General features: G+C 40.3%; 1 protein-coding gene across 2 annotated transcripts; it reads right to left on the bottom strand.

Moving 5' to 3' along the window:
- Nucleotides 1-19,772: 19,772 nt before the first annotated feature.
- PIK3CG (phosphatidylinositol-4,5-bisphosphate 3-kinase catalytic subunit gamma) lies at nucleotides 19,773-49,650 on the bottom strand. Of its 2 annotated transcripts, XM_042815447.1 has the most exons (11): nucleotides 49,546-49,650; nucleotides 46,318-48,333; nucleotides 41,785-41,850; nucleotides 41,462-41,687; nucleotides 38,157-38,260; nucleotides 35,729-35,875; nucleotides 34,685-34,775; nucleotides 31,508-31,638; nucleotides 30,295-30,406; nucleotides 26,928-27,085; nucleotides 19,773-21,771 (listed from the first exon to the last, which is right to left on the bottom strand). In XM_042815447.1, the coding sequence occupies exons 2-11, from the start codon at nucleotides 48,319-48,321 to the stop codon at nucleotides 21,490-21,492; spliced, it is 3,321 nt and encodes a 1,106-aa protein (XP_042671381.1). In that variant the 5' UTR covers nucleotides 48,322-48,333; nucleotides 49,546-49,650; the 3' UTR covers nucleotides 19,773-21,489. The 2 variants fall into 2 exon arrangements, with proteins under 2 accessions (XP_042671381.1, XP_042671382.1); XM_042815448.1 differs by lacking the exon at nucleotides 49,546-49,650 and having other exon boundaries at nucleotides 26,928-26,989.
- Between the last annotated feature and the right edge of the window lie 3,705 nt (nucleotides 49,651-53,355).

The following is a 53,355-nucleotide window of genomic DNA, read 5'->3' as shown; positions in this document are numbered from 1 at the left end:
GGGATGGGATGGGATGGGATGGGATGGGATGGGATGGGATGGGATGGTCTTGTGTTGCTGGTGGGCTGCTGGATTGCTGGCCAGCAGGCAGTTAAATTATTAGTTAGGCATTGATCAGTGAGTAATTGCATTGTGGAGATTACATATATATAGCTACCATCACATTTTTTATTATTATTATATTTCCTTTTATCGATCTTAATATATTGCTTTCATCTCAGCCTACTGGCATGTCTCAATCATATCTGTCCCTACAAAGTACTGCCATCATGCTATGTAGCCACATACACTACTGTCGCCAAGAATCATGTGCAGCAGGATGGCTGACACCTGTATGTTATGGACAGGTGCATATCTTGGTCATTCCAAAAGGAGCTTTAGCTAGAAACGCCAAACCGGCTCATTTACAAGTCTAGCAGCTCAAAGCCCTCTAACAGTGAGCTCTCCTATTCGTGATCAGGTTGAGAGATGCCTGAACTCTGAGGAAACCAGGAACTGTTGACACGTGGTCCCACTATCTGCTTGGTCTATGTTCTGTGAGCACATAACATTCCATTTACTGGAGTCTTCCGGACTGAATGAATAGTCATCTCTGAGGTTTTCTCCCAGCCAGACAAGGCTGTCTATTAATGCAGGGATTTATCAGCAGCACTGTCTTTCACCATGTAGTCAAGGACTTCTCAGGCCTGCTGGAGCGTCCCATTCTCCCACACATCATTAGAGAGAAAGGAGATTCCTTCTCTGGGGACATTCTCAAGAGCCAGTCTTTGATGTTTGTAGGCAAAATTGGCATTGTTTGAATAAGAGGTTCCTAATTAGTGGCACTCTAAAGAATTACTCTAATTTTATATTTTTGAAACACCCTAAAATATGTGTCTGGGAAGGCAGCTTGGGATCTGATGTATCTCAAAGAATGGCAGTGAACTTTGCAGTTCAAGTTGATGTCTTCTCTTTTCCTTTCAGTTCCAATGAACTTGCCTTGACTTCAAATTGCTTTTAAATCCTTGTGAGGGGAACAGCTGTCCCAGAATGTGTTACACTGTAACAGAGGGAACAGTTAGGTAATGAGAGGATCGGTTCACACCTTTTTGATGAGTTTTATTCGTTTGTACTAATTTTCATGTGTCATTCAGCAGTGAGCATCATCTTGACATGAAAGAAAATATAAAACTTCAAAAATCTTTCTGTATTAAAAAAGGATGGGGACAACACTGCACTGACAACTACCAAGAAAATTAAGTAAGGACTCCTGTTATCTCCTTTCCTCCTTGCTGGTAGATGCCGTCTTCTTTACAGTGCTTACCAGCTCTGCATGCCAATCTGTTGCTTCATCTGGTTTGAGATAGTGCTAAAACTAGGAAAATACAGGTAGCAGCTGAAAAATAGCAAGTGCCACATCTTCTACATGACAGCTCTAACCAGCATATTTTGGAAACAGGTTGGGACTGCTTCTGTCAGAGATCAGAGATAGATCATTTCTGAGGACATAGAGGATACTGAATATAGTGCAGAAGGGAGTGCAGACTCCAAAGGCTTATTTTTACTCAGGTCAATGAAGACCTAGTAAGCTTGATAAACTTGAGCTAAATATGTCAATCCAACAGCTTTCTTCTTGCTAGCTTTCAACCATTTGCCTGATAGGAACATCTATCTCCAGTGCTCCCAAAGATGTTCTGAACACCCATCTTCTCATTAGCCCTGGCTGAGCTCTGCAACGCAATACACACAGAGGGGCAGAAGTATGCTTTTCTCTAAGTGGAAAGTAAGTACATTCCTGGAATACAGTACTTTTAAAAGTCCACTTTGTCACCTTCTTGGAGGTAAGAGAGACTGTTGTGACCAGCTGCACAGCTAGCCCTGAAATAAGAGATCCTGATCTCCTCATCCATAGTAGTGTCTGTCCTACATCGGTAACCTGAGCTCCAGCAGTGGTACTCGATGGAAAGAGTTTGTATTGTACTACAGAAGGAAGACACAGGACAAAAACTGGCCCTAAACCTATTGCAGCATATAGGAGAAGACTGACATGTGGGAGTATTTCCTGTTTGGTTGGTTTTTAAATTTTTGCTTTGTGCTGACTTAAATCTTTTGTCTTGACTTCTGAAATTGTAAATTCAGACACACTTTGCATTTGGCATGATTAAAAGCTGCTGCTGACAAGCAACTTGAAAATACCTTCATGTTTTATGTGTATTTCAAAATCTCTTCAGCTGTATGCCTTTGCACGCTCTTGATCTTGCAATAGCTGATTTGTACATTTTGAGCAACCAGTTAGTAAGAATCACACACAATTTCTGATCTTCCCAAATACCTTTAAGATGCCACATAAATCGATCTTTTTTTCTTCTCAGTTTACAAGGCAGCTCATGCTGTCTTGCTTGGCAAATCTTATTTACTGAATTCTCTTGTTAACAGATTTCAGTGGTAGTCATTCAACCTTAGATTCTTTCAGCAATAACAAAACATGCAGCTGTGCAGGTTCATAGTTTCTTTTTTTTTTCTCATCAGATTAGAATGATATAACACTATTATTATTGTGCCAAATCTTTTGCCAAAACATAACCTGTTTGTCAGAAGAATGTTCAGTTCTATCATCAACATAATAAACTAGTGCCTGTAATTCAAGGATCAAGTGTAAACGCACTCCTCATGACTCCCCCTCAACTTGGTTCTCCAGTTCTTCTCGTACCTTTTGTTCTGGCTGTTCTTACCATTCTATTCTTGCTGTGGATTTGAAGCATCTAACTCTTCCTGGGTCTAACATATATCTAGAAGGAGTAAGTATCCACTTACATCCTCAAGTAAAATTCTTACTTATTTCTCTTTGCTTTTCTGCTCAGTCTAGCTCTTCTCAACCCAAAACTGGGCATTCCAGAAAGAGCTTCGTGTCTTATTGTGAAAACTACTTACAATGGTCTATTCTGTGAATGAACAGTTGCAGATTTGCTTTGAAATCCATTGGTTTGTAGTCCTTGGTATTCAGAAACTGTTGGATACCCTCTCCTAGAAAATCAGTCCACTTTATGTGCCTCGACTGGGGCACTGACAGGCAATCACTTGTAATTTCACACACACACAAAAAAAAACAGGAGTCAACTCTTTGAAGTCAGTGTAGTGAGTGCTGAATTTGCCATTAACAATAAAACTTTCTTCTCATTTTGATGTAATGAGATAAAATGCTGTAGTAGACAGGTTATTTTAGGGATCTCGTAGTGTCCTGTTCACAAAAAATGGCATTCTACACTGACAACACAACGTGTTAAATGGCTAACAGACATCTCTCAAACTACTTGACAACAGAAAATCATCATCAAATGGAGGTGTTGTTCCCCAAGGACTGACAGTAGGCTGCTCCTGTTCAACATCTCCCACAGTCGCTTAGAAGTAAATATAAATGTTGCTGATGCAATATCCAGCTGACATAGAACCCAGTTACAGTGGTGGAATCAGTGAGCTCAGCTAAGCACAAAGCGGTCTGGATAACTTGTCCATTTAAATGAAATCTTTCTTTACACACCTACATTTTATGTGATTGACTTCAGAACAAAGAATGCAAGATGTTTCTACAGAGTGGGAGGATTTTATCTTGGAAAGCAGTGCTTCTGAAAGAGTTTAGGGATCAAAATGGAGAAACAGCTCAACTTGAACTCCCAGTATAAATCTGTAGCAAAATGGGCTAATGAGATTCTTGTGTGTTTCAGGAGGAAAAAGTAAGTGGGAAAGGAGGATTTTCACTTTGTGAAGCACTCTTGAGACCAGTACCATTGTATGGCCTATAATTTTGGTGTTCGTGTGCTCGAAAGAATACTGAAAAATAAGAGCTGTGTAGAAAAGATACAGGAATTATTCATAAGCTGAAGAAAACGCCTTACGGTGAAAAGACTGGGAGAAATGAAGATTGAAATTTGACCAAATTATAAATGTTTCCAGAGGAAAAAAATAGAAGGTAAAGAAGATTTTTTAAAGTAACCAAGGAATACAACAAGGAAACCATGGATGGAAATTGAAGTATAGCCTTCCAACCATGGTCAGTGATTAATATATATTTAACAGCAAAGATTAAACAGTTGGAATCCAAGGTTGAAGGGAAGTAGTACATTTCCTGCCCCTTGACGTCAGCTCTGTATTCCTGCTTGGATAACAGCCTTTATCAAAAAAATAGTCATTATGCATAGTAAAAGAGGCTTATACCAAATGATCTGAATGTTTAAATCTGTTTTGAATAGTCTAGATAGTTTATTATGAATATAAATACAGTCTAGATAGTCTGGTAGTTCCTTGTAGTCCCTTAAAAGTAAGGAATAGAATAAGTCTTGTTTATCGGAAATGGCTCAACGTTTTCTCTTGGAACGTAAAACTCTGCAATGTCTCTAGATTCATACTCAAAGTAATCAATAATTTAGTGAAGATTATGGCTGTGGTCTTAAAAAATTAGTGTAACAGGTTTTTTCCACTATTAATGCAAATAAAAATGGTGCAGTAGTTGATATAAATTATGACACAATAAACTGTTGTACCATACCGCAAATTATTGATATCTCTAAGATGAAATGAAACACAAATATCCTAAAATAGTATGGTATTTCTTAGCTTTCATGAAATATGAAGCAATACTGGGAAATTTATGATAAAAAAAATATGCTTTTAAAAACTTTCAGTCACTACTGTGGTTGCTTGAGTATTACTTGAATGTAAAAGAGCTGTAATGAATGGATAGTTTTGCTTTTTACTTCCTGTAGGAACCTGGAGAATCTAATGATTTGTGAAAAAAGGGAAATTTGCTTGCTACAAAACCTTTTCTCCTTTTGCTTGTCCTGGGCTTGGCACTGAAATCTTCAAATTATCTGCTGTGTAGAGAAAACAGGCTTCAAAGGAGTAGAAATGGCTGTTGGATGGGCAAAAAAAAACCACCCTACAGTTCCTTTCCTTGCATTGCTCATTACCTGCCAACTTTCCTCCCACAAAAAAATCTATTATAAGTATTATTATACATTTCTTGGGATTTAACTTCCAAAAGGAGTGACTTACAGCTGCGGTGTGTGATTCTATATCCTCTCTTGTGGAAGAGGCAGCCTTTTCAGTGGGCATTAAATGCAATTGTTTTATTTTGCTTTTCTGATGGATTTAATGGCTTTTTTTATTTTGTTTTTCTCTCAGAAACTATTTACTATCTGCAGAAAGATTCAAGCGTCTACATAAGTGTTGGTTCAGAAGGACTCATAAGCACCAACTGAAATGTTTGTCTGAGTTTGAACCTTAATCTAGTAGTAATATTCCTGCAAACCTTCATCCTGCGAAAACTAAGAATGCTATTATTCTGACCCTAGTCAAGGATATGTTTCTTTCCACCTTTGGGTGTCTCTGCAGATCTACAGCCAACTTGAACTGAGTGGACACACCAGGCTGTATGACCGGCAGCTTTGTGCATTAGTGGGCATCAGACCAGAGTTCAGGTATTGCCGAGTCTGTGAAGGAAGGTGTGTGAGTGGAATTGGAAACACTACATTTGAGAGAATAACCTTAACTCAAACCAGCTGGCTTTAAAGGACAAATGTGGACACTTCAGAGCTGTGCGCTGGAGTGCCAAGTCTTCACTTTGTCTCAGAATGGTTTGTTTATAAGAACTGGTAAATGTGCTTTTGGTTAAAGGAAAACATCCAAATGCACTGACTTTTACAGATTCTGGAACAGAAGGGCTCCCACTCTCATTTATGTGTGCACACATGCATAAATATATGTCTATATCTGACATTACTATTCTTATTTTGGTAGAACCTAGAGACCCCATCACATTAATCATTCTACAAATGCAAACTAAGTATCTTAACTTAGTTGCTTTTCAGTAAGTTAAGACTTGCTATTTAGTGTAGACTTATGGATCTTATTATCCCATCTTAAGGATGAGATTATTTTTTATATTTTTATCTTGAAAAAGAAATATTTACATTTTTAAGTAAAATCTGTAATCGTACCACCCTTTCAATATTCCAACTTTAGTCCCTGGAGAAGAACACAAACAGTGCCAGACATGCATTCCCTTGTGTTTTTTTATCGTTGATTTTGGTATGCTCTATTTTTATTCAATTCTATGGGAAATGCACACACTTTGTGCAGCTGCCAGAATGTGATTCCCCAATGCCCCCTCTTTATTTCTAAGTGTTCTTTTTTCATTTTCAAGTCCTTTTGTGACAGCACTTTTTCTTGTTTGATCAAGTAATCCTTCCTCATACTGAACCCATTTGCTGAGGACAACAGTTATGTATGTGGAACTGAAAGGACAGACGTGAGTTAAGGAAAGTCTCCCGCCCTGACAGTAATGGTTGGTTTTACTTCCTTTTTTGGGGTCTACCATTATTTGTGCTCACTCCACGTAAGGGCTGTATGTGCACAGCTCTATTGGTAGCCAACAGGGCAGAATCCTTGCTTTGTTCAAATTCAGCTGAGTGTAGCAGAGCTGGGCTGTTGCTGGGGTGATGGTCATGTTCTGCTGAAACCCCTTTTCTAGGCCTACCTTGCAGGACTGTCTGGAGGCTGCCCAAGTTGTAGCAGATTAATCTGTAGGCACTATCTATGTTCTGGGGCTAGCCAGAACACATCAGGCTTCAGACTGATTTACAAGGTTGCAGTTGCATAAGGAGGAGCTAGAGCTGATAATGCATTTGTAGAACAAGGCAGCAGATTGAGCTGTGTAACCCCAAAAGGGCAACTCACTGAAATAAGGACATGGTCCTGACTCAACATATCCATTCACTTTAGCATGGTGCTTTTCAGGTCAGTATCGTTTTCTTCCTAACATCACTTCCATTCGGTGACTTTTTTCTCCTTTACATTATGGGTTTATTTGTTAAATATTGGGTTAATATTGTGTTTATTGTGTTAAAATCAATCTGGCAGTGCCCTTACAGCCATAAAATCCACACTGTTATATCATTACCATAAAGCCTAGAGAAGGTCTCTTGTGTTTGAAAACACAGTTGCAGTCCCAACTCAGTCCTTCACCAAGTGCCCCAGGCACGTACTGATGGCAAAAAAACAGAACACCACTGGAGATGATCTCTCTGAAGTCCACCTGCACTATGGCTTGTAAAAGTACTGACTCACTTGCACCATGATACCCTGCATAAATGCCCTTCTCTTTTCTCACAGAATTACCCAGCAGAGCCTTCAAGCAAATGGGAAAAGGAAATGTGGTCTCGAGGACAGATAGGCTGGTAGTCTTTTGTATTTCTTTGTCCTGCCTTGAGTTATACCTTATAGCTCAGGTGTGCGGTTGTTCCTAGAGGTTTGGTCTACATGGCTGCTTGAAGAGACGGTTATACACATTTCCCCATAACACGTATTGCAAGGATGTAGGTCCAGGGTACTCCTCTTGCTCTGTGGATTTCTCCATCTGCTGTCTAGATAATGTAAAAGCATCTTTGTCCATTTGGGACTTGGACCAGAAACATCTGAGTTTGGCAGGAAGAGAAACTCATGAAGAAAGGAGAAGAAATATTTTGAAGACTGTCAGCATTGTGGAGATGGATCTCCATGAACTGAAACAGAAGTGGAGACTCAAACTGGTAACATTGAGAGGAATCTCCCAGGCCAGGACCTTCCACAGAATTTGTGGTGCCAGAAGTGCCTTTCCCTGAAAGCCAGTTTTTCCCACCAAGGAAAGGTATGGTCCTGTCCTTCCAGGTCAGCCTCCAAAATAGATGTTTTCAGAAATGGTCTATCAGGTCTTTCGGACGAGGGAAACCTACGTCAGAGTTTCACTTCAGAGGGTTTCCTTCCTCCCAGAAGAGCAAAAAGAAAGAGAAGAGAACAGTCAATGTATCCAAGAGCCTCAAGGACCTGTAGGCTTGTCCGTGGTAACATCTCTGGCCTGTCAGATATTTCTACGCTGTGGGCTCTGAACACCTCAAATGTTGCTATCCATAAAAGACCTGGCTTTGAGAATAAGGCTTTTCTCACAGGATTTATAGACCACAATGAGCAATCTGCTAATGGATCGTAGAACCCTTGAGTGGGAAATGGGTCTTGGCAGACAGCACAGCTTCCAAAGTCCTTATGACTTCTGAAAATCATGTCACTTGCTTCAGCTATGCAGAGTTTTCTGGAAGGTCCACATCTTTCCTTGTAGCACCACTCTGAAGGGTCCTAGGAGAGGCCGCTGGGGTAGAAACACCCATAGAGATTGCAAAACGTAGCCTGGTTCCCTGAATAGGAAGAAGATGAGGAAGTAAGTAGATATCCAGTTTTACCACTATCGTCTGCCAGATAGTCCTCTGGGAACTGGCAGCAAGGTCCAGCTAGTCTCATCCTTATAATAGAAGGGGGATAATGACTGCTGAGAGGACAGATGGATTCTCAGTGTGTGATCAGTGCCCACACTGCTGCCCTGGCCAGCTTCCAGTATGATACTCACCAGGCTGAGACTTTTTTCCTTAATCCAGAAAGTGCTGCCCTGCTTCTGTGGGCCTCCCATGGGAGTCAGCATTGCGTGGCTTGAGATATGGAAGGAACTGGGATCACACTGCTCTCCTCACCTGTCCTGGGTCCCAGTCAGACACATCTGCAGATCTGGTGTGTGCTTCCAAAGGGACACTCCTTTCTGTGAGTCTCTACTGTTTTTTCCCCTTTTATCCTTACAAGATGCAGAGGGATATCTATTATCTTAAAATATTTATTACTTAATAAAGATTAAACATGATAAGTATTTAATATTTTAATTTTTAGAACAAATAAGCATTTGCAAATTATTCTGTTGTATAAACAAATCCTTGTTTTGAAAAGGGCTTCTACAAAAAAAATTGACGTATTTTAATTGATGGCTTTAATTTTCTATTTTTTGTCTCAACCATTGGCATACTTCAGTTTAGATGTCAACATTTTTATGCCTGGAAGCTGGGGAATAAAAATAGTTATACTCTAAAAAGAGGCAGTTCTGAGGGTGAGAGGTCCTGATCTTGCAAGTTCTTGCTCAAATGGAAACTCAATGGGACTACTAGGGTGAAGAGGAATTACTCACCCAGCAGACATTACAAAATGAGGCTGAGCTCCTCTACTAAAATGGTAATAGCTCAAACATGGAAAATCTTATTCACTCTGCTGAAATAGGGTGTAAAAATCTGTGCTTTTTGAAGAAGTGGCCACAGCTGAAAGGCAGTGGGTATCTGTTTTGAAAGCAGATGAAAACCTCCTGCTAAGCGGTTAGGCTGTAATGTTGTCTTAACATTCGTTGTGTGGTTTGATTTTTTTTTTTTTTTTGAGTTTTTATATAATTTAGATGAGCTACAGTGATTGCAGGATGGTTTGGAAGCCAAGTATGTATTCGTGTGAATATTAACAATGCCTTGGGCTAGTGAGAAAGCTTGAAAACTGTGTATTAACTTAAATAAAAATCAGTGCATGTTTGGAATTACTTAATTATGTGACCTTAAAACAGTTTTCTTGGTACAATAAGATGACCTTATCCTCGAAAAAATGTGCTACATGACAGAAATGTACTATATGGCAAAAATATCTTTATTTCCATCACAAAAGAGTCTTGACACAGGACATAAAACCTAATTTTATTCCAAGCAATCCAGCTGGTACATATGAAATTCAGAAAGAATGAACACATCACGACACCAGCATACCACTATCTGACTCTCGAGATAAGGGTAAGTGCCTAATAGCTGCTTTCCAGAAAAAGAGTACTCAGCTAAGAACCAGGGTACACGTCAAGGAGGTTTTAAAGTGGGAGCATTACTCACAGCTCAACAGCGATTAAAGAATATTAAAACAAGCCACAGAATCCTTTCTCTTCTTTTAGTACTCCAAGTGAAGGACAAAATATCCCCAAACGCTTTTCTCCCCTGGCCCTTTCTTACCTGATGCTGTTTCTGAGTACCTCTATGCTGAAAGTCAGCTTAGGTTTGCTAAGAGGCAGCCCCCACTTTCAGGATTCAGTGTCTGTGCATATCCTGGGCTCCACCACAGGTGACCAGCTTCAAAGCCATTTGTAGCAAAATGAGTTTTACCACAGGAGGAGACCCATAGTTCTGAATCCTTCAAAACACCACAGTTAATATATTAGCATCTTGTTCTCAGCCTCTGAAAGGCCACCTAACCTTTCCAATTGCTGGTCTTTTTGCTCCTTTTGTGACACTGCTGAATTTCCTTCTGAAAGACAATGATTACATGAAAGATTAAGTCCCTTTGTACTTTGCTTGTTGTCTGCCTTTTGTGGTAGTACTCCCTCGCTGTAGGATAGACATGAAAAATTTCTCCAGTATGAAAATTCTAACTCCCTACTTAGTGCATCTTGGTGTTTCCTTCATGGACAAGTTTATAGGCAATAAAAAACTCCTTTCCAGTGCGGCTGATTCTCCTTCTCCTCAGCTTACTCAATGCTTTTTTCCTTCATTCTGATTATGTTTGAACGTATTTGTTGTATTTGGAATTACAAAGCAATTACCTTCCCCAGATGTCAGTGATTTCCTCTGTTCCAGGTTTTGATGTTGCAAGTATCAGTGCATATGGATCTTAATGTCTGGCCAGCTTGCACTGTTGGATCAAAGTCTAACATCTTATTTCTCAGAATTATTTTTGTAAACAATTCATTTCCAGTGTACGACCACACAGCTTATTAGTTTTCTGGGGTAATGATCAGGGATGCTGAATAAACATGGAAATTTCATATTTTTGTGTCAGTTTAAAGTTTGGTCTTGGAACATGTTGATGCCTGAGCTATTAGTGGCTGGGACAGCCTGGCTCAGTTCTGGGGATATGATCTGTGAGAAGAAATTCATGAAGAAGTTGATTCTTTTCCCATAATTAGCTCATTTCCTGAGCAAAGTTACCCCACATGTAGCATTAAGTAGATCTTCTATAGTTTGTTATTTACTAGCAGGCCTGCTTTTTTGTAGGTTAAATCAGTTCCCTTTTAAATGCTGCTCAGTTTCTTGTTGCCCCCTGTAACAACTGTGACAATCTGTTTGTCATAGAGTTTAGTACATCTGAATTTATATATGAAAGTAGCAGGAAGTGGAGCATCCTTGTGGGTTGTGGACCTTAAAACATAGTGCCAAGATTTATCAGATTACTCCCTGTTTTTTAAAATGACGCGTTAAGGAATTACTTCTTAACTTTGCATTTTATGAGTTCTCTTACGAGAGTGACTCTACTTTGGAAGTTCTTGATTATTCTCTATGTTATGGGTGTGATGACGTGGCAGTATGATAATACAGCAGGTAGTAGGTAGTTTACCATTCTGGGGTGAATTGTTTCTGGCTTGGTACCATATGCCTGATGATGGCATGTGCCTTCTCAGGAAGGACAAATTGCTCTCCTTCACGTTTGGCAAGCTCCTGCTGGAAGGCCAAAGAGGTTTATATTTAGTACTGATGCTGTTTAGCCAACAAGCTGGGAAAATTGTCATGATGATGCAACTAGAGATTTACTGAGGCTGTTTTCCAGAGCTGAGGATGACACGGTGAAATGGGCTTTGAATTTCCAGACCTGAATCGTGGTGTTCCTATTTTCTTGGAGTGTGGTATATCTGGCTCCCACACCCAGCCCAAAGCCAGAACTAGACATCATTCCAATATTGTTTGGGTGGGATTCCTACCAAGTTGCCTATTCTGATACATGCCTTGGTACCTAAAACTTGTCTCTCATTTTTTTTGAAATTCAGCAGTATTTTGTCCTTCCCTTCTGGTGACTCATGGCTCCCTGTCTGCCTCAGCATGTGTGCTCCATGATGTGCTGAGCGCAGAGGTCCACAAAGTATCAGCTATTTTCCTATCAAAACCTTCTTTGCCTGCTGTGGGTGTGCCTCCTATGTACTACTCAAAATATTGGTGGGATCGAAAGCAATGCAAGCTTTGGTGCTCCCTGAGGGAGTACCACCTCATCTGTTCTTTTCCTTTGTGAAACAGCAATATTGGGAACTTCCCAAAGACAGGGAGAGATGCTATGGGCTTAAGTCTTATTTATCTTATTTCCACCTAGAACTGGCCACTGGGATATCAGCCGTTCACATAGAGCATCTGAGTTGCCTCCTCTCAGACACCATTCCTATGGGAATGATCATCATACAGAGATGTACAGTGAAATTCATCCTCTTCTGAATGCTTGCTTCAATCTTGGGTAGGTACTGTTTGTACTGAAGTTACATTTTCAACTGAAAATTTCAGCTATAGTTAACCTTTGCAAATATAGCAGTGTTAGCAAGATTAAGAAAGAAATTCTCTCTTGAGAAAAAACAAATATCCCAATGTAAACATGATTTTATTGTCTTTGTTTAGGCTGTGTGAAGGAATGGAGAACCATTTGGGATGAGCTAAACTAAACAGGCTTTTTATTAACACAGCTTTTCAAACACAACTCTGCTCAGCCTCTTGGCTCAAGATCCATGAAATAAAAAAGATTAAGGAGTCTACTTTCTTCTTCTTTACTTAAAAAATCTATGCATCAGAATATTTGCTTGTGTTCTTCCACACATTCTCATAAGCAAAGGAATTTTGAAGGTATTCCTAAAAGCACTGTCAAGTTGCACCATAATCCTTCACTTAGGCATTTAGATCTTCTTTCATCTGAAGTAAGCACTGGTTTTGGTTCTGGTAGCTGTAGCAAAACATGAGTCACCTGTACTTGTGTTGGCACTATTGGGGCTTTGTCTTCTATAAGCAAAGCAGGAGGTACCTGTGACTTGCTAATATTGTATGTGTGTGCTCCACATTTGCTGCTTAGGTACTGTTGGCAGCATATTGCACAACTAAGAGTAAGGAGTCTACCATTTTCCTTGTTTGTCCATTCCTTGTACATAAAAATTAGGTTGTTCTGATGATTTAATTCCTGGGAGGACAGATCATCTTCTCCAGCTTCTTGTCATGACACTGACTTTGCTTGTGGAATTTTTCTATCAGAGTATAATTTCCAGCTCTTCTTCCAGTGAACAAACACTGATTAATAATTCTTGGCATCGGAAATAATTCACAGCTTTTGCTTATTTTCAGTAGCTTAATAAACTGAGGGAAGGTCTTGACAACCTTCATTTGCTTTGATTAGTAGCTGATCGACTATTTTTGTGTCTTTTTCAGCTTTCTGTCCATTGGGCCAAGAAAAATATGGAGAGCTGGTTGTGCATGTCTGTACCACCCGTCCTGTACAGATCTGTTAACTAACCCCCTCAGATGTTTGTTGTTGACTATTACTTGAATAAATGAATTGCAAACCCTTTATCTAGCAAATAATGCCACATGATGACTCATTAATATGAACATTCTCCAACTCAGAAACCATCTCTAGTCCATTGATCTGTCAGTAAGATATTTGCTTGTATTTTCCAAAGTCTTTTTTCTGTCAATGAAGTGGTGTAGAGAACTATGCAAGCCACAAACCAGGTCCTGAAGGGCAGGTGCTCAAGTAATGCTTGATCCTATACCTACAGGAAGAGTTTTGCTGTTTTTCTTACAAGCTTCTTGATCAGCATTACAGAAAAGAATGCTTTCATTTGGGCAAAACAGTTAAGAAACTAAGCTACAGCAAGGAACATTCAGCCCCGCTTTCTTGCTGTCATATAGACTGAAAGGTTCCATCAAGAGCTTGTCCTACTGCACTTCCTCTGCCAGCTGCCCCTCCTTTATAGGCCTTTTGAATCAAGAAAATCATTGAGCAGAGATGAATTTCCAGACTGGTGACAGATAGCACCTTCCTCTTATTTCTTGCACTTACTCACATTCAGTTCAGCAAGTCGCTATGTGTTAGTTTAGGTGTTGGAAAGAGTGCTAGAGAAGCATTTTGCAAGTTGGTTTCTCAATTGGGCAGCTTGAGTGATGGCAACACGGCATGTGTGTGGGCTGAATGCTTCCACTGGCCTCACTACTGCCTCTTGGCTTCCCAACCTCACCCACCCTATGCCAGACACTCCCTTTAGCTTGGTGTAAGGCTTTGTTAACCGTAGGCTTTAATAAAATGTACAGAGTCATTTAACAAGGAACATCTTGCTCAGAGCAAATCACAGAGACTAAAATGGGATACATAGATGTGAAAATGTGTTTAGCATCGAAAGTCGTCGTGTTGTACACCCCCCTCCATCACAGCCCGGGAGCTTTGTGGGATTGTCACAGAATGATTTGCTCTGTTGCTGGCTCTCATGTTGGCTGACTGAGTCTGGAAAACTACTGTAATAATCAGCTATCAGTGGGTAATGGTTTCCTTTGGGTTAAAGAAGAGCAGCCACCACTCCTGCCACGCTCTGTTGGATGCTTCAGGCACCATCACCAAGCTCCTTGGGCTCTAGTTTTGTTATACTGAATGAAGGAAATGGCCTCTGACTGGTTTTGATCAGTCTTGCTGGGGAAGCACATGGTCCATCTTTCCCTGAGCCTCAGTCCGGGAGGTCTCCTGAATATCTTTTTCAGAGTTATTGAGGAAATGGAGCTGTAATGACTATGTTCTCTGTTTCTGTTACCCACACTCCAGAGTCAGCTTTTTTCTTCTTTCCAAAAATCTTTGGTAGCCAAGAAAACTTGCTTCTTCTGTTAAGCAGTTAACAAAAAGTCAAATAGATCTCCTAAATTATCCTAAAGAACTGATTGTCTCAAGGGATTTATTGCCTTACTGATCTTCTTTTTTTGTCTTTGTTTCTGATTGGCACTGAAAGATTTGGGGGAATTATCTGTTTATGTTTTTCCAGATGTCATTCTTTTTTTCAGCATTCTTAAATCATATTGTAGATCCTTTTTCTTCTGGAGCATTATTTATTTCAATGCCATACTTTCATGTCTTTTAAACCTCCTTTCCCACTGGAGCAGAAATGTTGCTATGTGGACATTTGTCCCTGGCTGCTCTCGCGGAGCCTCTCCCCATATCAGTGCTGTTCTAAGTGATGCTGGCAGTTTGTCTGCTTCTAGTGCTACTTACATGTCTTCAAGTGTTATGTTTCTGGAGGTTTTGCTGTGAACTATGTGTTTTTTGCTGTGAATTATTTGTTATTTGCTGTATTTAAGCAATTCGTGGCAGGCAGTTCCTATCCGAGCTGTTCTTTCCATGTCTTTTTGAGAAAATTGTGCTTTTAATTGCTTTCTTAAGATTCAGTTTCAGGCTGTATTCTCTTGATCCTGTAAGCAACAGATAACTCCATGTGCTTTAGCTTTGATGCTGCAGTAAATGAGGATATTGTAACTATGACAAAGTCTTTTCCATGTACCCTTTTGTTGGCCTCTTTCTTGTGAACATAACATGCCTCAGGGAGCTCTCTGAAGTCAATTTACCAGCAAGCAGAAAGCAGCCACCTTGCCTTTCTGTGGGTCCAGGCACAGATGCCACTAGCTCTGTGGTGAGTTTTGGGTAGCATTACCACCCTGTGGTGGTCCCACATTACTCTCTTCAAGTCTTAATCATCCAAAAAAAGACTTGCCGAGTTCCTCTTGTTTACCTGGTTTGTTTCTGTTAGAACTGCACTGACAGCATGAAGATTTCTCCACTTTTCCAGTCAAATGTGTATTTACTATGGAGCTCACCTTGAGCCTGTTGATGCAGCATTCAGGAGGGTGAACATGGAGCATTACAGCAGGGTAAGCTTGGTCTCCTGCTGCTTTGCCCCTTGAAGACACACTGTCAGATTTTCCTGATTTGTTTCGCTGTCAGATTCCTTTTCTAAAGGGATTCAGAGCCAGTAGAATTTTTAGCAGGTTTTTACTAGGACAGGTACTGCTGGTGCAATTACCTGAACTGTTCTCCTCAGTTCTCCTGCTGCTGTTCCACTGGGTGTTTCATGATTACTGCAGGCAGATGGGCTCTTCTGGCTTTAGTTTTAGAGCTCCAAGCAAAACCAACAAGAAATGGAGCTGTGAACTAAAGAGAAGATTTGGAGCAGCAGAGGGAATAATTGTGTTACAGCTTTATATACTGAGAAAAAGCAAATGTAGTTTCCTATTTTACAAACTGCATTTATTCTCACTGGATAGTCCTGATAACACCATTACTAAAGGTCTGCTTTGTGAGAAAGTTCTTTTCTTTATCAGAGAAAACCTGAGACTGGTGCAGAGCATCACGTCTGGTTCTCAGTGCTACATGCAGAGACCCAGAGCGCACAGCTCATCTGACGCTTGGAGCCCATTGACTTAAACCTTGGCTTCTTGCCTGAGGTTCTTGGGGTCCCACTGGGTAGAAAGGTGCAGCTGCACCCAATGGCCACCCCATGGAGCTGCCTTTCATCTCCATAGGACCTTCGGGTCTTCTCACCATTACAATGCCATTACAGCAATGGATTCCCACAGAAGTTCCTCTGAAAAATGAACGTTTCACTAATTAACACCTCCCTAGGGCATAAGGCCTGCTGGTAACTAAAGAACAGTTGCGTGCCTCTAAGTGAGGCATCACTTTGAACAGAAGGGTCTTTGCTTCAGTGTTTTGGTTTTGGATTCCTTTAAGTTCTTGAGATTTCCAGGTATTTTTCTCTTGAAGCAGTCAGTAACAGTGTTTTGTGTGGTTTGGAAAATATGTCATAATCTGTGGGAAAGGAAGAAGTTTGTAAAACAGAGACGTCATGAACTTCATCAAAATGAAGGATCCCTTTGGCTGGAGGAGAGCACTGGGGACCAGGATCTGCTTATCCCAAGGAAATGCTTTGGTGCAGACACCGGAGAGAAGCAGAGGAGCTGCCATTCTGCACCCAGCATGCATTTCCATCCCAATGGGAAATAACATCCCCATGTGAAGGGCTTAATCTGATCCCAAATACCTGATGTTGATTGGCATGGAAGCACAAGGCTGACAGTTTCTTCACTTTTTTTTTTTTTTAATCTCAGGTAATTTAAGAGGAAATATTCTTAGCAAAATTCACCCCTATCTTGAATTGTTAATGATCTATGTACCAAGAAACTGTGCTGTGGCACCAGATTTCCCACATCACAAAACGCCTGGAGCCCTGGCAGCCTTCTGCAGGGTGGTTAGATAAAAGGAGATAAATTCAAAGGCAAAGAAGGACCAAATTCTGAGCTACGGTTTTAAGACTGTTTTGCACTGTGGCCATTAACACATCTGTATGTTTTTCTCTCTCCTTTCAGAAGTCTTGCTTGGTTATTTTCCATTACATCAGATTTTACCTTCGTTGTGTGTCTACTCAGTGTTTACCTTTCCAAGTAGTGTTGCTACATACAAGTTGCCTCTCCCATGTTTCTTCACACATGTGAACAGCAGAAAGCTCTGCCCATAGGACTGCAGTGTGGAGAACATGACTGGCATTTGCAAACTGTGACTTCCAGTGCCAAATGCCAGGGAGCTTGCAGCGAGGTGTGGGATGTGCTCGTACTCGATATAGCACTCCCACCATACAGGTTCCTTTTGTTATCTAAAATTAACCAGCATGTGCTTCTGGCACCGTGCTGCTGCGGTTTCCAAAGTGACAGCCTCTTCTTTCACCTCCCCAGGAGATCACCTGAGAGGCCCACATCTGTCTCTCAGCACTGCCTCCTCTTTTCCCAGCCCAAGGGGGGCTCTGGCGGTGTCAAAGCTGCAAGCTCTAAAGTGACAAAACCCATTCCCAGGGGTAGGAAGGGACAAGGTTTTCCTGTCAAGTGCCCACCTGCTCAGCATTAACATGCAAGACATCACGTTTTCAAAATGTTCTGTTGTCAAAAGCTAGGAAAAGCTGTGTCTTTCTGACTGCTCCCTTCCTGCATTATGCTGGTACCAGACACCAGTGCCTCTACCGCTGTAGTGATGCAAGAAGCCGATGTGCTGACAGCCATTTGCATCTTTGCAAATCAGTCCTTGCTATTAATGGTGTAGGTGCAGACAAACTCTTTTCTCTAGCATCAATCTTACTTTCTTTAAACCTGCCACAAAATTTGAAAATACGTAAGTACATTTTCTGGCCAAAACACAGATGGGTGAGCGTGGTGGGATACTGGTGCCTGAGGACAGTTGACTTCTGGACCTCTACATCCCACATTCTGTGGAAGTGGCAGCCAAGAAGACACATGAACTATATCAATGTCTTCCAGGTACTTCAGTGTTACTGGGATGCTCAAAAGGCCTGCTGGGCCTTGACAACATTTTGGCGTCCAAGATCTCCTCTTTAGAAATCTCTTGATTTCAAGACTCCGTTCCAAAGAGTAAGAAACTCACTGGCACAGAGCTTGCAATTTACATGATCTCTGAGAGCACTCCTGTGGATTTGCAGAACAGTGTCAGCTGACAGGAAGGAAGGTTTATTGTGAAAAATGCCCTACAACAGTAATAACTTCCATTCACATTTTACTTGAGTAAGTTGTTCTCATCTATACTTCTGTATCATCAGACACATTGTGCAGGAAGTTTTACGTTAAATAAAGCTAAATATTCTGCTAATGATAAACACCACAAACAAATGCAACCATTGTATTCAGTGTGACCTAAATACAACACTGTACACCTTTGCTCCCTCCCAACTTCTCCTCGTGTCCTAGAGCATATGAAGACCGGAGCCTCGGAGAATCGTTCCTCAACAACCACCATCTTTATTATCGGGCTAGAGCCAAAGTAGTGGTGAAGTCACTGCTGAGTTCAAAGCACTGATGCTAAGAATAGATCCAAATTGCTACTGCTCGGCACAGTAATGACTTGAATTTGGTCTGCTGAGAAAATATAATACATGTTGAAATAAAAAAACCCAAAAACTAGACCTTAAAAGTAACTTCAAAAATAATTTAGAAAATCTTTAGGATCCCAGCAGAAAAGGATGATAATTGAGACCTGCTCAGAAACGTTAGTAATTTCATCTCCTTGCATGCTGAGTTAGAGCCTGTGAAATACGTTGTTAGCGACTAATTGCCATTTCCCGCTTTGTAGTCCATATGAAAAAGCTGTTTTGAAGGGTTGGTCTATTTGGAGTGTGTTCCAGCATTGGAAGACTGTAGGCCCCAACTCTGCAAATGGTGCCCAACTCTCTGCGATGGCAGTGGCAGCTGTCCTGAAGCTGCACCCTTCCAGGCCTGGGGTGCCACAGGCAGTGCCCAGCCGCACACTGACACATAGCAGCTGACAGACAACCAGCAGTATGGGTGCACAGCTGTTTACTAACAAAGTGTCAGGCAGCAGACAGCTTGTTCTGTAGCTAACAAGGGGATGAAGCAGCTGCTCCTACTCCCTGAAGTCACAGAATCACAGAATTGTAGGGGCTGGAATGGACCTCAAGAGATCACTGAATCCAACCTCCTGCTAGAGCAGGTTCCCTACAATAGGTTGCAGAGGTGAGCACCCAGCTGAGTCCTGAATATCTCCATAGAAGGAGATTCTACAATCTTTTCTGAGCCACCTGTTCCTGTGCTCTGTTACCTTTACTGTAAAGTTCTTCTGCATGTTTGTATGGAACATGCTCTGTTCAAGTTTCAGGCCATTGCTGCTGGTCCTATCACTACACAGCAGAGGGATGCCCAGCACTGCCCAGGCAGCCCGGCAGCAGGCACAGAGAGCTCTGGAGACATCTGCTAATGAGCTCAGCACAGAGCTGCTGCAGAAGTCTGTAACAAACGCCGCATACAACTCAACGCAGCACACTGTAAACTCCACAAAAATGACCTGTCTTGGCTTAGTGTGCAATTGAGCAGTTTTCCTCTGGCTGTGGGTTCCTCACAGACATCTATCTGCATATGAAGGCTGCTTTAGGAATGCCATTCGTTTCAAGCTGTGATTAGCATTTATTTCCCTATGCTGCATTCAAACATAGCAGTAGATTTACTTATGATTTCTTACTGAGACTGCAGTCTTTAAAATATTGGGAAAAAGTGCCTATTCATGAAGGAAAAATCAAGTGAATAGAACATATCAATCAATTTATTTCTGATCTACAAAATACAAACCTAAAAATAGCATTTTACAGACAGCATTCACCATTTACTTTGTATTTTAGTATGGTTTTAAGCCTATCTTGCACAGAATGGTAATGTAACAGAACAACAAATTATTCTACCTTTTACCTTTTCAGATTTCCTTAAATCAGTCTATCGTACGCATCAAAAACATCATTGTGCATGGGAATCAATTAAACATCTGTATTTCAAAAATAGACTGGCTCTATCTCATAACCGAGACACCAACTACAGTACATTTAGTACAAATCCTTCCAGGATAAGCTCAGTAGTAACAGTGGTAGCAGTAGTTAAAAACAGTTCTGCGAAACGATCAAAGCAAATGATAACAGAATTACAAAATTCAGTTCGTCATTTAAATGTAAAGTAAAACCCATGTAAAATTACAATGGAAGAAGAAATTACATGGGCACGAGTGCAAAAAAGCAATACTGCAAGCCATCTTCTCTCTTTGGTAAGAATCAATCAGCAGGAAGGACGTGGTAACAACTGGAGTCAAAGACTAATTCATGATATATAGTTATTCCTACCTTAGGCAGTCTAGGTGATTTGCAGGTATCCTACAGCAGAGAAGTTACAATTCTACTTAACATTGATCATTTTTTCCTCTTTTAGCTTTAAATATTGAAATTATTTCTTTTCTTTCATAAATAGCTTTTCAGTAGTATAGTCTCTTAAAGAATTTAAAAATAAATAGCAAAATATACACAATTTCAAAGATTAAATTTAATTCCTTATGGGTATCTCCCAAAAATATCTCTCCAAAGAATAAATAGCTTTGGGTTTCTCAAGTATTTGGTAAAATGTCAATTGCTTTTACATGAGGAGCTTTCTCTGAGGAATAAGGAAGTACCATTGAGTTTTCTACAAAGCTTTTACCATATAGGTGAAATTTTTAAATTTACAATAATAATATAATCTGTAATATAATATGGAACTTCCTGTTTAAAAAACAAAACAAACCGGTAAAAAAACAGTCCAAAATTAAATCTCAAGAACTTCAGATTCAAACCAGAGGAGCTTCCAGGGAACTATGAAGCTCTCTTACAGCAACAGTCAAGGTCAGCTGTGTATGTCAAGAGACCACAATAATAATAAAGCAATTTCTTTTGGCAGTGGAGTTAAGGTTGTTTTCTACTGACGCATATTGAAAATCAGAAGAAGAATAAAGTGGGACAAAGGGTGATGTGGGTGAAGAACACTTGAGTAAAAGCCATCCTGATAAAGAAATAAATTTCCTGCAGGGATTTCAATATTACTGTCGATTTTAAACCGACTCTTTTTCCCCATTTGAAGCCTGGACTCCCATGAACAATTAAGGCAATGCCACTGAAAATTTCTATCTGAGATTGTAGGTTATCATCTGACCCAAGCTCCTCCTTCATTATTACTAAAGGAAAGAAGAAAATTGCAGGCCACATCAGCAAAGCAGCTATTTGACAGTCTGGCAACTGGAAGCATCATTAGACATTAAAAATATATATATCTTAACTGCAGGAAAGCTCTTCTGGAGAGGCAGACAAAAAAAAAAAAAAGCCTTTTTAGAAGCTGCCAGTGAGGTAAAGGCAGTACTGACTGCTCATGTATTTGGAATGCATAAATAACAACAAGTACATTCACTAACTTCCTATATACACCTACAGATAGTTTACACCAAATGTTAAGCAGAATGCTTTTCTACTCCTTGCTTGATTCCAAGCACAAGATGTAAGAACCAGTTAAATTGCACAGTCCAGCCCTTATCTCTGCAAACCTCAATCTGATCAAGGAAATGCTTTTTAGCATCTTCTTCGCTTTTCCCTACCGTCAGCGCATCCCGGATATACTCAATATCCTCTTTGCTGGTTAACTGGGGCATTCCAGTCATTAGCATCATGGAGAACAGGATGATGAGCAGGTTGGTGTGATGTCGGAGAGCTAAATAAGCCTTCACACACACATCCTACAAAAGAGAAGGATTTTCTGTTAAATGATGGGGTGCACGGAAAGGGAGGGCTTAGCAACTTCATGGGAACTTGGTATGAACTACTGCCACCGACCAACACCGTTCAGTCACCAGTGTGTCAGGGAGAGGAGACCCCAGAGAGCCGCGCATCCGAGCAGAAACATCACGCTCACGTCTGCATCCAGTGCCACGTTGTTGGTGGGTGCACCTCAGGGCAACAAGTCCTGCTTTGGTGAACAAACTAATGGCTCTTTTAAATAATATGATATTAGTTGTTAAAGCTCAGCTTCACCAGAATTTCAAATTAATTTCCCTGTCATGTAATCCCTTGCTGAGACTGTTAAAAAGGCAGCAGTAATTCATTGTCTTTCTTCACAATTGGTTTCCATTTAAAGACCATGGGATAGCAAGCAACTGAATAAAGCAGCACCTCTAGGGCTCAATTCTTCATTTCATGTGGATGTCTTTAAATCTGCGGAGCTGACAGCTTGTTTAATGGAGATGGCTCTCCAGGCGTGGTGTTCTGTCACGTCTCTCCAGCTCACAGCTCTGCTTCAAACACAGGTGTGCTGCCTTGCTTTAGGACTGCCACGGTTACGTACTGTCCTATTGGATTCAAGGGATTACTGTTTTGGTTTTTTTCACCTCCATATGTAAGTAATTTGTGCTTAGCAGCATAAACTTTAGAAGAATTAAATCTCTGCAGCTTAGAAAAACATGAAATACCTTTGGAAAGAATGGTTAATGATAAGTGACTAATCCATAAATCAGAATGATTATTTCTTACATTGAATTCATTACTCATTTATTTTTTAAAATAACATTTTAAGGAAAAGCAATCAAACGTTAGAAATCAAAATGAGGAAGTTAAATTAGGCCTGCAATGCAGTAATGGGAAGAGACAAGAAATAATTCCAAGAAGGTTGTTGCTATTAAAACCTAACCTGAAGCAACACTGATTTTTACCCAAATAAAGATTCAGATAAACCTTTCCACAAATTTATTGAATTAATTTTAAAAGTCCTATGCAATTCAAATATTTTCGTATACCTTTCTAACAAATCTCATTAGCTCTGTAGAACTCTGGTTATTTCTGACACAGTGGGTAGTTTTTTTCTTCCTCAGAAACAGTAAGAATGGCACAAATAACCTTAACATCTATCACTGCTCACACCAGCGACGTCAGACAAATGAGCAGACAGGTCAGGAAAACACAAGGGAAGAAAGATGATATTTTAAACATCTGTCCGCAAGGTTTTTTTTCATTTTTTCCCCTATTTCTTGGGCCCCTTACATTTCCTAATAAATCCTGTCCTGAAATAAGATGAGAACTTTAATGTCAGTTCAGCTCTGGCAAAGCAGATGAATTGCAGTGGCCAAAGCACAGTTTACAATAGAAAACACAATCAACTTTTCACAGGGATTATTTTCACTTCATGACACCAAGAAAAAAATTCTTATGTATATCGACTTCAAACAGGGAAATCTTGTCACTAGAGTTAGTGTGGCTTTTGGTTCTCTTGAAAGAGATGAAAGCTCTGCTCTTTATAGTCGTATCAAAGGAGGTTTTGCATTTCTTTGTGGATGATACATCTCACTGCTGAAGGTGTCTGAGACAGAAAAACAATTAAGCAGTCAAGAAACTGGCATCACTGTCCTCGAAAGAATTCAAAGGATTTAAAACATCTGCACCTCCTTGTTATAGTTATTTATGCAGACAGGAGCTGAATGGAGTTTGGAATTAACATCTCCCAGTAAAAGTCATCTCTGTACTTCTGAGAAAGGCAGTGGGAACCAAAAGTGATACAAGTGCGTGTCAGGGCTATGTGCACACTGTGGGATTAGGAAGAAAGCTGTTAACTAATCAAAGCCACAGGCCAAATGAGAGGAGCTGAGGAGAAACCACCCCCAACTTGTCCATGAGACAACAATGGGTTATTTTGGGAGCTTGAATCTGTCCTTAAGTATTAGTTTCCTAAGGGTCAAGTGTTTGTATAACATGGAGTGCCCAAGTTCTGTTATACAGGCCTTCTCTTTTCAGTGATGAAGTGTACATCCTTCTTCCTTCTGTCACCTTTGTCTGACAGTCAAATACATTGGATTCTGCAAGCAAGTGGCACAACCAGAAGAAATGATTAGATCAGTACTGAAACCACAGACCCCTGTAACATCAAGTCTGCAGGGTAAAGTAATGAAAAACGAATGAATGAAATAAATGAGACAGAATGAATAAAAATTCATTCAATGGCAAAAGCAGTAAAGAGAAATTTAGGCTAACTACACGTAATAATAACTTGGTGGACAAAGCTCAAAAGTCTAGGGAGATCTACAATAAGGCTCTCTGAAGGCTTCCTACATGTAATACATGAAGGAGAACATACATAGGAGTAAAAGAGTGGCATGGGCTTCAGCCAAAGCTGGAAAGGAAATGCCACGACGTTTGACACTCATAGCAAGAGAAATCTGGACAGTATTGAGGCAGCTGAAAAATTCACAGATGGGACAGAGAAATAATTGTCTTCTCAGATTAAATCATGCTTATCAAATGATGTTTTTTACTAAACATTTCTGTCATTTCATTAGCAGCCTCTGGCATCTAATTTTTTTTTAAGTTATTGTGAAAAGAGCAAAAAGGGAAGCAAAATGTGGAGTAAGAGCTAAGAGAAGCAAGTAGTCACCAGCTCTAACAGTGCTGCAGTGCCAGCACAGCACTAACTGCTGTACCCTGCTGCAGGGGGCCTGAAAATCAGCTGTGTAGTTACACCTGCAGTAGGAGTTGTGTCTGACACATCTGTAGGGACCAATAGGTGACAGGACATAAAGCCAGACAAACCCATGGGTATTTTAGAATATCAAGGAGACTGAAGCCTGTGAAAACAAAGCATTCTTCTGAAGTACAACATATTTAATGTAGCTGAAGCACAAATTAATGAGCGATGCTCTTAAAAATTAATGATGGATAAATGCTGAGACTTTTCCATTACTGCTTGCATGAGTCAGCAGGCACACTGAATGAATCCCTCGCTATTTGGGAACATGACACAACCTGCTGGTTGGAAAGCAAGGCTTTCATTTTGTTTACATTTGTTATCTGAAAATCTAATTAAAACACACTTTTTTACAGCAAGGTAGGAAATGCGTATCTTGCTCTGTGTCATCATTTTACTTATACAGAAGTATTTTGCTTTCAACTTTCTTTTTGAATCCCTTAAGGCATTACCAGTACAGTACAGTAGGTTGCATACAGTTTGGAACGCAGCAGAACTGTACACAAACTTACATTTTTTTCAGCCCGTATTTTGTTTGTCTATGCCCACATCATCCCACATCAGATGAGCAGGTTATGTGTCACGGTCACTGCTCACAACGGTACAGCACATTAAGCACTGTTCCTCTGGTTAATGACACGAATGGAACTGACACTGGCACTGTCGTGGCATTTCTGCACCAGTGGGACGGTAGCAGTATTTACTTCAGAAATTTGTACTGCAGTAGAAAAATAAACACATTCAGGATTGCTCTGTATGATGAGAGCTTACTGAAAAGAAGCTCAGACCAAAGTCACCTCCTGTTACTTAAGCATTTGGACTGCTGAAGTAAAGGTCATACATTCTCTGAAAAGCTGTAAGATCCATATATAAGAACACAACATCTCCTCACGACAGATGCTAAGAACTTGCCAGTCTTCCAGTTCTCCACCAGCACACTTTCATATTTTCAACTACTTCCTGCTTCCAGAACTGAGGTGTTCTACATACTGATGTAGCCTAGATGGGTGTCCCAGCCCACATGGCTGATGACTGAGTAGTGCCACCCTTCTTATATGAAGTACAGCTGATGGACTTCTTTAAGAGCATGGGCTCAGCATTCCCACTTCCAAAGCTAGTCCTTGTGCAAAAGAAAGACTCAAAAATGGCACCTGGTGGTTTATAGTTATTTTTAGAAGTCTGGGCTCAAGAATGACACTTGCCTGGTTATTTGCTGAACAACCACGTGTATGTTCACTGGGACCTGCCCACCCTGCCCACTACCCCCCACAGGTACACAGTGTTAAAAAGCAGACTCTGTAGCAGGTAGGGCAGAGGGAATGGTCCATCCAAAGGGAATCCTGAGTACTGAAGTCAGGCTGCTGCTCTGATCTGCACTCTGGAGGGGACTTTGGGTAACACAGAGAATCTCCTTTCTAGTCAAGAACAAATTTAAAGTTCCTAATGATGTGTGAATGAAGACCAGCCCAACATCTATTTACCTTTGTTCAGCCATTCTCTCAGACATTTCATTAAACATACTAAACAGCATTTTGCTTTGCTCTCTCATTGTCACAAGATTACAAAATCACAACTTGTTTTGGAGGAGCTCACTTAAAATCGAACGAACTGCAATAGAATAGATTTTTAACACTGTTCTCTTTCACAGAGTTCAGTCCACCGTTGCCCCCGTTTTGAAGGGTTCAGGCCGTCTAGGACTAGCGAATGGCTAGGGCCATTAGCTACACAGACACCAATATGAGGAGTAGCAAATGGTGTTTATTGCAACTACACAGCAGTTTATATGCCCTACGTGCTTCGTCTATGTCCCTAAAGCATGCATCATAAATGCATCACAGAGCAGGGAGGTCCTGACGCGTCACATCCCGATAAAGCCTCCTTAACGCCTACTACAACAGTCCTCTCAGTTTACAAAACCAGAATCGTACACAGTCTAACATTACTGTAAAGCACTGTCGAGATGCAGCAGGCCCAGCCCTAGGATAAGAGGGCAGAAACAGGAGGGAGTAACAGTGACACAGCCAGCTGAGGAACACTGACTTGTACCATACAGAATACTTAACGCTGTCTCTCTGCAGCTACATACTGATGTCCCTTACAAAGTATTTTCAATCTAAACAAGAAACAAAGAAAAGATTGCCTGCCTGACTGCAGCTAGCTGAAGCTCTTTACTGTGGCTTCATGGCTGTTTGCATCCTAGTTCCCCTAATCCTACAGATAGTGTTCTCTTTTAGAGCTAAAATAACCCAGAAATGTATTATGATTCAGTAAATTATATTAATGCAATACCCAGGAGCACAGAGCTTTGAAGTCTAAGGCACTAATGCTCATTTCAGAGGGCAAAAAATGCCACTTAATTCATTTACAGTTAAATATTCACTTTACCTGAAATTTGTGGAAATGGAGACTTGTCTTCTTTCCGGAGATCCCCATGACAAACAGAAAATCTGGAGTCAGCACAAAAGGAACTCTTTCCTTATTAATTCCAAGGAAGCTTTTATAATTCCCAAGAATATGGCCAAAATCAATATGAAAAAGGTTACCTTTATAAAAAGAAGTCACAATTAGGCTCAAATGCAATAAATTGCCAAGAACACTCATATGCATTTACTGTATTTCCAAAACCATTTGTAGGCCTAAACTACAACTCTGTAGTTCAGCAGAAAAAGACTATTTTTTCTCTCTTTTTATTTTTTTTTAATACATAATTGTGTTTTCTTAGTGAAATTATTTTTTGTCTTTGGCAGTTGTTAAAACCAGGTAGGCCTGCTATGTTTTCTAAACATACACTCACAGCTTTTCAATCACGAAATGAGGAAAGCTTGTGCCTCCAAATCCATAACAATCAGATCCCAGCACATCACTACATGGGAAAAGTTTGTCAATTATGGCACTAATTCATAGTAACTCTGGAACTAGAACATGCTTCTTCTTCACATACCTGTATTACCAATTTATATATCCTCCTGCAGTGTACAGAATAAGTTTCCCACACTACGGATAACTTTGAGATTGCAGTATAGTATCAGGTCCGGGGAAAGTGATGAAAAACTTCACTTTTAAGGAGTGCTACACCTATAGGACTGGAGTGGCCCACTGCTCTTTAGACTGATTTATTAGTTTCACTGGCAAACAAGATGTAAGGATAAAAGAGTATGTTCACTTAAAAACATGCATTTGTAATAATGGCATATACACACAAGAAGACAAAACGTTGAATGACGTAGGACGTTACTTAACAGCAATCCTGACGTGTACCATCCTTACATGCGCCAGCATTTCAGCCACCTTTTGAGTCCTCACAACCTACCCCAGTGCTGACATATTCTGCAGACCTCTCAGTCACCTCCTTCTCCCTTCTGTTGATCCAGACAGCTCCTGTTAAACTCTGGCTAATCTGCTCCTGACTATAAACAAGTAACATTTCCTTTACTGTCCCCCTTTCTACTGACCTATCATGCACTTTCTGCTAGTACATAATATACATAGTACTGTTAATATCAGTACTATTAATATATATAGATTAATGTTGAAATTAAAGCATTTCTTTGTCTTCTTTTCCACAAGGATTTCTGGTGAACTTTTTTTTTTTTTATTTTTTAATTGTAGTCTCCAATTAGCTCATTTCTGCCTTCAGGGTACTTCCTCTCTTCAGCCTTCAGCTGGTAAAACTTTAACTACAATATGATTAATATTAAATATATGGTCTTCTGACTAAAACCAAAAGTATTTTCTGTCTCCTTGCATTATGTAAAGACTAATTAGGAAGTAACGAGCTCATAAAACTGGAACTGAATTCCTTAGGCCAGATAGAATGCCTTCATATGTGCAGCTCAATCTGGGGTGCTTCCCTGGGATGTCCATAAGGAAGTAATCCCAAAGTTTGTAATACAAAAAAATTTAGGGTCTTTCAGGAGGCGTGCAGCCATGTGGGGAGAAGTTTGTTTCCTCAGGCATGGCGAAAGGACAATAGCATGCTCATGTAACACATCTGCATAGCCAACTTCTACAAAGAAATCTGATTTATCACACATTGGTTCTTAAAGATTTCAATGGACTATTCACAGCCGACCAGGTTGTGCTGACCCATTAAGTCACTTGTGCATGTTCTTGACAACGTCCTCCTGAAGAACAGAGATAGACTGGTCAGTAGACAATAGTCCACTATATAAAGACCAGCAACCTTCCAGAAACACATCTGGTGCTCCTGCATTAGCCAATTGGTCAGGTGACCACATGCAGCCACCCTTACAAGGTAGGCAGCAACTCAAGTTTGAGGTAGCTCTCATTGGCTGGCACGGAAGAGCTTCCCAGCAAAGAAGACAAACAATGGTGTGACAGAGTACAGAAGAGGCTGGCAGCTTCTTCCGGCTCATCAGCAGGTGAGATTAATCATTAAAGGTGCAATCCCTTGACAATTTGACAAGTACGCTTAGCTCCATGCTTTAATATGCTTTAATATCTCATGTTTAAATTGTTGACATTTCATTTAGTATGCTCATGTTTGAACTGTTGGCACTTTTGTTCTGTGACACACCATTCCACAGATCTCAGTAACAAAATACCACACTCCATGTATACTTATTTTCTAGGATTTTCTGCAAAGGTACATAAACAGTTTGAAGCGATCACAGTCCAATAATATTTTCATTCTGACAGCACCTACAATCCCACTCACAATCCCTTTCACCCTCCAGACAAATGACTATCTGTCTACTTTTAAAACCTTTTGGCTTTTAGATCTTAAATCTAGACGTAAACGTTTGTTTTGCAAGGCCAGATTACTTACTTTGTAACAAACTCATCCTTGGAAAAAACCAGCATTATTAACATAGAATGGCTTAGGTCAGAGACTTTAAAGCCCACCAGCCCCAATCCCTTCCCTGGGCTGGCTGTCCCCCACCAGCTCAGGCTGCCCAGGACCCCATCCAACCTGCGCCTGAGAGCTTGCAGGGATGGGGCACTCACAGCTCTATGGGCAGCTGTGCCACAGCCTCATCACTCTCTGAGTAAGTAATTTATGTCTAAATGCCCACTGCTTTAGTTTAAAGCCATTCCTCCTTGTCCTATCACTATCTGATTGTGTAAAAAGTCTGTACCACTCCTGCATTTAAGCTGCATTTAAGTACAGGAAGGCCACACAATGAGGTCTCACGCAGCCTTCTCTTCTCCAAGCTAAACAAGCCCAACGCCCTCAGCTTTTCTTTTATAGGAGAGGTGATGCAGCCTTCTGATCTTCATGGTCCCCCTCTGGACCTGCTCAAACACCTCCACGTCCTTCCTGTGCTGGGAGCCCGAGGCCTGCACACAGTACTCCAGATGGGGCCTCACAAGGGCAGAGTAGAAGGGAACAACCACCTCCTGTGCCCTGCTGGCCACAACTCCTCTGATGCAGCCCAGAATATTGCTGGCCTTCCAAGCTGCGTATCTCTACAATTTAGATAAAGGTGTGGTGCAGGGTCATGTCAAAAGCCTTGCACAAGTCAAGGCAGACAACATCAACTGTCCTTCCTTCGTCCACTGATGCTGTCACTCCATCAAATAAACATCTAATCTTATACAAAGGCCCAAAAAGGGTAATGATAGGTTTCAATATCATAGAAGTATCTGAATTTGAAAGTAATGGTGACAGAACTGGATTCTTTACCTTCATTCATTGCTATATGCATAACTTATTAGATTAAAACATAAACCTTGTGAGGTGTAGATAGTTCCCTCTTCTATGAAATTCCCCCCAAAAACCCAGACTCACCTGTTTCTGTGATCATAATGTTGTCATTGTGTCTGTCTCCTATTCCAAGAACAAAGGTTGCCACACAGTAGCCAGCACAGGAATAAACAAACCTTTCCACAGCTGCCTGAAACTAAAAATAAATTTAGAGATGTTAAATGCTTCAGTGTTAGAAATGTTCCTTCAGTCATTCTCAAATTAATATGCCTTTCTGTTGATGTGTATCAACCAAAAGTCAAACAAACTGTCTTATAAAGTACACTGTTGCACAGCAGAGATAATGATCACAGCACAGCAATGCACTCGCTATGCTGTGAGAACAGGCTGTACTTTCTAAGCCAAATAAAATTAGCACATAGTAGTCCACACTTTCTGAGAAAATAAAGCTCAAACAGGTCACTGAACCTAAGCAAAGGAGTTACGAGTACCCAAATCTGTACTTCAGTCCTCTAAAACCACAGTGCCTCCCAGTGTTCCTATACGTCCTTTCAATCTGCTCCTCATGTATCACTTCTATATACCACTGACAAAGGAATCATTTCTAAAGCATTTTCTAACTCAGAAGCCCAGCTGCCAGCTGGATGCAGAAGGCTCTTCCACAGACATGCACAGCTGAGTGCAGGGAAATGAATGGATTTTTCAAACTCGTGAGTAACACAACTCTAAACACAACTGTGGATACACTATGCTTCTCATTTACTAGGGTGCTTTCAAAAACTCTGTGACCTGGGTATAGCTAGGGTAGATTTATCTACCTATCTATTTATCTATTTGGTGTTGTTTTGGATTTAGGATGAGAATAATGTTGATAACACATGGATGTTTTAGTTGTTGCTCAGCAGTGCTTATAGTAAGTCAAGGATTTTTTGACCTCTCACATTGCTCTATCAATGAGAATCTCAACAAGAAGCTGGGTGAGGACAGAAGCAGGACAGGTGATCCAGACTGGCCAAAGAAATGTCCCATACCATACTGCATCATGCTTAACCATAAAACCTAGGGAGTTAGCTGGGGAGGGCTTTTACTGGCTGGGCATCACTCAGCTGGTGGTGAGCAATAACACTGTACATCACTTGTTTTGTGTAGTCTTTTTTGATGCTTTTTTTCTTTTCCTTTTTCTCCTTTTCTTTCCTATTAAACTGTCTTTATTTCAACCCATGAGTTTTGCATTTCTCCCCTCCTTCTGATATAACCCCCCATCCCACTTTAGGGGAGGAAAACTCAAAGAACTCACCTTCTCCTCAATGACACATCTGTCCTTGAGCCACTGGTTCAGTATTTCATCCTTAAATGCACCAGTGTTGCCAACTGTACTCTGCTGAATTTTGGCAATTGTTGTAGCATCTTTCACAATTTCAATCATTCCTAACAGAAAACAAAGAAAAAACTAGAATTATTATTAAATTTATATCAAAGCATAAAAAATACACAAAATAATATTTTAAACTGCTTTCTAAACCTTCTGCATAATTTCAATAGCTTGTGAGCATCCACTTATTTTACAAGCAACACTGCCTCTTGCCCACTCCCAGCTGAAGTCAGCCAGAGCCCATAACAACACTATTGTGGAAATACAACCTCTGTAAACCACCAAACTGAATAGCACTGTCCTTCGGTCTGTGTTTGCTGGGCTGTTGTTTGTCTCTCAGGAGCTCCAGATCACATTCCAGCTGTTGGAAAGGTTTCTCCTGCCAGTGCTCACAAATCTCCCCCTGCCGGTGAACAGCTTCTTGATTCTGGGGGAGCAGAGCTGTTACAGGAGACATCTTTTGCTTCTCTTTGCATTTTCAAGTTCTCCCAGAATAGCTGTGTAGTTCAACAGTGTGAAAAGCCTACAGATTTTAGAGCGGATGCTAATGACAACCATTTACTGATCATTCTCTGCTGTAGAGCTAAAACAGCAGTACAAAACCTAGACAGAATGTTGTACAGCTTATTCTGCCTAAGCAAATATTCCAGGTATGTGCTGGAATAGTGCATCTCTCCCAGCAGATCGCTCTAAATAGATACGCCTCTCAGTAGGTATGGTTAGTCCTAGAGAAGACTTCAGTAACTGGGCTGCATTCATCTGAGCAGAAAGCAGCAAAAGCACAGTGCTGCCTGTTACTGGGGATCTGCGGTACTGAGGTAGGTGACTTTTACATTATGTGCCAACTCGAGCTTTTTAAATTTGGCAGTGACCCAGCACAGTAAGTAGTGAAAACTGCCTCATAAAACCACGAACATATGGCCATGCCAACGGGAGAGATAGGAAGGTACGACTGTTCACCCATGATACGTGGCAGAGAAAGTTCCTCCTCCTGAGGTCTATTTGGCAGCAGCAGTGGACATTTCCAGAACTGCAAACTGCGTTGAAAACAGATGTCTTCAACAGACTGGGAAAGATCTACACAGGAGGGGATACCATCCAGGTGTTAGGAAATCTGTATGACATCTGTCTGTTGCCCTCTTTTCGTTGTAAAATGGGGTATTGTCCTTGTGTAAACACACATAAACTGTCCTAAGTTTCTTGAAAATATGAAGAGGAAGGGAAGAAGCAGTTTGGAAGAAAACCATCAAAAATACTGTGAAAGAAAATATGCATGTCACCACTTTGGTTTTGTTACAAACAAGCATAAGCTGTGTTTCAAGGTGTCCCACAGTGCATATTACTAATTTAGGCTACAGGTATTTTCAGCAAGCCACATAGAAGTGAAGTGTGGATGTGATTAACCATGGCCCCACCATGGTGCTGGGGGGATGCTGAATTCTTACATCTCCCTCCCCACTGCATGTACAAAAATAAACGATTATTTCCTTGAGATCACAGAATGGGGAACCCATTATGAATTTAAGACAGAATACTGAAGTCTATAAGTTGAATATAAGAACACAATGGCCACTGACAGAATTCCTACACCTTCCTCCATTAATTTAAAAGATTACATTGCCTTAAGATGATTTTAAACAAGAAAAAAAAAGAAAGCATTACATTTGTTATAAAAATATAAAAAATGTTAGAAGGTTAAAAAAATGACCTATATTTACAGTTTAAGCGTAGTTTATATTTTGGTGTATCATGACCATTTCCTTTGACTTTATTAGAATTCTATCAATACGATTTCTTTATTTTTAAGAACACTTATATGAGAAGAAAAGAGACACTTATGTGTTGCACTTCCAAGTACTGCATCAGTGTGCTGGGCTTTCTGCACTCCTGAGAAATCTTGAAGCCAAAAGAAAGAATGATAAAAATGTTACGTGGCAATTTTGGAGAGGAAGTACACTGCAGATTATTTAAAAGAGTTCTTAATTTCACTGGGACTCAGTTTAACATTCTTCCATCTGTAAAGCAAAATATAATGCAAAAAAATAAAACAACTAAAAAGCTGGAGATCTTGTGAAATAAGTGGCAGCATTCATACTGTAATGACTTTACCACTCCATGCAGTTCCTATCATACTGCCAGCTACATAGATAACAGGTGTTAACAAACTTGCTACTTTTTACAGATGTTCAAGATCTGAGTAAGGGCAGAGCACTACTTGCTAATCTGTCTCACTGATGAATAGTTCATATCAGCCAAAGCATTCTTTTCAGCACGAAAGCTTAATTTGGGCATAGCCAATTTTTCTGCAGTGAGGAGGCTTTCCTCCAGCCAGTTGTGTGACAGCTGGTCAGCAGAATTAACTGTGACAGTCAATTCCCTGTTACTTGAATACTGGGAAACTGTGCCACGTGGGTGTGCTAGGGTGCATAATACATGCAAACCCAACACAGTGAGTCATGGAGCCGTCGGGATGTATACATTATGTATCAGTTTGGTATTTCTGGATGTAAGTGGACTTCTGCCAAGCTTATCAGGTTGCTCTACATACCACGATACAGTTCTCCAGGAAATTTCAAGGAACCCCTTGACTTCTCCCATTATGAACTCTACAAAATAGAAAACCTCCACTGCATGAACTCATGCTTACTGACAAATACTGCCAACATTCATTCCATCAAGTGATGCTGCTGCTTCTAGGAAGTATAGGGTATGGAGTTTCAGGTCAGGAAAAAACACAAATGTTTTTCTATTTTAACTCTTCTTCTCTATTTCATCTTTATTAGCACATTAAAACAAATATTAAGGAAGTCACTTGCTTTCACTGTTTTTTCATATCAAATATTGTTATTAAAGAGAAACTTACAGCTGGATTCAACAGTTGGATTAGCAAAGAAAGCACAGTCACTTAAGCTAGTCTAACAGTATAAAGATATCCATCAGAAAGAGCAGAAACCACAGCTAAGAGACAAATGAAGGCTGCTCACAGAAAGGTAAAGAAACTGATGTTGATTTCTGGACTGCAGAGTATACTGAATACTTCTCCTGTACACAACTTCCGTAACTATAACCTTTTGAATTTCTAATTACACTGTGTTCTCATACCTATTTTGTTCCCTGTAGAAATACAGCCATATGGTAGCAAACAGAGGTCCAAGGATTCTGCTTCCCAAATGGATTCCATAATGCGAAGAATCTAGCAAAAACAAAAAGGAATGCACAAAGTTATTGCAAGTTCATGGAAACAGAGAATCACAGAATGAGTTGGGTCGGGAGGGACCTTAAAGATTATCGAGTTTCAATTCTCTGCCATGAGCAGAGACACCTTTCACTAGATCAGGCTGCCCAGAACCCCACCAAACCTGGCCTTCTCTGTACAGAAAGCACATCCACAGCTTCTCTGGCACCTGAGGGTGCCTTCATCATCTTAAGCATAAAGATTTCTTTTCAGGATCTAATCTACATTGCCCATACATTATTCATTACTTAGACAAATAACACTGCACAGACTTCTGACATAAGACTAAACTTACTTGTCTATTTTGTGGCTTAAGAGAAGAACACAGAAAGTGTGCAGCCATTCAAGACTATCAGTTACAGAATCAGGGTGGTTTTTTTTTTCCTAACCTGTCCTGTGACTGTGCAACCTCTATTGCTTACAAGGTATTAGTAAGTGTTTTCTATGATTTCTACATGATCTGAGATTGAACACATTAGCGAGTATATCCATTTTCCCCCATAAATATCCCTGCAAATGCTAACAACCCCATTTGTCAGAGCAATCGCTGCAATATTACTACAGCAATGCTATCTATCATTATTTTTCCATTTGTAATTTCACCTATCACATACGCCAATGAAAAAAATTCTTCATCAGAAAAACAAGCCATCTTGCGCTAAATAACAGACTTCTTCTCTAGAACACCAAAATATTAAGTTTGTGTGGAATATGGCAGGAAAGAAAGGTAACAGTAATTTAAAACACAGTAGTACAAAAAAGAAGATCCTGTTTTAGCTATCAGCTTGCCATACAGCTTACAAAATAAAAGCCTCCTATTTTAAGTAGACAGCACATCCTCCTCTGAAAAGTAAAACAATTTAAAAATATTTACATATTCAATTTATTCCTCCAATACAGCATTATCTTACCTGTAAAATAAGCATGTCCTGACGGAGGTCATCTCCATGTTTAAAGATGATGCCTATGGTTTCATTTGATAGAGCAGTTGGATCTGCACATTTAAACTCAAGCCAGAGGGGTTTCTTCTTGGAGGCCATTACTTTACATTTTTCTATCTGTGAAAGAGACGTCTATCGTTAGGCACTGTGCTCCAACATCAGCACACCAACCTTCTTAAACACCAGCTAGAGAGTAGTTCACCAACTTCCAATCAGTTAAACCACAAGAAACACACTGAAAATACATGTAAAGGATGGTTTTCCATTGCCAGAGAAATCCTCACTGAACCTGCAAAGCTTTGAACACTGCCCATGATGAAGGGAAACACAAAATCAGTTGCAGAGAGTCAAGGCTTAACTTGTAAATCTGTTTCAGACAGAAAGAACTTTTAAGCCAGGAGTAAGAGCTTCTGAAATCACTGGGAAACTTAGAACTGCCCCAGAGCATTCTGAGATGCTTTACAAAACAGGAAAGTCACCCAATGCAATTTGCCATATTGTCCACCCTTGTGACTTTTAGAGATCTCAGTTATTACAGACTCCTTGATTTTACTCAATTTCCTTAGAAAATTGTGCAGCCAAATTCACGTGAAAATGGCATTTGTGAAAGCAATTTAACACAGCAATTCATAAAATAACAGAACAAACACTCATTTAGTTTTACTAATTTTTCACTCTTGAGAAGTTCAGCAATGAAACTACTGAAATTGTATTATTTCTAATGTTTTCTCATCTGATTATGTCTCGTACAAATGTGGTACGAAATACTTCCTATTCTGGAATAATTACTACAGTAAAATCACATAAAATAATAAAAGCATTTACACACCAGTGTTTGAGAGCTGACAGAAGTGATGATTTCAGGAAGGAGTATTTCAGAATATTCACGTTTCATAGACTGAGGTTCTGAACTTTGAGTTTAAAAGAAAACAGCTTTTATCACTAGTTCTATTAAAAGGGGAAAAAACTGTTACAGCTTTGAACTTAACTTGAAACACCGGTTTTGCTACTAATATCTGGTTTAGACTATTCAAATTTCAGGCTGTGAGGATTTTAAGCTTATGGACAAGTAACGCTTGCTAGAACGAAGACAAAATTAAAGCTTGCCAATATCAAATGTTGCATCAAACATTTCTGTTCATAGAAAAAAAAAAACAAAACAGGTGCATCTATTTTGGACATAGCTTCTTTTCTTTGTAAACCAGTTACTTCATGTACCTAGGAAGACCTTGGAAGGGCTGCCCACTTCCAAAGTAAGGGAAAACTAGAAAAGCCTCAAAGATATTTTATTTTGAAGACCATTTTTTTTTGTCAAAAACTTAACAAAATAAATATTCAAAGTTAAACATGTACAAACCTACAAAAATTATAATTATTTAAATTAAGCTTCTGAAGTTATCAGAAATGCTGTATTTCTGAGTAAATACTGTTTCAATTGACTTCTGTACAGACAGTGCCTCTGTGGTCCTCAGCTGGGAGGTGTTCAGCTCTTTCAGTTTGAAGGCAGACAGGCCTATAGGCTGCTACCAAGGCATGGGCTTATTTAACAGAAACATGGATGGACTTGGAAAACAGCTATCAGTCACCTAGACGAGAATGCTGACTGCCATCTCCTACACTGGATGGTTCATCTGTTCTTAGCTAAGAGAAAAACCAAAGGATTCCTTTCTTGTAGGCTGCGCATCAGGTGCATCTAAAGAGCTTTCATTGTGTTTCCTTACCCAAATTTCACATAGCACAGTAGCTTCAAGAGCAAACGTACTGTCACAATACACCTGCTGATTTATTCATCGTGTTTTTAAGTGCAAAACATAGGAATTGGCACAGACCTCGACAATCACATGACAGCACTGGAGGAAACAGGTGTTTCTTAACATATTTCTAGTGAAATGTTAATGTACTTTTTAATAAAAGCAACACAGTCAGCAGAGATACTGAAAAAATCAGAAATAGGAAAACGTTTGTGTTAGTAAGACTGAGGTCTCAAATAAACCTTAAAGACACGTGAAGGCCAGACACATCCTTCAGGTAAGGCAAGGAAAGTAAGAAGAAAAACTGAACATCCCAAAATCTCCGAAGTCTGCTGAAACAGATTTATACAGGCATTTGATATAAACAGAATTCAGCCACCTGTTAAATCTTCAATTTAATTGACATTTAATTATTAGAATTTTTTAAGAGGAGTTGTTTTTGTGTTTTGTTTTGTTTTCCGCATGGTAGCATGTCATCTCACTTAGAAAAATGCCATTAGCATTAGGAAGAATACTTTTTTAAAGCCATGAAATGTCATCACATTCACAGTGAAATAAGGTCCTTAGATGTTTTTACCAAAGGAAACGTCCTTGCAGATAGGATAATTTTTTCAAAAAGGATTTGTAGGAACTCAAGATGTACTTACCACTAGGGCTCCTGCTCTTAGCCCAGGGTCATATGGGACTCTAAAACTTTCTGGAAGTTTGCTGCCCTGTAGTTTTTCAAGTTTTTGTCTAAGCTGTGCAATAACTGCAATTGCAAGCAAGAAAACACACTAAAATCAAAAGTTGGAAGTAAAAGCATTACAGCTAATAGAACTTCTTAACTGATGTTTAGCTAAAAACAAATCCTCTGATTAGCTACTTTCTAAAGTGCACTCCTTAAAGACATTCTATTTTGAGGAATGGAGGAAAACTCTTTAACTCCCATGGTTAATGGGCTGTTTCAGATCCCAAAAGTCTTCAAGCACCTCACAACTCATGGTCCCTCTATGCAGTTCAAAACCACACAGTGCTTGATATTCTTCAGAAGACTCCATCTCCATGGGTGAAGAGATTACACTAAAACCTCAAGTTTCATTTAAAAAAAAAACAAAATGACACAACACAAAATGTATATGTACATCTGTATATTTCCCTTATTACTGACAAAGAAATGCTCAAATATCTCCGTCAAAGGCTCAGCAGAAAGGGGAACCTGAAAGTACCTTGCATTTACCAATATTATTTTCACCTATCTCACTGCTCCTACATCCAGATTCATGACTTTTGAATTCATGCAGTGCTGCACAGTGTAGTCATAAGGAATTCAAACACAGATATGCTGAATTTCTTATTTAAGCTTTCTTGTTGCAGCCCTGAAAATCTCATATTACAGTAACAAGAAAATTTGGTGACTGATGTGATATCTAATCTGGTAAAAATGCAAAATTAAATAAGATCTGCCAGCGAGGTACAGGAGCTAATCAGTGAACAGTATAATTAGAATCACAGAATGGCCTGGGTTGAAAAGGACCACAATGATCATCCAGTTTCAACCCCCTGCTGTGTGCAGGGTCACCAACCAGCAGACCAGGCTGCCCAGAGCCACATCCAGCCTGGCCTTGAATGCCTCCAGGGATGGGGCATCCACAGCCTCCTTGGGCAGCCTGTTCCAGTGTGTCACCACCCTCTGTGTGAAAAACTTCCTCCTAATATCTCATCTAAACCACTCCTGTCTCAATTTAAGACCATTCTGCCTTAGATTAAAACCATTTCCCCCTTAGACAACTATCCTAAGAAAAAACTAGGCTGTGGTAGCATAGGTCATCATGTAAAAAGCTTTCTAAAATGTAACTACTGATCCCTTACACAAGTCTAGCTTGATTTCAGTAAGTCTTCTCACAATGTCAGACAATCTTTGAAAAATTTTGTATACTGACCAACTGAAATGTGTAAAAATTAGGTGTTAGCTGACACAGGTCAAAGCACTTCCTAAACCAATTTCCACATTGATCTAGCTTAAGAACTACAGTACTACATATTTTAAGAGAAATGTTTCTTCTTTAAGAGAAGAAACAGCTGCACATACACACCTAGGGATCACAAATCATCAAACAGCACAGTGATGAAAGCAGACAATCTAATACAAGCTGGTACTGCTGTATTCTTAAGAATTTATTTATTTTCACTGCTTGCTATGTTTTCAATATAAAGAAAGAGATTACAAATAAGGTGAATGTAAGTTTGATGACATAACTGTTACTGGAATACCACAGGCCTTAAAGTAGTTTATTAAAAAATAAAAAAACTACAAGCACGGAAGGAAGAAAAAATATATATAAAAATTAGATGTGACTGCATGAAAGAATGAAATGAAACAGTTTAAAGCATTCAGGCTTCAAATATAAAAAACAGGAGAATAGAAATCATATGGAAGAAAAAGAAGCAATAAACTAAAAAAGAAAGTGTAGGAAATAGATTTTTAAAAATTTAAGAGGCTTAGGATGTCTATAGAAAAAGTTGTATCCTCAGCGATCTGAGAATGAATTAAACTAGTATCATTAGTAGCCTAAATGGAAGCCTTATTCACTGGAAATTTCAATTACATAAAACTTCTTTAACTGTTCTGCTGTAGAATAAGTACAGAGACTCTTCAATTTCAAAATCCTGTGGGTGCTAAAGTGATTGCTTTCTCTTGAAACTTTATTCTTTTCCACAGATTCTTCAAAGATAACGTGTTAAGGAAACCACTGCTGTTACAGACATGTACATCTGCAAGTCTCTAAGTTCCTTTCAGAAACATGGGATCTGACCAGATCTGTTTAGATTATACAGCACTTTTAGATACATTTAAAATGCAGTTTAGAAAGAATTCTGTACAAGCATTCAGTGAGTCTCAAAATTCACACTAAGTGGCAGTGTAACTGATAGCACATTGTATATCAAAGAACAAATGCATATTCCCTTTACACTTTATGCAATCACAAATAAATCTGTTTTTCAACTGATACAAACAATTTTAATAAAAAGGCAATACTGAATGCTCTGTATTTATACCATGTTTTTAATATGGAAACCTCCAGCCCTGAAGAATAGCTCCTGAGAGCCAGTAAGCACAGCCATCAGCTCCTCAGTGGATTCCTTACTCTCCAAGACAAGGTCTGTAAAAACAGCTGCATTTCAAATAGCACCCCAGACACTTCCCAGTAACCAAAACAGGAATGTCTTTTGAACCAAGGACTTTGTGGCCTAGAACAAACTGGTCTGAACACGTAGGAAGAACTGGTGTGTCTCTCTCCCAAATTTTACAGCTTTTAGAATTTATTATTGCCATGTCTCTTGCACTTAGTCCCAGATCTGAGCAACTAACAGGAATCTTAATAAAAATGCTTTTAAGGAAGTCACTTGAGGGGAAAAAAAAAAAAAAAAAAGGCAGGAAAATACAGAGGTAAACAGGCATTACATAACCCTACGTGGGGCCAAAGCAGTGCTTACAGGAACTGAAAATAACAGCGTCACATCTGTGTCTCACAGGACTCCTATTCATTGCGCTGCAGAGCACCAAAGATGTGCTCTGTATATTCAGGGCTGATCCATCAGCTACTTGTGGTCTAGCAGAGACTGGTCTGAACTCACCCCACTGCCCTTGCCAAGGGTGTTCCAGGCCTTGCTTGAGTAAGGCTGTGTTTCTTGGCAAGTGCCATTTTTTGCTCTGTACTTCCAGTTAATATTTGTGTCCTGGGTTGCTTCTATTTTTCAGTGCTGGTATTCAGCTAAGAATTAAGTACAAAATTCTAACTTTCCAGTTGTGTGGCATAAGGCTCAAGAAGATAAGTCAAAGAATGGAAATATTACGTCTGTAATCTATCCGTGATTTTTAAATAACCCAGGCAATCTGATGCCTAGATTTCACAGCTAAACAGAAAAGAACAATACTATTACAAACAAATAAATGTCTGTTAATAAATACCTTGAGAAGTGACATCGTATTTTTCCGCAGAAACTGATTTTATCTCCATTGTGACTTTATGCAACAATTCAATGACTTGAACCTGTTTCATGAAATCATGCAGCATTGCTTTCCCACAGCCCCTAAGATAGGCTTCTAGGATCACAGCGAACCTCTGCTGGTAGTGCATGGATTGGGCAATCTCACTTCTTAAAAACCAAAACAAGAAGTGACCGATTCTTTTGTTCTAGTGGTAAAGAAAGACATTACAATTAGCACACATGACAATTCCTTGAGAAAATGCCAGTAACTTAGCATGAGCTGACTGTATTTGAAATACTTACTCTTAAACCCCGTTTCAGCAGAAATCTGGCTAATGCGCTGTCATGATAAGGTTCAAATTTCACAGCCTGGAAAATACAGAGAAGATGTGTTAGTAACATGTAAGGCCCTCTTACATTTTACAGATCACACGTACTGAACACTTTCTTTATGCAAGAAAGAGCATAACAAAACAGTTTTTTTGAGGAAACAAAGTTGAAAAAACAAAGCAATACTTCTCTGCAGGGTTCAGCAAGCAACTTTTATCTGCAACAGTTTCTTTTCAGATTAATGCAACAAGCAATTTCTGGCCAGCAGGGTAAGGGAGGTGATTGTTCCCCTCTGTTCTGCCCTCATGAGGCCCCGTCTGGAGTTCTGTGTCCAGGCCTGGGGCCCCCCGCACACGAAGGATGAGAAGCTGTTGGAGTGGGTCCAGAGGAGGACCATGAAGATGATCAGAGGGCTGCAGCACCTCTCCTACGAAAAAAGGCTGAGGGAGTTGGGCTTGTTCAGCCTGGCGAAGAAAAGGCTCCAGGGAGAGATCACTGAGGCCTTCCAGTACATGAAGGGGGCTTAAAAGCAGGAGAGGGTCAACTTTTTATGCAGTCAGATAGTGATAGAACAAGGGGGAACAACTTTAAACTAAAAGACAGAGATCAGGTTAGATGTTAGATGCCCTTTACTCAGAGGGCGGTGAGGCCCTGGCACAGCTGCCCATAGAGCTGTAGGTGCCCCATCCCTGCAGGCGCTCAGAGCCGGGTTGGATGAGGCCCTGGGCAGCCTGAGCCCATGGCAGAGGTTGGGGATGGTGGGCTTTAAGGTCCCTTCCAACCCAAATCATTCTGTAATTCTATGACAAGCAAGGCAGGGCTGAGCAAACTGGTGAGACTGAGTTCTGGACTGCCAGTGAAACAACACAGCAGTCTGTAGGAAAACCTAACAAAATGAGAAAACAGCCTGCAGCCTCACTGGCACAGAGAATGCTTGAAAAGATTATTGCCAAATGAAATAATGTATTTGTAACTATTCTTTAAACAAAACGTTCAGTAAGAGTGTACCATTTCTGCCAACAGACAGCACCTCAGGACGGGAAGCAGGGCTCCCTGCTGGGTGCCCCAGCTCCCACAGCAGGAGCTGCTCCCACTCCAGGAGCAGCTTATCAGTGCCCATCACCAGAGGCACTCTGACTCTCAGTCCCAGCGAACCACAAAAAAGAAGAAAAGCTCTGATACAAATACTATTCTGTAGGATAGAGCACAGCTACAAAGAAGACTTCAGCAGATCTGCTTTTTTCAGTGGCTCTGTGAGCACAGGTAGATATTTTCTCTGCCACTCCCCTGCACCAAGCCCACAGATACTGCCAAGACACTGTCAAAATGGGGTGGAAACAAAGTCAACAACTTTTTTACGTCTCAGGAATTTTGTTCTGTTATTCTCACCCTCACCACAATAACCAAGTGAGTTGGTCTGTAAAACAAAATCTAACCCATGTTCTGGGTTGGGCCCTGAGCTGTGATGGGCAGCCTGGTGACTCCTCCAAGTGCTTTCTCCATCTGCTTTTTTTCTGTTGACTGAAGGACTCAAACTTAGAGGAGGATCGTACTGATGCTAAAGAGGATGAAAGGCAGGCATGTAGACACAGAAAGTAGTAGCAAAAAAGCCCTGGAAGAAAGTCAGAAAATCCTTTGTGTGGATAGAGGGGTTGCTGAACGGTTTTGGGTTCTGGAAACAGTCAGGATGTGGCAGTGGGGAGATTAAGGGCAAACCAAAGGGATGAGCAGAGCCTGGTGCATGCGGCATGCTCAGCTTTCAGAAGCATCACAGTACACAAACATGCAGGGATAGCTATGCAGTGCAGCATAACAGCTCTTTCAAGATCGCTGTGTTCTGCAGCTTGCAAGGAAACAACCAAGCCATAAGCATAGCTACGCTGAATTCATTAAATATCTCCTAAACGTACTGCAGCACAAGTTCTACCTTTATTCATAAAATATCAACACTAAGTCTCCAATAGTTTAATTCTCCTAAACGACAGCATCTTACCTGGGAAAGATAATAAGAACTCACAATCTTAAACAGATTGTAAGAACTTTTACTTCACATGAGAGATAATGAGGTATGTTTTTTAATAAAAATTTACTTTCACTGCCAAAAGGAACCTAAAAGCAATAACTATTGCATATATTCAAACGGATTTGCTTGCAAGGACGGCTATTAAAGACCTTGTTCTGGTATACATTCTGCTGAACGTTCTCCATGCACATAACTGAAAAACAACTTCAGAATGAAACAGAGCCAAAGGCCTGGTCACCGCTTCAAAACAAAACTTCCTTACCTTAAAGCTGTAAATGTAAATTTCAACATAAGAAATACTAAAAAAAAAAGTTTTATGACTGTCCTTATTATGCTTGTGTCTTGGAAATAATTACTTTTTAAAAAATCAATCCTTTTTTTCCTGCAAAGAGACAATTACAAGTATTTGAATATGAATAATAAAAACCAGCCATGAGAAAAAGCCTGACAGTATTTCCCTTCCTGGACCTTTGCTGGGTCAGATCACCAACAGGAGGCACTGACACAATGCCACATAACGGTAGCATGATTTTCTTCACTGGCATTTGTTTTTCAATGGATTTTGCTGTGATTTAACTGTCCTTGCCACGTTTTACTACAGAGAGCCACAGACCTTTATTGGATGCTCAGTGGATTTATTCACAGCATATTTACTTCTGTTTGGGACAGACCAAGTGGGAAATAACACGATTCCCACTTGCACTGGGATGTAGGATGGGAGCACCCTATGCACAGGGAAAGAAGCTGTAAAGCTTTCACAAAGGCACACATGTGAGAAGTCATGACGGTTTTCAAGATAGACAACCATGATGTCCTCTTAGAGCAGAGCACTGACAAGCATCCATTCATTCTCAGAAAACGCGCAGCGTCAATACTTGGCTGCATGGTGCCAAAGGTTTGTGCCCTGCAATTAACCATGGAAGAGAATCCAAGGAAGCAGCTAGGAGGTATAAGCTGGGACTTATTTTTTTTTCCCTTTTGAGAATGACAGTATTTTAATACCTGGATAAATTTCTTACTAAAAATGACATGGTGAAATTAAACTACTATGAAATTATACTACACTCGTTTAATTTATCTTTAGAGTGATTTTTCTCTTTAAAACTCTCTCCTGAAAGTAAATAATATCAAAAAGAATTTTTAAAAGAGTTATTTTCCCCCTTCTGTTAGGCACTTTGACATGGACCAATCACCATCCCACACCCTAATTTAGGTACAGAGGAGAATGAAATCGCTGAGCTGCGTGCAGACTGCAGAGCCGCAGCCAAGCAGATCCAGCCCATCAATGTGGGAGGTCTGGGGAAGCAACCACGGTGGTTCCTTCAGCTAATGCTAAGCCCACCAACTCTGCCTGGGGAGCCTCATCTTCAGACAAGTGAAGACAAGGCTAACAAGGTTTCTTTAAAGCACTGCCAGTGTGCATCTAAATCTGAAAAATGAACTTTAATTTGCAGCAACCAGGACCCTCTGAACACATGGAAATCCAAAGCCCCATCCCACGGTTCGCAGGTTTCTTTTTTTTGGAGAGGGGGTGGATGGGTGGGGTTGTTTTTTGTTTCTTAATGCCAATTCTGCTCTCTGATTCTTTGAAAAAAAGCATTTCCTGCTGTGCAGGCTGACAGCCCTGCACACGACCCAGAGACCTGCCAGGCCCAGGAAGCCACAGCGCTGCCCCGCTTCACTGGAGGACACGCTGCCCTTGCAGGACTGCAGGTCCCACCTCTCAGAAGCCATAGAACTTTGCCACCAACAGCCAGCTCAGCTCCAGCCCCACTTTGTGAAAAACAGACCAAACGATCTGCTTGTACAACTGATGCCAACTTTCCAGACGTTTCATCCAGTAGACTGCACACAAAGCACTTCAAATAAATACAGTGGTGATTCATTTCCATTAAAAACACATTTTTTTTTACTCAACTTCCCAGAATGAATTAATTTTATCTATGAATAACAAACTTCTATTTGCTTTTTAATTTTTTTAGGGCCTTCTACATTAATTGGGTCCCCTTAGCAGTCCATGATTCACAGTGCTGTCACACATTATATAATAGCACTGACATTTCAGATCCTGAAATCCAACTCCAGATTTTTATTTGGGCCTCTGCTGTGTTAACATCTGCCTTTACTTTCTTTCTCTATGTTGGTAAAGGTAACCAAGAGCATCATCCAGACGTGACAAGAACAGGATTAGAGATAGCACAGTAAGGACTGGCTCCCACCACAGCCATGTTAAGCATTGACAATATAACGTATTGTTGTAGATACAAGATGCAAACTGTAAGGCACAAGGCAATCCTAATACCAAAATAATGATACAGACAGGTGAAAGTTGAAAATGAATTTTGGACTAGTTTGGTTACTACCACTGCTTTGATTAAAATCTGAAGGCTTCAAAACCAGGGTTTCTTGCTGGCATGGGAATGGTTATATGGTACTGTAAATACTCTCGGAAGCCAAAGATCAAACATACAAATACACCTTACCTGCACGAGTTGCAAAAGATAATGAAGAACATCATCATCTTCTAAACTTTCCAGTTTTTGAACTGCCATTGCTCGTACATTTTCATCAGAAAAGTTACAGTCCAGAAGCTGCATTGTGAGTCCAACATCTAAAGTGCTTTGATCCCACGCCTCCTTTTTAGCTAGCAACTGGTATGTTTTGGCCACTATTTCTTGTTGTCCCCATTTGACAGAGCTAAGCAGCTTAGGGTATGCCTTGGGGTGCTTTATACTTTCATACCTAAAGTGCCACAACAGTTCTTTGTCCTCAGGAGAAAGTGGATTAAGTGGGTCAGTTGCTATGATCTCTTCAAGTTGCTTGCGAAGCTGGTTGGGCATTTCAGCTCGTGTCCTGTCCCCCTGAGAATCAGATGTTATCCTGTGCTTGGGCAAGGCAATTGGGTGACAGTATTTGTCCAGCACAATAGAGATAGCCATGGAGTTTTCTTTATCCGGATTAGTTGCTGAGGTGAGTTTGTCTGCATTGATACTTCCTTGCTCTTCCCCTTTGCCTGGGATTTTCCACATGTGGAGAACATACTCCCCACTTCGTAGCAGGAAACGGTGATCTATCAATAAAAGATTCACGTAATACAGAAGTTGAGTTTTGCATTTTGAATCAGAGTTGGGGGATTCGTGTGACTGAAGGTTTGTCTTTGTGGACAATCCCTGTGCTTTACCACAATAGATCTGAAGATTCAAGAGTGCTCCTTTAGGCAAATCCTTGATTTTGATGTCAAACTCCAACCAAATATTCCACAGAACCTCCTCAGTAAAAGGCTTTGAGGAAGTCCTCCTTTGTGAAAGGAGCTGTTGCCCGTGTTGAATGTTAGCCTCTACAAATACAGTAAGATCAGTATTTCTTGGTAAAACTGGGATATCGATACCAATTATTTTCACCCTGAATTTCCTATTACAATCCCACAAAGAGATAGTGAAGACTCTCTCATGATCTTTTCCATCTATGGTCAATTGTTCGTGATATCCTGTAACTCCTGTACAGTCATCTACCAATGGCCACTCTTCCTTCTGCACCTCATCCTCACTTGGATCAGGAGGGTTGTCTAACACAAGATGGATTTCTTCCCCATTCTTAAGGCACTGTCTTATCCAGTGAAAATCCTTGATGGGTGTGTCTCCAGTAATGTACTCATCTCTGCCACAAATCCTAAGAACAAAATCCAGTTCGCTATGATCTTCAGGAATATCCATCAAAGACTTTTTCTTTGCCATTTTTGTGAAAAAGCTATGGAGAATCATATCTGGAGTGTCATCTATCGACACTTTAATTTTTTGGCTCGTCGTTCCTCTATGTATGATTATAAAAATGTTATTATTAGTTATCTTTTTGAACAAATATTCTGGGAGTGGCTTAGATGTAGTCCATGGGTGCATTGCATACAACTTAGGATCTCTACAGGCTACTTCTATCATTCGTGGAGTGACTAATCTGCGTCGGGTAAATTCTAGTTCGTCATCATGCACGTTGCTTACATCAGTAACATCATAACCAATTAAATCATTAAGCTGACGCTGAAATTCCTGAACTTCTTCTGATGGTTTTTGTTTCTGGACTACATATATTTTGCCTATTTTCTTCTGTAACACTTTCCAGTACAGTATGCAGTCTAATGTCTGTAATAGTTGATGTTTATCATAAATTTCATACCATTGCCCCTTCTTCTGATACTGAAGTACGAACTGATCCGGGGTGAACGCATGGTAGAAGTCTGTGGTTTGACTCATCTCTATCGCACGCATCCAAATTTGTGCTTTCATCTGCTCAACAGTACAGTTTCCAGCTATTTCGAGTAACATCATTTCCGGTACTTTAGTATGCTTATTGCTTGTAGGTAAAATGAACTCAATGGATATCAGTTCCATTGAAGACAAATTACTCGATGTACAATGAGGTTTCATTCTTCTTCTCCTTCGTTTGTTTTCTTCTCTCATAACAACAGGCTGTTCATAGTCACCCAACTCCATGCCAGAAGAAATCTATCAAAATATAAAAACATTTGATTGCATTCTCATCTACATTTGCTTTACAGTTATTTTTTACTTATTTGTGATTAAAATCAAAAACCAGTCACAATCCTGCTACACGTTTTTTAGATTTCCTCTTCCCCTTAATTGTTAGTCTTAAATTCTTGCTTTATATAAACCACTCCAGATGTAATCTTTTCAATTCAAAACCAAATATAAGGAAAAAAACCAAACCCAATGATTAAATAATTAAAATAGAGCTTTTAAACAGCCTTCCCAGATTTCACTGAGGATAAGCAGTCTGACAGTGTATTTCTGCCCCAGTGACTTGCTCTTTAATCAAACGATTAAAGAGCCGATTCCTCTTTTTTGATGTTGTTGGTACTAACAGAAGTGGATTTTCATAGAGATCAAAAGATACCGTAAAGCATATGAACAGAATACTATCCTACCGAGTTCTAGGAATGACAGAATATGAAAAAACAAATGATTAATTTTCAGACTGGACTCATTTTCCTCTAACTCTCTTTTTCATGATGAGGAATAAGGACTTACACCAAAAACATTCCTTAAAAATCAAAAGCCAGCTTCTCAAGACAGACGTTTAACATGCATCTGAATTCAAGCCCAGTATCTTTAGATGTGATTTTTACAAACAAGCCACTCACCAGACTTATAACAGACAGCAATTTTAAAAGCAAGCATTTCCGACATAAACTATTACTATGTTACAGAAGAAAAAACTCCTAAGCTGAGGGCATAAAAAAGCCTCCTAAGCTGCGGGCTGGAACTAGATGATGTTTAAGGTCCCTTCCAACCCAAACCATTCTATGATTCTATGGCATCTTACTACCCCGTACCTTATGGCATTTTGTTCACAATTTAACACTGTTCAGTGAAAATGAGCTTAAGTGGAAATTATTGACCAAGAGTTGGAAGACACTGGACGCACTTGCACAAGCCGCCCGCTGAGTTTTCTTTCACTGACTTACAGCGACATAGAAACATCTTCCTCAGATAAAGCTTTTTACAAAAAAAATATTTCTCTAACTACTAGAAAAACTGCAACACAATGAATGATGCTTCAGCGGATAACAGAACAAGAAGATAAAAACATCTTAAGCTAAAATGATCTGACGTGCTAACTACAACCCTTTTTTCAAGTCCCGGAAAGCAAACCGTGGTCATCACTTCTGTAACGGACAAAACACAAGGAATTATTACCTGCTTATCAAATAAAGGCTGAATTGCTGAAGACGACTCATTTGTTTAATTTCTGAAGTTCCTATTTTTCAAAGGAAGATCATTCATACAAAAAATACTTTGTTAAACTCTTCTGCTTTTCTTGCTCGCCCTCCTATCCAGATGCAAAGGAAGTGCTGCACTTAGCAGGAAGGAAGTTTTAACCGAGTTGATTATACGTATGATTGCTCATTTTAAAAAAAGGCAGAGCGCTTTTCCTGTCATAACAGTAAAAATACATTTACAATGGAGCAATGTAATTTTAACACACATGCATAGGAGACACGCTTACAGCCTGTCTTTAGCACAGGCTAAAACAGCTAAAAATAATTTGGGCAATAAAACTAATGAATCTAAATAAAACATTTTTAATATCAGCATGAGGATGGAGTATATTTCAAAGAGTTTAGCTACTTCTTAAGAGTTGAATAAAAATACTGGACAAAAGAAAACTAATCTGCAATGCTTTCTTATTTTTATTTACATGGTGGTAGCACTTTGAGGACCCCCAGCTTACATTAATTACAGTTTTTTTTAAGCCAGTCTCTCCATAAACATCACACGGAGATGGTATATTCCAAGGATTTTGCAAGGTAACCTCAACAACAGAATCATTGGGCAATCTTCCTCCTCATCCTTTTAACTCATGCAGTTACGGTTACAAACACATGGTGAAACCCACCAGAAATGACAATTTAAGATTTGGGAAGAATTTTAGCTACGGAGTTCATCCTTAAATTTTGAGGGCTTGATTTTGCAGCATCCTTCCAAAGTCTGTATTTTAAAGTGTAATTTCTAAAAGATATAATATAGTCAGGAATTTAATGTATTTTTCTTTATTTAAAGGTAAGCTATTAGCAGGGAGGTCTCTCAAGCCCAAAGGATGTATATGTTTCTTGCAAGTACCTCTCATCCTAAAAGTCTTTGTGATGACCCTGCTAAGTAAACCTGGACTCATTACATTTTCACAGTTTTTTTGCCTGCTGAAAACATCCTATTTTGCCACTGTGCAATATGTACTCAAGGATAAATTTTCCAAACAAGTATACACATATATTCCACCTCCTGATAAGTTATCCAGCACTAGTCCACTGATCAGCACTGTCAAGACATCCAAGTGAAGCATCTCTACCTCATGCTGCAGGGAATTACCCCATACGCTGCACAACTACAGTGACTGGCAGCTTTATCTCATTTTAGGACCTACCAGTAGAGCAGCAGTATGAAAGAATCAGATACCCCCCAGCAAACCTGCATCAGATACAGTGCCAAGTGTGTGACACCTGTGCAGCTGCTCATATAAGACCCTCTTCCCACATTCATTTGGTTTGCTACCTGGAGTACACATGTACTCCAGTGCAAAGATCCAACTCCATCTCCGACCCAGCTCCAACAGCTTCAAAAGTCAGTTTTTGGAACAACAACCACCACTAGCCTGTGCTTTTTGCAGTGACAAACACATAAGTGTCCCCATCTTACTTAAGGTGACATCAAAATTGTAACTATTCCCTGCTAATCCATGCATGGCCATGGCACAGATTTAAGTTTAGAACTGAAAATCTTTTAAAATTACTTCCTAAAATCTTTGTCATGCCTAAGCATTACTTCCAGTATGGATATTTCTATATGCCTATTCCAACAACACCAAAAAATAATTTAAATTAACTCTTTTTTTTTTTAATTCTTATGAGCCTTCATCAAGTCTCAATATCCCTGTAATAACTGAAGCATCCTACCACTGGCCCACGAATCCTGGAGGGTACAACAGAACACAGGAGGAGGAGGGCCTTTAGGTAACTAAAAGAAGCAAACAGGTTCACTCCCATCTCCCATAAAGTTCCCACCTCTTTGCTCAGGTCAGCAAACTGACTGCAACAACAGAAAAGATTGGTTAATTTTCAGCTGGATCAGTTCCTTGATCTGACTCATCAGTTGCAGGGGCGGTAGGGCAGGAAAGGGAATGGAACCACTGCTGTTCACAGTAACAGAGACTGAAACATAACAGATAGTAATACTAAAGCAGTGCACCTGTCAAACTTCCCTGCCTGGTTAAGACAGACTTTTACTATTTATTGCTTGTTCTTTACCATTTATACTTATGTTTTTACTAGTTTCTACTTTTAGTTAATCCACCATATGAAAAACACTTTAAATCAGTCTCTTCACTTTACTGTGAATCTACAGGAAAATAGGCACTATCCAAACAAGAATTATATGTTATGCAAATACAATAATGATTCACTTACACTGACATTCTGAGATAACGCTAACTGTAAAGAGATAAATGAAGAAAAAAATTCACATATATGACACAGCCCAAAGGTTTCTAAGCAGTACACTATCTACATGCCAGCACTGCTTCGTAGCTGGAGACTGCTTTGCATTTGATGGATGAGTAAAACTTATCTTCCTACTATATGCATTACAATGCAGTTATGTGCTATGCAGGGAAGATGCAGCACTAACATGTTAAGCATGAGCACAGCTAAAAAAGAACTGCCTTGAATGGTTCTCCTGTCAAATCCACTAGCAACCAGGATTAGATCAAGTTCCTTCCATTAGCAAGTAAACATTACAGATAATTCTGCAGACTTCTACATCAAAAAATATACTCCCCAGCAGATACAGCTTAACAGGAGGTTGTAGATTACAATTTGGGAAGGACCGCAATATTTTCAGGGCCCAAGTCTTTTCTAAAGACTTCTCCATATTTTGGTTTCTACTCTAGTTCTCTATCTGGCATAGATACCCAAAACTGGAAGAAACACTAACTTCTAGCTGGTCCTAAAAATAAAGATAGGAAGTTTGGAAGAATCTTGGCTAACCATTTAACATCAGTGATGGGTAATTTACTTTTAAATCGATGCAGTGTCTGAAAACCCAAGGATCACAGCTCTGGCTGCTACAGTAACACACTGCTATTTCAAGTTGCACCTTTTTTTCCAAATATTGACCTCAAACTGTATCATAGGATCATAGAATCACAGAATGGCTTGGGTTGGAAGAGACCTTGAACAGACCTTAAAGATCATCTAGGTTGAACTCCCTGCCACCAGCAGTATCTACAGAGAATGCCAGCTCCAGAATGTCCTAAGCTTTTTTTCAAAAAAAATATTTTTTTTTTGGTCAGGGAAAGTTTATGACTTCTAAGTTTGTGACTGGGTCACAGAAGAGATTATTATTTGTTTGATGAGGAAATACAGTCATTTATAGTTTAAACTCTATGCGCAGCACAGCTAAGTCGCAGACCTTAAGGGCGCAGGCAGGCAGATCACCCACTTGGCACAGTTTGATCGGCACATCAATAATTTCACACGGAGGGTTTCTCATCAATCCTGCAATTCGTCATCGGGCCAAGCCCTAACTCGGCACAGAGGCCACGCAGAGCGAAACACCCGCCGGGCTCGGACGCACTCAGCCCCGCCTTGCGGGCCGCGGTGCCGACTAACGACTCAGCAGAGTCGAATTGCTCTCAGGGCCGAGCGCGTCGCCCGACCCCGGGCCGGGCGCAGCCGGGAGCGCGAAGCGGGGGCCGGGCCGAGAGCGCCCGCGCCGGCCGACATGGCGGCCGGGGCCGAGAGCCCGCGGGAGAAGCGGAGCTGCGGAACGCACCGCAGCCCGACAAGGAGCCCGAGCCCGCTCGCCTCCGCCCGCCGCGGGGGCCGGCCCGGGCCGCGGAGGCGCACCGCGGGATTCCCCGTCCGAGCCGCCCGGCCCCGGGCAGCCGCGAGGCCTCGGCGTCGGGCGGCGCCGACCTGGGGAAGGGTCCGGCGACGAGCCCGGAACGGCGCT

This window comes from Centrocercus urophasianus, unplaced genomic scaffold (genome assembly GCF_019232065.1).
Source record: "Centrocercus urophasianus isolate 14NV4802_14NV808 unplaced genomic scaffold, USGS_Curo_1.0 seq_15, whole genome shotgun sequence".
NCBI classification, from domain to species: Eukaryota; Metazoa; Chordata; class Aves; order Galliformes; family Phasianidae; genus Centrocercus; species Centrocercus urophasianus.
Note: the sequence above shows the minus strand (reverse complement) of the source record. Positions and strands in the feature narration are given on the sequence as shown.

What these genes read in the sequence shown, in the direction of transcription:
- PIK3CG (XM_042815447.1), bottom strand. Translation starts at nt 48,321, where the DNA reads ATGGAGTTGGGTGACTATGAACAGCCTGTTGTTATGAGAGAAGAAAAC. An exon ending in TAAGAGCAGGAGCCCTAGTG is followed by an intron (nt 35,876 to 38,156) that starts GTAAGTACATCT and finishes TCTCTTTCACAG; the next exon opens with ATAGAAAAATGTAAAGTAAT. An exon ending in CATTATGATCACAGAAACAG is followed by an intron (nt 27,086 to 30,294) that starts GTGAGTCTGGGT and finishes CTTTTTATAAAG; the next exon opens with GTAACCTTTTTCATATTGAT.